We start from the raw sequence: 72,089 nt of genomic DNA on the forward strand, positions 1-72,089 counted from the left end.
TATTAGTTTGGAATTCAAGACAAAATCCTATAAGCAGTATAATGTTTTATAGAATAGAATCCGAATAAATATTATTTTATTCGGACTCTATCAAGTATTGCTTTAAATTTAGCACTATATAAGAATGTGAGGTGGTGTCTATTCAAACACATCATTATTCATATTCTATAAGACTTTATCATTTGAGTGCTCATAGGCAATCACCGTCCAATCAACTTTCTAACCTTATTGTAATGTAAGTTATTATTTTGAAATCAGACCCATTAATAATGATAATTAATTTTTATTAAATAATAAGTTATATTTTTTTAAAAAAATCAATTAGTAAAATTTTAGTTGATTTTATAATCTATGGAACTTTTATATAAAAAAACAAGTTTACAAAATCAAATCAAACTTTATTATAAAAATAAGTTTCTTTTACTAAATTAACTAGTTGAGTTAACCGATAAATGAAATATTAATGAACTCATCAAACGAGAGAAAATATTTTCAACCTTTTAAAATTCAGAAAGGTCTCGGTTTGTGACCTAATTTACGGGGTCTTTTTAGTGATTAGCTTTTAAATTTAAAAAAATAAAAGCTCATTTATTTTCGATATAAAAAGTTCAATTATTTGAAAATGAAATGAAAAAAATATCAAAAAAATATGTGCAAATATATTCCTTAATTTGCGAAGATAGTTGTGTAATTAAATGTGGTGAAAATTATGATTGGATGGGCAATTAAATTGGATTTCTATCAAATTACCAAAAGCATGATTAAAATGCATAGAATGGTGGAGCCATGATTTAGGACAAAAATGAGAAAGCTTAAAATGGAAAAAATGAGTGATAGGGCAATACAACAGCTCAACTGTAAACTCTTGATTGATGTATGTAGTTGTTGTGTTGTGTTGTACTACTCCATTCTGGATAGGATTGGAGCCATGTCTCCTCCTTCCTCATGTATGGTCATTTCCATATTTAATCAAATCATCAAATATCAAAATTATGATAAATTACACTATGCAATTATTATTTTTGTTCCTCCAATTAGATATAAAAAAAACAAGAGCAAATTATTTTCAGATTTTTCAAATATATTATAATTTTCATTTTATTTTTTATATAAAAGTTCAATAATATAGTTTTTTTCTTTTTATTTTCATGAATATTTTAGTATTTTTTTTAATTTTAGTGTTAATAAAATAAGTCAAAGGACTTAATTTAAAAATATAGTTCAATTTATTCCTTAAACTTTATTTTGCATTTTTGTGTTTCAATTGTACCCTGAAAAATTAAATTAACGTCTTTTTCGTTTGAAAATTTATTTAAAACATTCTCCATGTCTAGCATATATTAATTGTACGTTTTTAAAATTTATTTAAATTTAGTTAAATTAATTAAGAATTTAAGTTAGTGTTAATATGATTATGGGTTTTAGTTAGTTTTTGAAAATAAAGGACTTATTTGTACTTTTTTGAATAAAAAAGAATTTAATTTTATGTTTAAACTTAGTTAATTGAATGATTTCATCATTTAAGTTAAAAAATTAATAAAAATTTAAATTGATGCAAAATGTTCTGTTAGATCATAGCTATTAATGGTCTAGTCAAATTGATGCAAATTTATAGTTTATGCTTATGCAAATTACAATAGTTAGATTGTTGTACTTAGGATTCAATCACCCATCTCTTGTATAACTTTTTGTACTCACCACAAATTCTTCCGTGACATGTATTTAATCACATAAATACAACATGAAAAATTATTTCTGCCATTTTCTACATAGTATCAGAATTGATTAAGGTTTAAACACTATAACACACTACATTTTTTTATTTCAGTTAAAAAAATGTAAAAACAAGACAACTATGTAATGGATTAATTAGAATCAATTGTAATGTTAAATATTAGAATATTATGAATTGGTTAAAAAAAACAAAATAGTGTGAAATGGCAAATTAATCAGATAGTGAAAAAATAATAAATAAAAATAGGAATGGTGCATGGCATGGCAGTAACAAATTAAAGAATTACAAAGACGACAAATAAGGCTCTCCTTTTAAACACACTCATGCAAACATAAATATGTGTTCGCCTTTGATATTTGGGTTTCTTTTCCTCTGGTCGGTGGATTCTTGGCCTCTTCCATTAGGTTAAAAGTATAATACATTGTAGAGTGGCAAAATATGAATAATAAATGTAGAAGAATAAGAAATATAAAAAATGTTAAAAAATCTATTTGGGTCAACATAAGTTTTTTTATCTATTAAAAAATAATACATTATATTTTCAAATCTATAGACAATTAAATTATACATCACAAACAAATTTAAACATTGAAATCATCTAATTTTATTTTTAATTGGTTTAAAAATATAAAATATTATCCTTAATCGATATAAACATAAAAAATATAATTTTTCATTAATTAAATTACAAAAATTAAGTTATTTGATTTTTACCTATAAATTCATATATCAAATTAATTCTTTGATTTAAACATAATAGCTGAAATGAAACTGTTAAAAATAATAAATTTTAAAAATGATAAAGATAATCAAATGTTCTTGTATGCTTTTATTTAGACTTATGACAAAATATTTTTATCTATTTATTTGAATTGAAATTAAATTATAGATTAATAGTATTATAATAAATTTATTAATTCTAAACGATTAGAATATGTTAATTAATAAATTTAAAAATACTATATGAAGAATATGTAGCCTTAACAATATTTTTTAATTCAAATGTAAATTAAAAATAATAAGTTTTTTATTCTATAACCGTGGGACAGAAGAATATTTAATTTTTAAATTTAAATACATATTTTTTAGTAGAATTTGAATACATAGTAGTATATAATTTCTTGAAAAGAGTCACTAATCCGTATACTTTCCTGAGGATTTGACACGTGTTTATATTTTTGTTGAATTCGAGAAGATCTTTTGTCCCATTTTTTTTACTTAACTGTGATATTTGGAGTACAAATGAAGGAGAATTTGCTTTTACTATTTGGATTACTCGCTCCATTGTTTAGTTTTAGATGGTAAGTTTAAATTTAACATTCATAATCATGTTGTATAAAATCTGCTAATGAGCTGCGTTTTTATTTAATTTTTATGTTTGATTTTTACTGATTCTTTATACACCATTTAGCCGGGATAGGAGTAGGCACTATTTGAATAATAGCCGAATGAAATGAACAAACCAAACTAAACCAACATTTTAATAATAATTCAATTTTTGATTAATTATTTCGGTTATGCTTAATTTTTTAAAAAATATCAGCTAAATTGGGTTGCTCGCGAACGGCTCGTTTCATTTACACCCCTAGTCATAAACGGGTTGACACGTCTATGACACGAACCCGCTAAACCTCAACCCGGATTCGCCAAATTTACGTGTTAGGGGAATCGTGTTATCGTGTCATGACCCATTTTGACACCTCTAGTACTCATGTATGCAGCCGTTTAAAATTTGTGAAAAGAGTCTCCATCCCGCAAGGGACCTACACTATTTGGGTAGGAATTAGTCTGAATGTGGAAGAAAATTAAAGGTGTTGTCTCATAGTCGAGACTTATTAAGAAAATCTCACGGACTATATATAAAAAAAAACATAAAATTAAATCACTACAAATGTGAAATATTTGGATTTAAAATGCAAATGACCTCATATATATAATATTATTTTACAATTATTTTAAATTTGGCTTAATCACTTAAAAATCACTCATCTTGAACTTTTTTTTCGTTTATACCCTAATCTAAGAAAAAATTCATTTATACCCTGACGTATGTATTTATGTTTCACCTCTATCCCGGGGCACTAAATTAACCTCTTTTTTTTTTAAAAAAAAAAATAGTTCTTCATTTTTAACCTAAAATAATTAGAATTTAATTAGAAATGATTTTTTCTTTAAATGAAGGACTATTTTAAACTTTTTTCTAAATGAAAAGAGGTTAATTTAGTGTCTCAGGGTAGAGGTGAAACATAAACACATACATCAGGGTATAAATGAATTTTTTCCTAGATCAGGGTATAGACGAAAAAAAGTTTAAGGTGGGTGGTTTTTAAGTAATTAAGCCTTTAAATTTAAAATAATTTAATAATTTTTTAGAACTTGAATATCAATCTCTCTTTTGAATTTGTATCTAATTAAAAATTAATGTCAAAATTGGCATAATTTATTTATTTTATTTTTAGGGAATTAATAAAATTATGTAATTCAGTTAATCAAAATAACTAACCCGAACAAATAACTGTTTTTGTTATGTTATAGTAATTCTTTTATAATTAAATTTTTATAATATCTAGTTGGAAAAGATTTTCCATTTAGAATCTAATTATCTTTGCACTCAATTTGATTAAATAATTTTGTTGGCAAGATTTTTGGTTGGATACAGAATTTAAACAGAAACTTATAAAAAAAGTTATAATATGTCTAATCTTTCTATACTATTCTTTTATCCACTGAAAAGATTGGTATTTTATTTCTACAGATATAATTTAATAATAAAAAAATGTTACTTAAATCAGAGAATATTTAGTAATAAATTTAAATTATTGTGCAATGTATTATTTAAAAAATAATAATACGCCGGCAACTATATACAAGTAGATCTTATGAAATCAAAACCAAATTTTAGTTTAAGAGACAACTTCTAGCTCTATCAACCAATACTTCACATGCAAATGCAGGCCAGAAAAATAAATATATGAGAAAAATATTGTTTTTTGTTTAACAAGTTAAATTGGTGATTGAACTGATGAACTCGTAAGTATATACCGGCGACGTTTGATTTTAAAACACTATCTTTCGTAATTTTTAAGCTATAAATTTTTCTAATTTAAAATAAAAAATCAAATGAATATTAGTAGTTTGTAGTTTAAAAAACACACTCAGTTTGTCGATTTGAGATCAGTTACACCCATTCCAACATCAAAATACTAATAAAGTGATAAGTCTTTTTTAAAAAGGCTACAAATTTGGACTCTTTTGATCTCTAATTTTAAATTAAAGGGCCAAACTGAACTTTTACTAAAACTATTCTTTTTCAATTTCAACTTTTTTACAGTGTTACTTACTTTTTATTTTTACTTACATAACAGCCCCCACACATCACTGAGATTTCCTGCATTCAATTCACCATTTCTCATTAATACCCTCATGACGTGTGTATCGGGAACACTCCTCAAATATACTTCAATTTTTCCCCATAATTAATAAAAAAATTACCCAAAAATATTAAAAATAAAATTATTAATTATTAATGGTGGGCCTCTCGAGGCAATGAAGGCCCAGGTGATACCCACTGCCACACCCATCTGCCACCATTTTCACTTAACTTATTATAAATACTAACCCTAACTCACCACTACTCTCTTCTTTCATTATTAACTCACATTTCAGTTTTGCTCTGTAATAATTTCTTCACAACTGAAACCACTTGAAAACCTCTGGAAACCACTTGAATCCCTTTCGAAACCCATTTGAAACCCTTATGAAACTCATTTGAAACCAACCCAAAAAGACCATTTCTTTGAGCATTTTCAACAAATTCTCAAATTTTTTGTTGAATTTAGGTAAATTGGTAAAATTCCTATATGGCTACTCATCTCACTCATAGTTCAAGTGCACCACCACAGTTTTACTTTGATGAAAAATGGAAGCTATCCAAAAAAGAAGGGTCATCAAGAAGTACAAGATCTTCAATTTCTCCACTCATGAAAAGCTCATCATCAACATCTCAAAGAAGGTGTTCTTTCACAAGAAAATGTGCAAGATTAGTTAAAGAACAAAGAGCTAGATTTTATATCATGAGGAGGTGTGTCACTATGCTCATTTGTTGGAGAGATTATAGTGATTCTTGAAAATAAAAACCACCCAAAAAAAAGTTTAAAAAATATTGAATCTTGAAACTATAAATAGTTTTCTTGATTTTCTTTTTCTTGGGTGATTTTGCTTTCAAGAAAGCAAATTTCTAGGCATTTTCTTGGAATCTAAGGAGGAAGAAGAAGAGATTAATACACATGTATATAAAATAGTTTGATAGACTATAGTTTTTTTATTTTTATTTTTTACATTTTGAAGTTGTATTTTGTTTTTGTTTTCTTGGGCTAGATTTTTTGGGATCTTGTTTAAGTAATGAAACTGTTATGAATTATGATAAATATAGAGAGATTTTGATGTTGATCCAACTGAATTTTTTTGTTTCTTGATTTTTGTTTGTGGGTTTTCTTGATTTTTGGGTGACTGAAAATTATGATGGGATTTTGATGTGTGATCTCACATGGTGAAAGAGAGAGAAAGAGATTCCATTCAACCATTGCAGGTGAGCTAGCTCTATATGGATCTGGTGTGCTCAACAGCATTAAATGTTATTAATATTTTAATCTAATTTCTTAATGTGTTTTTTTTTTTAAATTTGATTTTGCACTTCAGTTAATTAAATTGTATGAAGCAAATTAGATGCCTTTTTCAGTGTTTTAAGAACTAAAATGTATAGTTACGAACTATAACTCAAATGATACAAGTGTCAGACAACATTCTGTTAAAATTCGCCTACTAGTACGGAAAAGAATCCCTCCTTTCCGAATGATACAAGAATTAAACCGGATTGGTAGGTTTAATTGGTTCGATAAGGAAATGAAAGTCAATTTAATTTTTTAAAATAAAAATAAAAAATGTAAATTAATCCAATTAAACTGAAAAATATTGCAAATACATACTTGTTTTTTTTTTATTGAATTGGTTAAGTTAGTAGTTGAATCTGTTGAATTATTTCCAAAACGTTAATATTTTCCTTTTAAAAATAATTGTTTACCAAATTAGCTTAATCAGGTTGTTAAATTTAATACTAATTATTTGAAAGAATTTGAATTTGGGATAATTAATGTTTAAATTGGTGACCTCAGATGACTGTATGAGAAAGCAAATAAATACTAATTTTGGTTTACTGCTACAATTTGTAGAGTAAAAAGATGCTTACAGGTTGTGATGCAGTCATTTCTAGTATTTTAGGTTGATAGGAGAGAGGGCACAAATCACAATGTTTTGTGTTATCTAATCTAAATGACCATTATATCTATCTTTTGTCAATTGACCCTGGAATTGGACCACTTTGACCACTTATCTTCTTTGAGGGTATTTTTGTCAGATTATATTTACTGTGGATTTTTCTGTAATTGACTGTCACAAAATCAGTGAGATAAGGGTCATCAAGAGTTTCATCACTTTTCTACCATTGCTAAGAATTTTTCAGTTATTATATTGAAATGTTAGTAAATTTTATCCCATAAAAATCAATGGGATTCATTAAATTCTTTATATTTCTTATTATAATTTCTTTGATCCTAGCCAAAAGTACATCATTTTTTATCTCTATACTTTATTTATTAAAATTAATGTAAAATTATAAAAATTACACTTCATGTTTGATCCTTTTTTTAATTTTTAATTAAAAACGACAAAAATTAGAACTATTCAGAATTGTAACATTGGAGTAAAAGACATCTTAGAAAACCATGCATTTCCATCCGGACTTTCCTCTCCTACCAAAGATTACAAAAATATTATTTAGAAAAACATTAAAACACTAAAAATAATCAACAATAAGAAATTGAAGTCCAATATCGGTCGCTGAAATTTAGACGAATTTTTTTACAACCATCACATGGTCAACACGTAGTACGCTCACCGTTAATTAGTGGACTATTGATTTGGTTGATTTTATTATCTGAGTATTTTAAGATTTCTTTTTTTATTGTTTTTCATATTTTTAATCTTTTTCGCATATATTTAATTATATTGAATGTTATGCATTGTTCTTTAAGTGTTTATTAGATGTCTTTTAAATTGTTTTTTCGTGTTTTTTTGTGTTTATTCAATTTTTGGTGTACTTTGGCATACTAATACCAAAATTAAACAAGTTTAGATGGATTTATTTTTAGTTTTGTTTGTGCTTTTTAATCCAGTATTTGGTAAAAGCAAATTTAAGTATCTTGTGATATTAACGTTTTGCCCCAGTAGTTCAATACATATTTTTTTCAGATAATTTTTGAAAAAAAAATCCCTTAATTTTATAATATAATGAAATTCAATTAATTTATCTATTAATAATAAAGTAAAGTGAATCTATTTTAAAATATTTCAATGTGCCTTTAACTTGTACTGAATTCAATTAGTAATTTTTTTTTTAATAATTTCCAATTATTATTTTTTTAATTTTTTTTATTAATTCTGAACTTTTTTCAAGAACTTTGATTTTCAACTCTTTTTAGCATCAACTAACAGAAAATTAAAACAATTAACATTGATCTGTTGAACTAAATAATTACTACTATTCCCTTTGTCCTTATAAGATGGAAAATATTGTTAAAGTATCCTTGCAGAATTTATCATATGAGTATTAAATTTACATTTTGATATCAATGACATGTACTTCAAATGAAATAAGTGTTAAACAATATTTTTTATACCGTGTATTTAATTTCTTCCACAAACGCTTTTTCTTTCATGATTAAAAAACTTACAAGTTGATTTTTGATAAAATTAAAATTAAAATATATAATGCTACCATCCAATAATTTAATTAATAACACAAATAATAAAATTTGTTGCGGTTTTGATTTTTATAAATTATTAATACATATTAATTAATTCATTAAAAATATTTTATAGATGTCCTAATTAATTCGAAACTTTTACTAATTTCTTTATCATTAAGAACTCATATATGTATTCAAGTTTTCATGAATATTTATTTTTAGTTAATGTAAAGGGAAGGGAAGAGTATTATGACATTCACCTCAAATTTAAATCTCATAATTTATTTTCTTTATTATCAAAACAAGAAACTCAAATAAAGGAGTTTACAGTACAAAAATAGAAAATAACAGCTGGGATATTTCCTGTTATTTATATACTGTGGGTGTGGACTGACTAGTTTGATGGTGGTATTATGGAAGTTCTGACTATTCAATTAAACAATTTGAAACCATTGGAAATCATAAAACTTCAATTCTAAAATATGTATTAAAGCCTCTCTCAGTAATTTTAATTTAATGTTCTGTATTTTTTATAATCTATTGTGTTAAATAACAGAAAATTATACATGTAATGTCTGAATTTTTACAAACCGTTAGTTTAGTATCTGAATTTTTATGAACCGGTCATTTTAGTATCGGAATTTCTACTATTTTGAAATAACATTTTGGGCTTAAAAATTGAGCAGACCAATGTGTTTCATGTTCGATCATTAGATTTTTAATAAAACAGAATAGTATGTTTATAATTGTAGGATTACAATTATAGTTTATTATTTTGATTCGACGTAGATAAATATTCTTATGCATACACTATTATTATTATTTTATTAAAATTGTAAATAAAGTGTAGTTTATTTGTCAATGAGTTAAATTATAACTCAAATAATATAAGTGCTTAACAGAAATTGGCTAGATTATGGTTTTATTTCTTTCCACAATGGCTCCTTTTTTTTAATTATAAAAATAAAATATAGTTTATTTAATACATATGTTTAGCAGATTGGTGAAAAAATGACTAAAAATTAATTGCTAGATATATTTTTTTAAAAGATAAATGCTGGTAGAGTATAATTAAAAAGTCCACACATAATTAATATAATTTTCTGCTAAACACATAACCTTTTTGGCTTATGATATACAGATCATTATAATTCATTTAATTTTGATACTTTTCCTTGCACAATGAATGAAAAATAATTAAATAATTTTAGAGTATAGTTTTATACTATAGTTATGAAATTATTATTATTAATATTATAATAAGGAACAGTACTGTACTTGGTTTGGAAGTATAGGCAGAAGGGGGGTTGGCAACCCATTGCTGACAATGAAGCTCCCACAACTACACATGGTTTCACACAAAATCTATTCACCTCCTCTTGATTCATTACTCAATATTGCATAAGCCATTTTATTTTGTTTGTTTTTCATTTTGGATGTATACAGAAAAGGAGATATAAAGTGAAAATATATAAATATTGAAATAAAATAATTTTTTTTATAATTTATGTAAATATATAATTAAATAATTAAAATTTGGGTCACCAACTTGCATTGGTTTTTCTTGATATGGGTGTGGCTTCATAATAAACATATGGCACCTTTTGATTTATGAGTTTTATTTAATTTATAAATTTTAATTGAACATAATTTTTTTTAGCATAATTAAAATAATTTATTATCTTTTTAAATAATAGATTTCAATTTTACCATTTAAGAGGTAGGGGATCAGATGAAAAATTATGAAAGATGAATCTTTTTAAAAATTTAGGATTTTTTATTCTATCAAAACGATGGAATTTATTTAAATTTATGAATTATATAAAATTCAAAATGTTTCTATTCTAATGGTGTTATAATACATTTATCTTGCATGCAAATAATATTTATAGTTTTAACTCAAGTGTTTGGTAACCAGAAGATAAACTTCCCAAAAATTATTAAACTTTTTTTCCTCTCTCCTCTCTCTCTCAAATAGAAAACCCTAGCCGTCAAGCGTTTCTCCTTTGTTTTTCGCTTCGGCTGCCGTCAATGGTTTATTTTTGCCGTTGGCGGTAGCCATTTCTTTTTTATTGCTTTAGAATTAAATAAATGACCGACTCCTTTTCATCTTTTTTATTTTGGTTGGTAAATCTATCGACAAGGCGCATCAAATGTAATATCCCGTATTTTTTTTTATTATTATTATTAAAAGTTATGTTTATTCAAAAACAAAATTATAAAATAGGTGCCATGCATGTAAAGGAAGCCATGCATGGACTTAACTCACTTTTGTTTTCCACATAAGCCCATCTCATTCTCTTTTGGATTGAAAAGCCCACCTCTAATGTGTGCTATAATTTGAAGCAGTAACTAAATCTTGTGTAGCAGTATATATTGTTGCGTTTCCCTTTGATTTTCACGCGTCTCCTTTTCTTCTTCTTTTTTAAAAAAAAAACTATTCCATCTCGTTACTACGAACCCTAGCCGTCATATTCTTCTTCATGATTCACTGATTTCATACGTCCGAAACTCCTCTCCAATTGCTGAAATAATCCCGTAAGTTTATCTTTTTAATTTCAGTTTCGTTCGATTATCGTCACGTCTCGATTCTTAACTCGTTCTTGTTCATTTTAGCATCAAACTGGATTATGTCTCGTCTCAGCTGTAGTAGACTCAATCCTCTACAATCTTAACATTTGAAATCGTAATTTCGGTACGTAATCTATTCGTTATACGCGCCGTTGTTTCACCTTTTTTGAATTTAAACGGATGCCTTGTTAAGGTTTGATTTCTGCCGATTTGTTCTTTTCTTGTTAATGTTGTTCATTATGATTTTGAGATGTTAAATTGACGTAATAGGTTTTGCTAATGATTCATAAACTGTTCTTGATTGTTTAGTTACTGTGTTGTGATCAATTCTTTTGTTCGTGATTATTGGGTTCGGTTTCGTCATTGGTTCCAGTTTTCCTTATATTCTGCTCGTTGCTTTGGTTTACATGATCTAATGTTTATTAACTGTGAATGTACCACTCAAGTGTTGTTGGGTTAGTAATGCATTTTTTTTTGGTTTTGAAAAGGACGGCAAATATTCATTGTTTTAATTATAATGGCCATTGTTTTCTCATAATATTTTGGTGTATGGACTTGGGTTGTTTTGGTTGGCCTTTTCATATTATAACATATATATCAAATATGGTTGGCTCTAATTTCTTTAATTGGTTGCTGTTTGTATGGTTAAGTTTTCAAGTGTTTTATTTTTAAATCAAAATTAATAGTGTGTTTATTATTTTGATTAATTATTTCAAGAGTAATTTATAATTTAAAACATATAAAACTTGAAATTCATTAAATTGATTAAATACCAACTTTAAGAACACAACTTTCAATTATTGTTTTGATTTCTAGATTACTAATTGTTCTCATTATTTTAAAAATAAAAATAGATTAGTTGCGATTATAATTTAAATTGTTTTTGATAATTAATATAATCGGGAAACAATATTTATATTATTTTCCTATAATTATATAATTACTCGGGTAATTATTATTATTTTGAATATTGGCTTAATGTGCCAATTTGGCTAAATTACAATTTCGCTTTTAATTTATTTTCTTAATTTATTTTAGTTAAGTAATTTGTCGGTAACTATTGGTTACTTGTGTTTTAAGCTATTGAGCTCCGTTTTAATATTTAATTATTATTTTATCAATAAGTATTATTTTGAAATTATAAACAATGGTTTAAATTTTTGATAAAATATTTGGGTCGGGTTAGACTTGGGTCGCCCGACATGTGAGGTAGCTTGGTAGTTATCGGTAACTCGGCTAATCCAATACTTGGAAATTGATTTAATTTATTATTTAAATAATATTTAAATAATATTTTTCTGAAATGGATTTTAAAGGGAGAACTCAATAGACCTGCATTGTTGGACATTATAATTGATTTGGGCTTTGTGTTTTCTCTGGATTGTTTTACTGTGATTTGTTGTTTGTGCAAATCCTATGTGGTGTCTAGTACTTTCTAGAGTTAGGGTCTGTTTTTAATTATTAATTATACTTTGTCTAGACCCATCGACTGTTCGTACTTCAGAGGCGAATCAGAGTTAGGTTGCTTACCAGGTTTCACGTGGAATAGCAAGTAGTGAGTTTATATCTCTATTTACCTCTTTATTAAGCAAATGTTATATTTTGTAAATATATATATATATATATATATATATATATATATATATATATATATATATATATATATAAAAGCAGCTTTTGAATTGTTTTCGGCATTGTGGATTTGATTTGGAACGTGCTACTCGATGGGCATCATCGGGACTGCGTGCGCACCGGTAATGATTATGGTATTAAGGTAGGTTTGAGATACGTCTCACCTTAGTGAGGGCACCGGTGGAAGATACGTCTCCTGGGCTCACTATTTATTAAGTGATAGTCGGGGATCGGTTATTGAGATACGTCTCACCGACACGACAATGGATTTAGAATTGTGGTTTAGGGTTTCATTGATAATCCATAATGAAAATGTTTTATTAAACGTTTTAAAGATTTTTAACTTAATAAATGTAAATGGTTATATAAACTCTACTCAGTAAATCTGACCCCGTTGTTTTCCCAAATTTTCCAGGTTTGTGATTTGAGCATTTGTCGATCTCCGTTTCTTCATTCCCAGAGGTTCTTTATTTATTTTCAGATTAAAAGAGTCGAACTGTTTTAAACTCTTAGACCGCAGTAGTAGTATTGGATTATTTATGTTTTAGTCTTATACTTAATGTTTTAGACTATTGTTTGTTGATATAGTTCAACTATGATTTATCGCTTTAGCATGATTACAGTGTTTATGGAATTATATATATTGCCATGCTGTTAGACATTATTTGCAATAAGCGTATTTCAAATATATGTTGTTATACTGTACTGCTAGATTAGGCTGAAGTCTCGGTTGCCCCCGAGCATGTGATTTTCTGCAGGTTTAATTATTTTAAATGTTATAAATTGGTTATCCGCAAGGCTAGCTACGGGTTTTGGTACAACCATACCCATACCCTAGCGCCGGTCACGATTCATGAAAATGGGTCGTGACAAACTTGGTATCAGAGCTTTGGTTTCAAACCAAGGCCATATGCATGCTATGTGTTTACTCTGTTAAGTCGTTAATGAGTCATAGGAACTACTGCGGATATAAGATTCAAGTCTTGTCTTTTGAAACGTCATCTTTTGATTTTTAAAACCTTCTGCCTACACCGATAGGATCGCGTCGAGTCAGTTGTATTATGTTGATTTGATGCTAACATTTTAAATTGTTGTTGTTTCACTTGGGTGATTATTGTGGGTTTTGATTTCTCGGAAAATCTTATATTGGTTATTTTGTTTAAATTCATACTTGGGTATGATGTTATTTACCTTATCTTGTTGATGTTGCATTTTATCAGGAAGATAATTTTTGACTTAGTTGCCTTTAATGATGTTAATAACGTTGGGTTATTTAGTGAGTAGTTTTGACTTTGGCCGAGAACATGAATTATTGAAAATAATATTTCGTTAGACTTGGTCTTGTGTTCTGGTTTAAATGATTTTGATCGTAAAATCTTGTATCACGTTTTGTGAGTTTATGTTGCTGACCACGTGTTGGTTTTGTAATTCTTTAAGAAAAATTATTTCTGGTCTAACTGGTGTTTTGACATAAAAGTCAGATGAGTAGTCTGAGCATGATACCCTAAAAGGTGATTTTCATTACTTTGCAAGTAGAATAATTTTTCTCATATTCAAAACTTACTTTAACAAATGATTCGAAAAGAGTGATTTTTTTTGTAATAAAATTATTTTGAAAGGTGATACTGTTTTGAAGAATTAATATTACTTTTGTAATTTTATCAGGTTGTGGTTTGTTACACTTTAGTGTCGTTGATTTCATACTCGATTTGCTAGTTATGGCCGAAGTGTGTGTTTTCTAAAAGTTTGTTAAAGATTAATTGTTTCCTCACTTGGGTGATGAGTCCTATGTTGCTATTTGGATGACGTCGAGCTTCCTATTTAAAGAAATTGAGATTTTGTTTTAAAGTGCATTTTCCGGATTTACAAGTATTTAGAATACGTTTTATAAACGGTTGTTTTGGGTTTAACTTGGGTCATCCAAATTTAGGAGTTGAGCTTGGAAGTTGTAATGACTCGGCTAATTCGATGGTTTTGCGAATTAAGACACTTGGGTACTTTTAGAGCAATTAACTTGTAAAGGAGGTTTTTCCGGAAAATGAATTTAAAAAAAAAACCATGAGGCTCAAACTTGCACTTGAATTTTTTTATGATTGACTTTAAATTTCAAAATGAATTTTGAAGTGCACTCTTATAAGATGATATAATTGCAATTTGATTTTGATACGAAAATTTAAGCTTGTTGTAGCATGTCTTGATTTTGGTCTTTTAAATATGTTGGGCTGATTTTGTTGAATGTCATGTTTGGTTGAACTATTTTAATTATTTTTATTTTGTCTCTTCGTTTGGAGTAACACGTGAGATGAATTAATTCACGTGGTCATGGATGGCTTAACTTGTTGTATGGTCTTAATTTGTGAGTAAGATCTTTGTTTAGACCTTAGTTGCCTTTGTCTTCATTTTTAGTTTCGATAGATTTGGTGTTTTGTTTGTGAGTCGAAATCTGTGGTTTCGATATAGAGAAAGTTGGGGGAATTTTTTTTTTCTTCCTTGGAACGGTTGGTGGTTTCTGATTATACTGGAAAAGTATATTGGAAATCCTGACCCGAGATGATAAATCAGTGTATTTAATACGTTGGTGTTTTCATTAAGTTGATTCAGTATGATGCGGGAATTGGTGGTAAGTTTTGTAAAAATGTACGTGATCTGTTGTTTTCTCTGAATTAAGTTTCAGTTTATTTGGTGTTTTATTGGATATTACTTTATGCTTATGAGTTTTAGTGGAGATATTGTTTTGATTTGTTTTGGTGGTATCGTATGATTCGGTAGATTGTAAGTATGAAATTGAAGGAATATTTCAAGGTTGCGTGCGAGAATTTAGTTGTGCTAAGTGAGGTATATAATTATATGTAGATTATAAAATTTTCGTGGAAAATTTACGATTTTGATTAGAGGATTGTTAGATTAAGGGATTTGGTTATGCTCCATTTATGTTTTTTACACTGGAATTTTAAAAGTAAGTTGTTTATTCAAATGTTTCGGTATATTGATATAAAGGTATTTTCGAAAACAAAGAGGTTTGCATTGCTAAATTTTTACGTCCTGATGAAAAGAAAAGAATTTTATCAAATTTGATTTAAAAAGGGGAATAATAAATTTTTCGGTTGAACGATTTTCTTCAAATTGTGTTTTTATTTGAGAACGACTTAAACTGTGGATGTTTTGAAACTTCAATGTGTAATTTGAATACGAAGGATTTTTCCATGGTTTGATTTTTACGAAAAATAATAAATTATTTTAACAAGTTTCATTTAAAGATAACATAAGTTTTGTCAGTTGAACTGTTTCATAAATTTGCAAACTTATTAAAAAGTAAGGGGAATATGCGAATTTAAAAATGTAAATAATTTAAAAAAAATCAAGGGTTTACAAAACTGATGATTTTCCAATGGTAAAGGTACTTCGATTTTGGTATATAAAAAGGAGGTGTAAAATGTTAAGGTTTTTTTTTTAAAAAAAAAAGTGGAAAATTTTGAATATAAAATGTTCCGCGTATTAGAAAATTTTATACTTCCATAAGTTTAGTTTTGAACATAACTAACAATCCGTAAATTGGTCGTGGCGACTTTTTGTTGTATACGAGGTTGTAGTCAACTAATGGAATAATTTTGAGAAATTAATTTAGTTTGGATATATGGGCTAGTTGATTTGAAAAAATCGATGATCGTGTTGGTGAGATTCGACAACAAAGTTGGTTGGTCGACACTGTAGATTGATGGTTTAATTATTGAGGGTTTTGATATCGTTTTGTTCGGATATTGAATCTTTTGTGTGGAATAAAGTTAAGTCTGTGAAACATAGTTAGTATGTAAGTTGATGATTAGTCACCTTAGATTATTACGACCTATTTATTTTTGAATGGTTGGAGAAATAATTAGGATTGAGATTTTATTACTGATCTGGAGATTCTGTTCTCGTGAGATAAGTTTACATTTTCTTTTGAATGACGGTAAGAGTTTTTGTGTTTATGATTCACGAAGTTGATGGTATTATAGAATTTGGTGTTAATCGTTGGACCGAATAATCCTAGTAGTTATTATTTTGGCCGAAATATTATCTAGTTGTTTATTGAGTGATGTTATCGTCTATTTTGATGTAGAGCTTGCTATTAGTGGAAGGGAAGGAGTGGTGTAGAACGCAAGATGATATTAGATTGTGTTTTCAGTTTTTCTGTTTGAGACGATAGAGTTTGGAATTATAAGAACCATTGTTCGAGCTTAGGGCGTGTTCTTGCACTTTGATATTGAGGATTTGTTAATCGTTAGGATTCGAGCTGGTTCTGGAAGCCACTCTGGTAAAGAGTAATTGTGGCTCTCAGTTGGATAATTGTTGATTATTCACATTATGTTGATCGAGTAATCGTTGGAGCACCAAGTTATTGGAATAAGATTTTTTTTTATTTTTTTTTTATTTTTTTTTTTTGCATATGTATGTTGTGACCGTTTAAATTGCGAATCAGTTTCAGATTTAAAATTTGAGGTCGATTTTTTTTCATAAGGTAATACCCCATATATTTTCGGCGTGTATCGTCTTGTGTTAACCTTCCCGAGTGGAAATTTTGTTTGGAGTTATCATTGCAAGAGATTTGAGGCTTTATTCTAGATTATCTTAAGCTTTTCAGTCAAAATTTTTGTAGGAGAGTTTGTTTTCCTCGTTTGATTTCAACTAGATATGACGATATCGTTTATGTCAAGTGAAAGTTAGTTTTGATACTTTTCATGACCATCTGAAATTGTTTAGTGTATGAGTTGTGGTATTGAGTTTTGTTCGAGGAACAATCTGTTGAGTTTTGCTTATGCAAGTGCTTAAGTTATTAAGCACGAAATTCTTATGTTGTGGCTTGTGGTGCCATTTTTAGCATGTTTATTAATTTGGATTTTATCCGACACTCTGGGTGCGTGTTATTAATTGCTGACTAGTTAAGTAATGTTGAGTTCCGTTGCTTTTCGAACTTCATGTTGTTTTATCAAATGAATTTTCAAATTTTAAACATTGGTTTATATTGAGGTTTCTCTGGTTCGGATTTGACTTGGGTCGCCGGACACGTGATTTAAACTTGAAAGTCTTGCTTGACTCGGCTAAGTACCATTTTGTTTTCTTTTAAGTTGTTTTACCAAATGGTTTTAAAGGTTTCCGGATTATATTTTCAAATGGAACTCGATAGAGTTTAATTGCTGTATGGTTTTGGTTTTATTGGTTACTTGGTTGAGGAATATTTTTAAGAGACGGAGTTCGTTAAGCAGAATTATTATTATTGCTGTCCTTGATTACCTTGGGTATTTGGTTCGTGAATTTACGTTGGTTATGTGCATTTTGTATGTAATTTTATGTTGTATATTACGTTAGTCGTTTTTGCGTTCTAAATTCGAGGACGAATTTTTAATAAGATTGGGGAGAATGTAATATCCCGTATTTTTTTTTATTATTATTATTAAAAGTTATGTTTATTCAAAAACAAAATTATAAAATAGGTGCCATGCATGTAAAGGAAGCCATGCATGGACTTAACTCACTTTTGTTTTCCACATAAGCCCATCTCATTCTCTTTTGGATTGAAAAGCCCACCTCTAATGTGTGCTATAATTTGAAGCAGTAACTAAATCTTGTGTAGCAGTATATATTGTTGCGTTTCCCTTTGATTTTCACGCGTCTCCTTTTCTTCTTCTTTTTTAAAAAAAAAACTATTCCATCTCGTTACTACGAACCCTAGCCGTCATATTCTTCTTCATGATTCACTGATTTCATACGTCCGAAACTCCTCTCCAATTGCTGAAATAATCCCGTAAGTTTATCTTTTTAATTTCAGTTTCGTTCGATTATCGTCACGTCTCGATTCTTAACTCGTTCTTGTTCATTTTAGCATCAAACTGGATTATGTCTCGTCTCAGCTGTAGTAGACTCAATCCTCTACAATCTTAACATTTGAAATCGTAATTTCGGTACGTAATCTATTCGTTATACGCGCCGTTGTTTCACCTTTTTTGAATTTAAACGGATGCCTTGTTAAGGTTTGATTTCTGCCGATTTGTTCTTTTCTTGTTAATGTTGTTCATTATGATTTTGAGATGTTAAATTGACGTAATAGGTTTTGCTAATGATTCATAAACTGTTCTTGATTGTTTAGTTACTGTGTTGTGATCAATTCTTTTGTTCGTGATTATTGGGTTCGGTTTCGTCATTGGTTCCAGTTTTCCTTATATTCTGCTCGTTGCTTTGGTTTACATGATCTAATGTTTATTAACTGTGAATGTACCACTCAAGTGTTGTTGGGTTAGTAATGCATTTTTTTTTGGTTTTGAAAAGGACGGCAAATATTCATTGTTTTAATTATAATGGCCATTGTTTTCTCATAATATTTTGGTGTATGGACTTGGGTTGTTTTGGTTGGCCTTTTCATATTATAACATATATATCAAATATGGTTGGCTCTAATTTCTTTAATTGGTTGCTGTTTGTATGGTTAAGTTTTCAAGTGTTTTATTTTTAAATCAAAATTAATAGTGTGTTTATTATTTTGATTAATTATTTCAAGAGTAATTTATAATTTAAAACATATAAAACTTGAAATTCATTAAATTGATTAAATACCAACTTTAAGAACACAACTTTCAATTATTGTTTTGATTTCTAGATTACTAATTGTTCTCATTATTTTAAAAATAAAAATAGATTAGTTGCGATTATAATTTAAATTGTTTTTGATAATTAATATAATCGGGAAACAATATTTATATTATTTTCCTATAATTATATAATTACTCGGGTAATTATTATTATTTTGAATATTGGCTTAATGTGCCAATTTGGCTAAATTACAATTTCGCTTTTAATTTATTTTCTTAATTTATTTTAGTTAAGTAATTTGTCGGTAACTATTGGTTACTTGTGTTTTAAGCTATTGAGCTCCGTTTTAATATTTAATTATTATTTTATCAATAAGTATTATTTTGAAATTATAAACAATGGTTTAAATTTTTGATAAAATATTTGGGTCGGGTTAGACTTGGGTCGCCCGACATGTGAGGTAGCTTGGTAGTTATCGGTAACTCGGCTAATCCAATACTTGGAAATTGATTTAATTTATTATTTAAATAATATTTAAATAATATTTTTCTGAAATGGATTTTAAAGGGAGAACTCAATAGACCTGCATTGTTGGACATTATAATTGATTTGGGCTTTGTGTTTTCTCTGGATTGTTTTACTGTGATTTGTTGTTTGTGCAAATCCTATGTGGTGTCTAGTACTTTCTAGAGTTAGGGTCTGTTTTTAATTATTAATTATACTTTGTCTAGACCCATCGACTGTTCGTACTTCAGAGGCGAATCAGAGTTAGGTTGCTTACCAGGTTTCACGTGGAATAGCAAGTAGTGAGTTTATATCTCTATTTACCTCTTTATTAAGCAAATGTTATATTTTGTATATATATATATATATATATATATATATATATATATATATATATATATATATATATATATATATATATATATATATATATATATATATATATATATATATATATATATATAAAAGCAGCTTTTGAATTGTTTTCGGCATTGTGGATTTGATTTGGAACGTGCTACTCGATGGGCATCATCGGGACTGCGTGCGCACCGGTAATGATTATGGTATTAAGGTAGGTTTGAGATACGTCTCACCTTAGTGAGGGCACCGGTGGAAGATACGTCTCCTGGGCTCACTATTTATTAAGTGATAGTCGGGGATCGGTTATTGAGATACGTCTCACCGACACGACAATGGATTTAGAATTGTGGTTTAGGGTTTCATTGATAATCCATAATGAAAATGTTTTATTAAACGTTTTAAAGATTTTTAACTTAATAAATGTAAATGGTTATATAAACTCTACTCAGTAAATCTGACCCCGTTGTTTTCCCAAATTTTCCAGGTTTGTGATTTGAGCATTTGTCGATCTCCGTTTCTTCATTCCCGGAGGTTCTTTATTTATTTTCAGATTAAAAGAGTCGAACTGTTTTAAACTCTTAGACCGCAGTAGTAGTATTGGATTATTTATGTTTTAGTCTTATATTTAATGTTTTAGACTATTGTTTGTTGATATAGTTCAACTATGATTTATCGCTTTAGCATGATTACAGTGTTTATGGAATTATATATATTGCCATGCTGTTAGACATTATTTGCAATAAGCGTATTTCAAATATATGTTGTTATACTGTACTGCTAGATTAGGCTGAAGTCTCGGTTGCCCCCGAGCATGTGATTTTCTGCAGGTTTAATTATTTTAAATGTTATAAATTGGTTATCCGCAAGGCTAGCTACGGGTTTTGGTACAACCATACCCATACCCTAGCGCCGGTCACGATTCATGAAAATGGGTCGTGACAAATTTCAATAGATATACAAATAAAAAATCAGAGATGGATCAAGCCCTTTCAAGATTGAAGATGAAATCGTTATAGGCTATATTGGTTTTTTTTTATAACTATTTTACAGTGATTGTCTTTCTTTTTTGAAAGTTTTATTGTTCTTTCTATATGAAAGATTTGTTATTTTTTATGAAGAGTTTGTGAGTCTTCTGTTAGACAGAAAAGGATTGGATCTAATTGTGTTAGAGCGGTTATGTAATTTTGATTTTGTTTTGTAAGGCGATCTGCAAATCAAGGTTTATATCTTGTTCCATGTCAGGTCATTAGAAACGGTTGTACCCTTTCTGAATTCTTACACCTGTAACTGCTCTTTATTATTAATGAAAGATTATTCGATTGTCAAAAAAAAAAACTCTAAGTGTTTGGTGATTAATTTCAAATTTGAGCTTTAAACTAGGCTTTATTTTATTTTTTTGGTGATTCGATAAAATATTAAATTTTCTCCAAGATATGCCTACTGATTACTGGGAAATCTACTATTATGAGTATAAGCTAGCTACAATGAAAATAAATTTCTTGTTTTACCATATACTCACTATATATTACACAATAAACTTCTAATCACAATTTGAATAGAGAGATTTTAAATAAATAATTTATACTCTAGTAGTATAAGAAACGAATATGAGAATTTGTAAATTTTAACAATCAACTATTCTAAAAAAATATTTCAGTCAAAAACTCATTTTTTTATGAATAAAAAAAATCATTATAAAAATAGAACTTATTAATTTACCTATCCGCTTGTATCTATTGATCAATTGCTTTCAAATTTATCTTGTTACAAATCAACTCCTGAATTCGTTAATTTTAATATAACATTCAAAAAATAATTATAACAAATTTAGTTTTGGTGTTAATTGGTTATACACTTCAAGTTAAAGAGATAATTTTATACCTTTTTTAAAGATCAAATGAGACTTTATTAAAAATCCAAAACGATTATATTTGTGAGAAATTCAGGAAAGTGACAAAAATACTCTTAGACCTGAAATGGAACGGGCATTTTACATTAATATATGCGCTGCCTGATTCGCAAATCGCCTCACTAATAAAAAAATAATGTTACTAAATTGTTTTACTAACTTCACACGATCACCAACAATAAGATCCATATCCACCAAATTTGGATTCCTAATCTCGTCGCGTTTGATTTGATAACAAAAAGTTAACAATGCTTTAACCAACTTGATGCTTCTCCGACGTCTATCGCGTCCGCTAATCTTGGCGAAATATTACCATGAAATCTGATGTTTTCGGCTTGAACTAGGGCACCAAGCTCATCCCTAACAAGATAAATTTATACTTAAATCATAAAAAAAAAAAAAATACATGACTTAGTACTTACCACATTCAATTGAGCCCTACATCCTATCATCGGTAAAATTGGTGAATTCTAAAATTCTACCATATGATGTGAAGGAACCATCGACTCTAAGAATATACTTTTCTTGGTTTTCTTTAATATTAATTCTTTAAGCTTTTATATCATGCTAGTAGGAGTTATAATAGTCACCAAATTATGACAACTTTCATTCTCCATTTAGGTCTAAGATACACTATCTAGTATAGGTTTCTATTCCTTTTCATGCTTTTTTCTCCTTTTCCTCTTCTTTCTTTTTCTTTGGTCTAACTTCTTGATTAGGGTCAACAATAAACTTTGCTTTTCTTGATGGATCTCTTTCTTTTTATGCACTTTCAAATAGTGTTTTTAAAAAATTAAACCGGTGATCAAACCGACAAAGTCTATGATTTCAGACGTGGTTCATAATTTAATCGAATCAATCACTAATTTAGCGTTTGGTTCAAATGGATTAATCACCAGTTGAAGCATCGATTGAATATGGGTCAATCAGTTCAATCTAGTCAAAACTGGTTGGACCAAATTTTTAGTTTTTGGATTCATCTGCACTACACAGCTGGCCGGTTTTCAGTTCAACTAACCAATTTGATTTTTTAAAATTTTTTTAACTAAAGGAGATCAAATTATCGGTCCAGATTAAAATCAATCAATATTATCAAAATTAAATTAACCGAATTATTTATTTTTAACCGAACTAATCAAATTATAAAAATAAAAATCAACTTAACAAAATTAAGTAAAATTTTAATATTAAAAGATCAAATAAATTAATTTAATCAATTATTTCGATAAAAATATAAAGAATAATAGCATAAAGTTTCTAGGCAATCAAACAATTATCACTCCTTAACAAATTCAAAGGTTTTGAATAGTATTAATCATTGGAGTTTTGCTTTAGCATGCTAAAGGAGACACTTAAATACAAAAAGAAATAATTAGTTAAAGATAACATTATCTCATCTACAAAGGGGCCTTACGGACCCAATAGGTTCATTGAAAAGAAAGACTCACACAAATCCTTAAGCACACCTTCTCTAACATCATTAAATATCTTGATGGAAATTAGCATGTGTTATGTTGGGAAAATTATTGCACCGTAACCGTTGGGTCATGTCATTTGTGCAATAAATTGATAATATGTTATATATGTAAAAAAAATAAAAATAAAAAATTTAAATAATAATTAAAAGATTTTCTATCGCAAACACTCATTGACTTGTTGTAAATGTGACATGATACAACCACTGCGTGAAATAAATACTCGTTATGTTGGTGCATTTTTTTATATAAATAATTTATCATTTTATTGTCACTAGTTAAATGAAATTCATTATAATTGTTTGTTTAATTATTTGCAGTGCAAATTTGGTCAATGTTATGCAGCACTAAGAATTATTAGAAGTCAATAAGAGAGCATAATCCATTTCTTATGTTTATTTTATAAAAATTTATTTACAACTTGAACCATCACACAATCACCTTTATCTATTGATCTAATAACTAACAAAACTTCATCATCTTTTATTTTTTTATAAATGCATTTAAAAAAATTTAATTTTATAAATTTATTTTAATTTGATAATTTGTTTATGAATAAATTTAATTTTAAATAATTAAGTTAACTATTTCAATCTTTCATTTTAATACAATATTTGTTTGTCTTTCATTTCATTTTACAACTATTTTTTTTTTTGCTTTAACCATTCATATGGATATAATTTAAAAATAAATTTTATGTTTTTTTTTTGGATTGGGAGTGATATATGAGTTTTAAAAAAATGTGTTAGATACTGGAATTCAACTGAAAGTTGGATTTTAAAAATTGAAAGGTTGTCTGAAAATTAAATTGCATATTTGAGATGAGACTACAAATTGTAAAATTTGAAAAAGTTAGAATTTGTTTCGTAACATTTTAAAAAATTAGACTTGAATCGCTAAAAAGGTTTGCCAATAGCTCTTTTTATTATAAAATATCTATAATCTGTAGTGATACAATGCATATTTAACCAAAACATGTAGTTACCCAAAACTATGTTCTTACCAATATAAGTATAAAACTCGTAACATTTTTAGCTTTTAGATTATACTGCTTATTTTAGCCTTTGAAAAAAAAAAGATTATACTGTTTAAATATATAACTATCTCATACAAAATATACGTACAATATATTTTTATGTTATTATGATAACTTTTATTTTTTGTTTAAACAATCAACGCATATCTAAAATGTGATCCGCATATTTATAACGATATGGATGTCTGTTGCATTAAATAACTGTTTTAATAAATTCACTACTATTATGATAAAATATGATTATTTAATTTTTCAAAGATAATACTCCAAATTTGGGTTCATATCTTGATATTAAATATGCATATTACTGTATTAGATTCATTAAATCTGTAGAGGGCACACAAAGATTGCAAAAATGATTGGAAATTGATTCTGTAATCTTGAATTCAAAACTTTTAAGCTCCATTTTCTAACTTTTCACTATATCCTTCTTTTTCGGTGGCTCCATTTTCTAACTATTTTGTGCATATTTTTAGAAAGCTATCACTAAATTCAAAATTGATTTCAAAAATCATCTTCCCTTTAACCAAGTTGCCGAGTCGGCGGAGTTTAGCGGGTGTTCGGTATAGCTGCCGCGATGTTTGTGAACCGATATAATTAGCAATTGTTAACTTTTTGAATAAAAAAAAATGGTTCATATAAAATTACAGGATCTATTTTATAGGTTGTAGATTAAATAAATATATTGTTTAGTTATACATTTTGATAAATCATTGAGAATGAAATAAATTATTAAAGTGGGCCTAAGTCTCAAAATAATATAAACATCAAATGAAATTTTAAAAAGAAAATAATTCACTCTAAAAATAAATTGGTATATGTAGGTAGAAGAAGACATAAAATACAAAAAAATACTAGAAAATAAAAAAAATTCTTAAAATTTATCTCTGAATGTATTTATATGAATAACATTCTCGCAAGTGAGAGAATCTTTAATAATTTAAATATTCAAGCTGAACCTTATATTGATTATGACTAAAAAATATGTTCATACATGTGGTTGCGATTATACTTATTTCACTTAAAAAAATCATATTTAGACTATTGTATTTGGATTATGTATCTGAATGCACAGTAGATTTTTAAATAGAAGAAGCGTTATCTGTAATTGTATAAATTTATTTTAAAAAAAATCATTTTTATAAAATGTGTAATCATTAACATTTAAATTATTTTAGGCTTCATAGGTACTCTATAGAAAAATATGTTTATAAAAATAAAAACATTAATAATTGAGTAAATAATAATGTCTTTATGAACGAGGTTAAATTAAAGTGACAATTGTTTATTTCTCCTTAATCAAAGATCATAATTTTGAATTCGAATATGAATCAACTTCCAAAAAATTATGAGAAATTTTTATCGCTCTAATAAGTAATATTTTTTTTATCGATTTAATAAATTATATTCGACTTTATCTTAATTAATCGATACAGTAGCTCGGAACATCGGACGATACTTTTACCAAATAAAATGGGACCAAAAAAGTTACATTTCTATTTAGGGCAAAAAGCTACTCTTGTGGACCCACTTTCCATAATTCTCATTGTGGTGAAAACCAAGAAATTTTTACCAAGTGGGCCTATCAGTTGCCTCCAGATAATAAGTGGGCCCCATAAAAGCCTACAACAAAAGGGCCAATGCAAGGCCATAGTTTGGTCAACGGTCACATCAAAGACACGCAATGTTGAAGTGTGAGTCATCTAATCAGACGCCTGGGATTTTATATTCTGTTACACGTGGCGTCCTTTCATTGGGTTGATTTGATAAGGTTCTTCTCTGGTCCCACTATTTTTCTTCTACTGTTTGTTTGTTCACATGGAATCCGTGGGACCGTCTTCATCACGAGCACTTTGGATTATATTTTGTGGGTCGCTATAGCTACCATTTTGATGCGAGTTTATTATTGTTATTATTGTACTTTTTAATCGATGAATCATTAATAATTAATTCAAGTTAACTAGTGTTAAATAGAATTAATCATAAAATTCATTCTCTTTTTTTGACAGAGGGGTGAAACCGTTTCAATTCAATAAAGATTTGAATTTTTTGACCGATTTTTATAGTTGTAACTCTTTTTATATTGGCTTAATTACTTAAAAAAACCCCACCTTGAAACATTTTTTCGTTTATACCCTGATCTAGGAAAAAGTTCATTTGTACTCTTTTTTTAATTTTTCGTTTTCAATTATACCCCAAAATTTTATTTTTTAACAATTTAATTAATTAAAGGATGAAAACATTAAAAACAATTAAATAGAAGAATTATATCATCTTTTTTCTATTTGAAAAAATACAAATAAGTTAAAAAATGAAGGATTATTTTAAGTTTTTTTCTAAATAAAAAAATTCAATTTAGTGCTTTAGGATAGAGTTTAAAACGAAAAATAAAAAAAAAGGTACAAATGAACTTTTTCCTAAGTCATGGTATAAACGAAAAAATATTATAAGGTGGGGTTTTTTTTTAAGTAATTAGGCCTTTTATATTTCATGTCAACTTAAGAGATTGGCATAATGTTTTATTCTTTTATTAATATTAGTACCGTTTTACTTGCTCCACACATGACTTATAATATAACTCACATATTTTTAATTTATTACTCATCCATTATCTATTATAAAAATAAATAATAATTTAACAATAAATAGTAGTATAAAATTTAAAAAATAAATTGAAATAACAATCATTTTTACATGGTTATTTTATTTAATTTTTAAATTAATAATATAAATAGAAAACGGGGAGTATTAATTTGGCTTATATATAGACTTGCTAATTTGGCTTTCTTGTAAACGATTAATGTGAGATTTTGGGATATAAAGTATCCATATGAAATTTTGGGATATTCCATCATTTATCTCTCTGTAGTATCGTATCATGCAAATATTTATTTTTGTTTTGATTCATAATACATATATGTCTGAATCTCTCTTCATTTTGAAGACTCGGTCTTCAACTTCTTTGCTATTTTTTTTGTATGTTGGATCTCTCATTATTTTAGAGATACTGTCTTAAACTTAGTATATGTCTGAATCTCCTTTTATTTCGGAATTGGATATTCAACTTCTTCACTATTATTTTTATATGCACGAATCTCTCTTTTAGAGATGTGGTTTTCGACTTCGTATATGTCTGAATCTCTCTTTACTTCAAAAATTTAGTTTTTAACTTTTGTTGTTTTAACAATTTTTTATAATTTTCTTGAAGTCCGGATCTTATTCTTTTAAAGATACAGTCTTTAACCTCATATATGTCTGAATCTCTTTTTATTTTGGATGTTCAGTCTTCAACTTATTCATTATTATCTTTATATGTTTGAATCTCTTTTTAGAGATACATTATTAAACTTTGTATATGTCTAAATCTCTTTTTACATCTTTTAATTTTTTATATTTTTTTATGTCCAGATTTTTCATTATTTTGGAGATATGGTATTCAACTTCGTATATATTTGAATCTTTTTTTATTTTGGAGACTCAGTCAATACTTTTTTCGCTATTATTTTTATACGCCCGAATCTCTTTTTCGGAGACACGGTCTTCAAATTTGTTACCATTTTTTCTGAGTATGATATCATTGTTAAATGATGTACTTTTTTATGGGCATGTGTCTTTTTTTACTTTTTTCTCGAATGGTGAGCGAGGAGTTTTTCTCCTAATGGAATTTGGAGCACGAAAATATTTATGTATGGTCGTACATGTGATTCAGAGGAGTTTGCTATTTATAGTCTATTCTTCTTCTTCTTTATATGTTCAGATCTCTCTTATTTTCCCGGATATGCGAATGAACCCTCTTTTTTCCTTTTTTATTAATTTTTTTGAATTGCCGAACGAGTCAATCGTCGGTTCAGCATACAGTTCAATTCAAACCGGTTCAACTCGGTTTGATCAAATTTTTAATTTGTAGAGTAAATTAAACTAAACAACAATCCGATTTTTTGTTCAACAGGCTAGTCCATTCTAATTTTGTAATAGTTGGTTGATAGTAGGAAGTAGGGGTCTCCATTTAGTTTAAACCGAATTTAACCGGATTTTTTTTAATTGAACAGAACTATTGAGAAAGTGTAATTCTTTAAATTGAATCAAACAAAATTAATTGGTCATGTCAACTTTTTGAACTCAGTTTAATTTGCATTAAAACTTAATTATAATTTTTTTATGTTTCAAACCAAATTAAATTGAATTTTGTTTTTTTAGGTTTTAGTCGATTCTTGCACTTTCCTAGTAGTAAGTTATATTACAATTATGAACTATAGGACCACCCCTCCATTTTAATGGCGATTTCATGGTTGAGCTCCAAAGACATGGCTAGCTACATGTCTTCTTTTAATATTAATGCTTTAATTTATGTTTAGGATCTTGGACCACTTTCATTTCCCTCACCATGCCTTACAAGTTACATACATTGCACTTGGATTTATGTTGTCATTACTGTATGCATTTCACTTTTTCCTCTAGTTTTCACTTCTAATTCACATATAGTTTGAAAAAAATAATTAACTTTATATTAATTGATATAATTTTATTTATATATATTTACATACATACATACAAGTGATACACACGTTTCATACACACTTTTTCATAGTATATTAGGTATTATAACAGAGATATAATGTTAGAAGATGTGTCGATCGATATTATAAGAAAATCACATTCGAAACTTATTGGGTCGAAAGACGAGCAAATCGATAAAAAATCAAAAGGATGTCGAAAGACAATCTTATTGAGGTAGGCAATAGAAAGATATACACTGTTCGTAATTGCTTGACCTTTCATTATTTTCAGTTTTATTAATTTTAAATCCAAATCTAATTTTTATTTGCTTAAATAATAGATTAGTCAAATATTTTGATACTAAATTTAATTCCCATAAGATTGACACTCTACTCATCATTATATTCTCAATATGCGATATTATATACTTGTAATATCGTGCATCAATGAATATTAGTAAAATGATATGAAATTTAAAAACTATAAAAAAAATCAAATTAAATTATCAAATAAGAATATCAAATTTAAAAAATGACGTAAAATAATTTCAAAATGATATGACAAACAATCTTTTTTTGGACGAATTTCACCCTACCATAACGGTTTGAAGCAAAATTGAATGAGTTTGAATCTAACTTAAATAAATTTGTGTTATAAATAGATCAATTTATTTCTTCTACGATTAATTTTGTGTAAACAGATAAATTACAAATAATTCATTTGAACACGATTATATTCTTTTTTGTTATATATTAATTAATTGTGATTTTTATTAATTTTATTAAAAAAAATTAACTACTTTATATTATCACAGTATTGGAATATGCAATTATTATGTTGCTTATTTAGGTCTTAGTAAGTACATTTGTTGTATATTAAATGTGTATAAATGTATCATGTTAAATAAAACAATCAAATATAATGTCTTAAATTACCCTTTCTAAAATCAAAAATTACTAGACAGAGAAGGGGACATAATTCTTTCTTAACTGCACCAAGAGTGTCTTAAATGCTTACATGCAAATACAGGTGAAACAAGCCGAAAGAGTGCCATGCAAGATGATCCTATTCTGCAATAGTTTCCCAGGATAAGAAGAGCAAGCCATTGACAAAAACCAGACATAAACAGCCATCTTTTGGCTTCCAACTTGACCGAATCATCTCGGACAATGACCGCCTTTTCCGTCATTCGAAGTTGGCTTGTTGTTTGGAAGATGAGGAATTGGACCAATCTGAAGTAAAGAGGCAGCATATTCTCTCCGAGATGTTGAAGAGGTCCGGATTGGAGGTGAACAACCATAAATAATGCTCGTCATTGTTGAGTAACTTTAAGATGCAACTAGACCTAAAATCATTCCATCAAATCCCAGAATCTTACCCGTATAATCCTAACCAAGCCCTCAACAAGTGCATTTGAACATCATTAATCATCTCTAATTCACTCTACCATCTTATGCTTGAAATACGCACCTAAAACTTAGACATTTTGTTCTCTTAGCTTTTTTCTTTCAACTCATTGCCTACTCTTTAACCATTACTCGGGCATAGAAGGAGAAGAACGAAAAACACATCTTTTTGCTAGTGTTCTAGGCATTTGAAACCTTAGTCCTGTTGAACTAATGGACCTGATGAAATGGCAAAACAAAAGAAAATGAAGGAAGATATTGATTCAGAAAACTATACCTGAAAAATTCTAGACTTTCCCCAATTCCCATGGCCTCCAAATCAACAGCCATGCAAACACTACAGCAGTACTCCAGGGATGCTACGCCACCTTAGTTCTACTTCAGATTCATATTTTGGCAAGATTCGTAGAACGATATAAAACGTGTGTTTTCCCTTTAAAGAGGCCGCTAACCATACGATTTGAGCTAGGATTTGAATGGAAAAGATCTATTTCAACATCAACCTCCCAGTGAGCTGTTATCTTGATATTTTCAAAACGTAACACGAATAAAAGTATGCATATATGATTGCGCAAAATATCGATCACTAATAAGTTACTACAAAAGAGGGAAACAAGCTATATATATGTAAGTTTAAACAAGCAAAGTGCGGAGACCAGACCGAAACAAAAATTCTGGATAGCATGTAAAAGGATAAATTTTACTAATTATTTTCATATTCCTTCCTTTCCTGCTTCTAAACCAACATTACGAAATACGAAAGACATTGATTTACAACACACAGTAGGAAATTAATGTGCAACGTAACAAGATATCGATTTACAATACATAGTAGGATATTACTGTGCAACGTAACAAGACATCGATTTACAACACATAGTAGGAAATTACTGTGCAACACAACAAGATGAAGGTTTACAACACACAGTAGGAAATTACTAGTATAGTGATGCAACCTTCTCCTTCAACATATCAAGCCAGTTAACTGCATTACCTGAATGAACCAAAAAATTTCCAAAATATAAGTTCATGTCTTTTCAATTCACAAGTAACTGATGAAGATTAAACAACGATAACATTACGATGCTTGAGTAAGAAGTGCATTCATATATAAACACCAAATCTGTTTAGTGATCTGTTTTGTTTCAGTTTCTCTACAGCTTCATAAATCGAATGATGCAGCAAAGTAAGCAAGTCATCTAAAAAAAGTGAACTTTGGCAAAAAAAAATCTAAAAAAAGTGAACAAGTCACTTGAAAATAAATTTTATTCTCAGAACCAATCAAGTTTGAACGAATGAAAGGGTTCTGCGAGTTTTATTTCGTACGAAATAGCAAAAACAAAAAAAACAATTAACTTAATTCAGAACACCCCAGAAAATAATTTCACATCTTAAAATAATTTCAATTGATAACAGAACTGAATTCTAGTAAGCTATAAGTAGGGGTGAAAGCCGACCGAATTAACCAAACCGATATTTGGTTAAATGGCTAATTAGGTTAATTCAGTTTCTATTTAAAAAAAATTGGTTATTCGGTTATCCGTTTGGTTTCAATTTTAAATTATCCAAATTAACCAAACTGACCGAATTAACCAATTTTTTTGATTTTAAATTTTAATTTGACCTCATAGTTTTATCGGTTTTAACCAAACTGACCGAATTAACCGATCCATTTGGTCGATTCAGTTTTGCAACTTTTTCCTATCTTATTCAGCCGGCTCGGTTTTCAGTTAAAAAATTTTAGTCAGTCAGTTCGGCTTTTGACTATTATGGTCGAACGATCAATTAGGTTAAGGGGTTGTCTGTTTGTTTTCGACATGAGAATTAAGTAAACATTATCAATCAAATTTTGAGAATTAAGTAACCAAATTTTGGAGAAGCAGAAATGATGGAGAAGCAGTAACCAAATTTTGATTCCAATTGTTTCTTATCAATTACTAGAGCACACAGACCTAATCAAAAAAATCAGCAAAAATTGAAAAACAATTAACCTAATTCAGAAAAATTTAGAAAAATTACTTAATTGTAGTAGAGCTCAAGGCCCATGCCGTCATGAATCTCGTAATCTCTGAGTGTAATATGATCTTTGTAAACATTGTACCACTTCTGGATCCGAATTTTTTCAGCTCGAGTTCCAGTTTGCGCGGCCACCAGCTTCTTTAGGTCGCCGATGGTGTCGTCGTCGTTGCACTTCACTCTTACTTTCTTTCCTAGACGATCGTTTAACACTACCTCGATCATATCTATTCAATTTTGTTCTTGTTTGTTAATTGAATGCGAGAGTTTTGAAACCCTAACCCTAACTGGATGAATTTGAAAAGAAGGCTATCTTCTTTTGTATCAACTTTTCAATTTTAGGATTTTAACTTGTTTTAAATTCAATTTTAGTCCATATATATAGTTTGTAATTGTATGGATTAAATTGCAAAAATCTTAAAATAATTGTAGAATTATATTCATTTTCATTCTTCTATTATAAGATTATTCTATTTATTAAATTTATATTTAATTATTTAATTAAAATAACTAAAAGAAAATCTTTCTAATTAATTTATATGATTAAAATAAATTGAAATTAGGCATTTGTGGCAAATTTTTAAAGTAAAATTAATAAAATGTGATTGACACATGTCAAATTTGGTTGATAAATAATCGAATAGGTATCATCTGGAATTTTATCAAACACCATATACTCATTATTTTAAACATCAAACACATTCAAAGTATATAAAAAAAACTCATGTTTATTCATAATTAGGAAAAAGATAGTAAGTATTTAACCTAAAACAACAAATACCCATTAATTATACAATTTAAGAATAGAAAAAAAGCAGTTACAACTATCTACTTCGGCGTTGATATGTCTTCGTTGGTGTCGTTTCATCTCCCTTATTTTTGTCGGGGGATAAAAAATTATACAGCTCAAGAAAATAGGAAAAACATGTATTATTATATTATGGAAAAAAAATTACGCTCCGATCGATTTCTACCATAATTTTGCGAAGATTGGAGCCACGCCGTAAATTTAAAATTATTTAGGGATTTTTAGACAAATACCTATGAAACACCTAATTATTCTCAAAAATACCTTTTGACCAAAATTAGTTAAAATTTACGGATTGACAAAAAAAATTTACAAAAATATTTTTTTCATTTGCAAAAATACGATTTCAGTTTACTAATATTTTGTTAACGGTTTACTAAACATCTGTTCATTGTAAGTTCACTAATAGTTTACTAATGGTCTTCTATCAGTTTTCTTAAAAATCAAATTACTATTTTTTATTTTTAAATTATAAAATATTAAAATAAATTATTATTTAATTTACTAAAATTATTTGTGTACCAGTAGTACACCATTATTACAAATACACAAGTGAAAAAAATACATAAACAATCAAGAGTATCGTTAAAAAATAATTATAAATTTACCAACAGTTAACTTAAGGTTTACTAACAGTATTACTAAAACTAAAATTACTGGTTTTCTATTAGTAAACCATTGGTAAACCAATAACAAAAATATTACAATCATAAATTACAAAATAAAATCGCAAAACATAATGCATTTGATTTTTCTCTTTCGGAAGAGACTCCATTTTTTTTTTAATTCGAATCTCTCTGTTGTAGCATCATTGGAACGAAGAGCTTCATTGAATTGTGACTTCATACTCTTAATTTTTGCCTATATCAAAAAATGAATTTTAAGCATCATGATGAAATAGAAGTAGAATAGGTCTTACCAAGAAAATGAGAAGCCAATTGTTGGACATTAATTTACAATCAACACTTTAATAAAGCTTTGAATTAACTAAAATGGGAAAAGGAAAATAATTTTCAACAGAAATACATCAACGAAAGGAAGTCTTATTACAACATTCTTCCTTATCTGCAATATCACAAATCAAATACCTATTGCAAGGCAAAATTAGGTTAAATTCGAGTTCAATTAAACCAAAAAATCTAACCATTTGGAACTGGAAACAGTAAAAATAACAACAAAATTAGAGTAAATTCGATTTCAATCAAACGAAAGGAAATCTTGTTGCATCATTCTTCAACAACGACTGATCGGAGAATAGAAATACCTCAATCGCATCTTCAGAATTTGGAAAAGTGCACACGAGCATCGCGTATTGGCGTTCGCGACGGAAGATCTGGAGGCGGTGCAGGCTCAACGGCAGCTGCGGCGTTAACTCCCAAAGACTTCCGGCAAAATAATAAAAACTACCATCAGAAAGTAGAAAATTGCTGGTTCAATTTGGATTGAAATCGTTATAAGGCGAAAAGGGAGAAGAAACATAACAGTAAAATTAGATAACAAAAAGCACAAAATCAAAAGGAAATGAAAGCGCATCGTAATTTTGCAAGGAAACCACCCACGTCGTGAAAGTGAGAATAATTTGGATTTTGAACGTGTCTGGTCTAATTACCTCAATTATTTAGGGCTTTTTACACAAATAACCTACTTTTTCAAATATATTACTTTTATACAGTGTCTATTTTGACATATTAAAACTACTGTACACGCTGCAAATAATTACTTTTATACGGTTCCTATATAAGCTACCCTAATAAATAAAAATCACAATTTTATTATTTTCTCTCTTTCTTTCTCTCAGCTTCTGTTCTCTCTCCTCATTCACAAGCGCTCAATTTCACGATCAACGGCTCATCGTTCTTATCATCGTCTCCGTCGTCATCTTCGCCAACGCTATCATCTTCTCTGCTCGTCGTCGTCATCTAGTTGATTTCAGATCTGCAGTTTATTCATTGTTCTTCTTCTTCTTCTTTTTGATTTTCAGATTTACAATATTTTTTACTGTTTTCTCACAATTAAACATGTATAAAGATTATATTTAAAGAATACAATGCTAATTTCATGTTATGTAAAATAAATTTATGATTTTATAGAATAATTTTTTGTTATTTCTGCATTTTTTTTGTGTTTGGTTGTATTTCTGTGTTTTTTTATTCTGCAGCTCGATTTGTTGATGATGGTTGATTGCTGAATTATTATAATGTTACAGTGTTGTTGATTTTATGTTGATTTTGTGTTGATGATCAGTTGGTATTCCCTTGATTTTAACTTTGGAAGATTTTATTTTAAAAAAATATTGGCAAATTAGATAACTTTGTCCGTGTAATAAACTAAATAAAATAAAATTTAACTGAGACTAGATAATGATATGTTAGAATTATCATGTTGACATGTTGTTGGTTTCTTGTTGATATTTTATTGATTGTCACAGTTTTTCAAAAAAATATATTTTATTTTATTATTTATGTTGATTCGTTGTTGATTTATTGTTGACATTATGTTGATAAGTATTTCAACTCTTTTTTATTTTCAATTTTATGTTGACATGTTGTTGATATACTGTTGATAACATGTTGATTTTTCAATCATTGAAAGAAAAATAAAGTTAGTCTTAAATTGCTGTATTAATGAGCTACTGACATGTTTTTGATAATATGTTCATTGTTTTTGACTTAAATCAATCAATGTTCTCATTTTACAAACATCTCACTAAATTAACATTAATTGTTGATATCATGTTGACATTATGTTGATAACTTGTTAATATGAACATAATATTAATACTGTAACATTACAATAATTCAACATCTTTATTTGTCTTATTTCTCAATGCTAACATATCATTATCTAGTCTCACTTAAATTTTAATTTTTTTAATTTCTTTCACGGACATCATTATTTTATTTGTCAATGTTAAAATCAATAAAATATCAATATAAAATCAACAACACTGAAACATTACAATAATTCATCAACTAACCATCATCAATAAATCGTGTTACAGAATAAAAAAACATAAAAAAACATCCAAACACAGTAAAACGATAGAAATAACAGATTTTCATTCCATAAAATCATAAAATTATTTTATGTACATGAAAGTTAGTATTATATTCCTTAAAGATAATCTTTACACATGTTTAATAAAAAATTACTGTTACTTAAAAACAGTTAACAAAAAAATTCTAGATCTAAAAGTAAAAAAGAAGAAGAAGAAAAACGATGAATCATTTTGCCTCGAAATCTGATCATATGCCTTTAAAAAACTTTTGAAATCGTTAAAAACTTCCGATATTTATTCTTCATTCCGACAAAAACTCTGATTTAGATTTAAAAAAAAACGAAAACAGGAAAACGGCGGCGGCGCATCGAGGATGAAGGCGGCAGCAGAGCGGCGCTGAAACTTGATGAAGGGCGACGACCATGAAAAAGAATAAAGAGCAGGGGATGGAAGAATATGGAGAAAATAACTGTTAATTTGAGAGACAAGAGGAAAGATCGTATAAAAGATATAATTATAAGATGTTAGGTTATGTTTATAAAATAAGATGGTGGAAAAAGTAAAAAAATGAGATGAGATGTATAAAAGTAAAGTCTAGCCCAATTTCGGTATTTTATATAAAAAGCCCAATTATTTAAGCGTTTTACCGTACCTAGCCTAATTATCTCAAAAAATTATTGGCCCAAAAGGCCAAATATTCTAAAGCCCAAAAGAATCTAAAGTTCACTTTAACCAAAAAAAAAATGTTGACCGGCTTCACTCTCACAAGAAGCATATGGCCACCGATTTTACCACCAATTTTCTCCGATTTATCGTTTCCGATTTCCCCACTTCTTCTCCGATTAGTCGCCGCCTTTCTGTTCCGGGTAAGCTCCCCAAAAAAACCAAGTCTTAATTAACATTTTTTTTTTGCAATTATAACCTTGTGTTTTAAGTTAATTATGTGATTTTTCCTCATTTATCTGTTAGCTAACTTTGAATGTTAATTAATTGGTCATTTTTAGAGTGTAAAAACAGAAATGTGAAGTATTTAGTGCTAATAGTAGTTGATCTTTGAATTGGAATACTGTAATTTGTGTGTTTTGCTTAGGGTCATATATGCCCCTAACGTTTGGGCTCGGAATTTTTTATGCTCTTATAGTTCGGAAAGGTAGATATATGTCTCTAGCTTTTTTAAATGGGCTCATTTAGGTCCTCACACTTGACACACGGTTAGAGGCATATATGATCCTTTTTCAGAAAATGTTAGTGGCCTAAATGAGCTCATTTAAAAAATTTGGGGGCATATACACTACTTTTTGAACAAGGAGGGCGTAAATGATCGTGAGCCTAATCGTCAGGGGCATATATGACCCTTTTTTCTTTATGCAAATTGGTTTCGTGAAAAAGTTAAGAGTTATTTGCATATAAAAATCCCAACATTTCACGTTTGTAGCAATTTCATCTCATTCTTTAAAACGTGGCATCACAAATCTCAATCTTTCGCGCTTTTACATTGTGTAGCCTATGGTCGCTTTTCACCAAATATGGCGCTGATTTGTATAAAACGACGTCACAAAAGAGAAATATGCTATACAATGTCAAAAATTGAAATATTTGGATGTGCGATGCCACGTTTTAAAAAATGGTATTAAAACGCTGCAAACAAAAAACGTGATTTAATATGGAAAAAAAACCCAAAAAGTTAATTTTTTTTAAAATTATTTTCTGCCTTTTTTAAAACATTTTACAGGATCTTCTTAAGAGTTTTGAAGATGGGTGATGCAATTGATTTAACTGGGGATGGAGGTGTCATCAAGACAATTGTAAGACAAGCAAAAGCTGATGCAATTTCTCCCTCAGACGATCTTCCTGTTGTTGATGGTACGAACAAATTTGGTCCTAAAAATGCATGATATTTGTAGTTAATTTAATTTCAGTTAACATTTTAATTGTCTCCTCTTTGGTTTATATGATTGTAAAAGCATACCTATAGCTGCTGTGCCGAAGAATACGGCTTAATGTATGCATATGCTTGTTTTGAGCAGTTCATTATGAGGGTACACTTGAAGAAACTGGTGAAGTTTTTGATACTACGCGCGAAGATAATTCAATTTTCTCATTTGAAGTTGGAACAGGATCTGTAATCAAGGCGTGGGACATTGCTTTAAAGACCATGAAGGTGTGGCTCTTTTTCTCTCGATGCAATTTTGAGTAATTTTAGATTTTAATTATATGTTTATTATATGTTTTCATTGTATATGCCAGGTTGGGGAAGTTGCAAAAATAATTTGCAAGTCAGATTATGCTTATGGAAGTGGTGGATCTCCACCAGAGATTCCTCCAAAGTAAGCTTTTTACGCGTTTTGTTCTTCAAATTATTTTCGTTCGCAACGCTTGCTAGATGTGGATATTAGCTAATTAATTTTATTTAAAAGTAAGATATAGTATCACTATTAAAGTGAAAGTATGGTTTCTGTGTGCTTATTCTGTGTTTGCCAAATCTGACATGGTTGGCCGTATTGAATGAAAAGTGTAGATGATGAACATTGGGCAGCAGAAACACGTCCCCAAAGGACGGTTACACCTATGTTGCACAGAACCTTGTCAACTCCTATGTTTCGTCGTTTTGTTTCCAATTTCATAAACACTTCTGAAGTTCCAAAACTTTATATATCCAACCCATTCTCATAAGAGATGTCAATTTTCCATTTCCTATTTACCCTTTCAGCGTTTTCTATTTCAACGTTTCCGTGACGGTCATGCCTTAACCGGAGTATCCTTTTATTTAGGAACAAACTGCTTATAGTGATTAAGCAATGCATTAAAATTCCTAGCAGTCTGATTATCAATTGCCTTGGTATTACTAGATTTTGCATGGTATATATGTCTTTGTTGATCAGTATTTTATTTGTTACAGTGCAACCCTAATTTTTGAGGTGGAGTTGATGGCCTGCAAGCCAAGAAAAGGCTCTAGTATGAATAGTGTTTCAGAGGATAGAGCAAGGCTTGAGTAAGTAACAATTGCCATCTACTTTTTTATATATTGAGATTATTATGAATAATATTAAATGTCATAAATGTTGATAATTAAATAGATTTATCCATGTGAATGTAATTTTATATTAATCACTTTGATTTATTTAAATCTTGTAGTGTAAATACACCTTATATCAAAAGTGAAAATGTAAAAATTGAAACAGATAACAAATTAATCGTGTTCTCTCAAAAATTAATCTCTCTTTTCTTTATAGGGTTAATTGCAAAACAAATTATGAAATCTAACACGTTTTGCAACTATAACACAAACTTTAAATTTTGGTAATGTCGTAGATAAACTATTTATTTTTTGCAATTCAGAACGCCGAGCAATAGAAAATGCTGATGTGTAATGCCAAATTAATGTATTGTTTTGATATCTACTTTATTCTTTTCGGTGTTCCGAAATGAAAAAAATTAATAGTTCGTATTTGACATTGCCAAATTTTAAAGTTCATGTTATAATTACAAAACACACTAAAGTTCATAATTTAATTTGCATTTAACCCTTCTTCATATTAGTATTTCTTTTAGTTTCTAATCCATTAGACTCTCTATTGGATGCAAACTTTTAGAGTCCTATGTTTCACCACTGCATTTCTATTTCTAAAAAGTCTTTGTAAACTCCGAAACTCTACATGTGTAGCTTGTTCTTGGAAAAAAATGGTCATTTCGGCATTTTCTGCTTCCGTGTTAGGAATCAATTTTCACACATTGAGCTTTGTTGTAAATTGTAATCAGTGAGCTGAAGAAGCAAAGGGAGCTTGCTGCTACTGTAAAAGAGGAAGAAAAGAAGAAAAGAGAAGACGCGAAAGCTGCTGCAGCTGCACGCATTCAAGCCAAACTCGAATCTAAGAAAGGGAAAGGAAAAGGAAAATCAAAGTAAGGTTTTATCGCAATTGCACTTGTGAAAATATTACATTTGATTGAAAATACAAAAACTCATCTGTAATATTATTGTGTGAGATTGACTTGGACATGATGGTCAATTTTGAAATTTATTCGTTGTCTTTTGTTCCTTAGTTTATATTTATAAATTTCTAATCTCTTATTGTTAGTAAATATTAAGAAAAGTTAAGGTTATTATAGTAATTCAACTTAAATTTAATAGTTGTATTAATGGATTTTTTCTGGGTGGGGAAATTTTTGGCGATTATAAAAGGATTTGATTTCACGACTTTAGCCTGGCCATCGCACATATACTATTTAAACTATAGTTCATTACTTGTATTGACAAAATTTTGGCTGAAGGATTCTAATGTATTTTTCTACTTTAAGGGTTCATTTATGCTAAATTTGCAAGTTTAGGGATTGGGTGGAATCGAGCTGGAGTTAAGGCTGTATATTCTTTAATAAATTTTTAATCATTTGTATTCTTTTACTAAAATTTTAAAGTGGATAAAATTATATTATGACATTGGTTATATTAGTCAAAAATTTAAGTGTATAATAATTATTAACCGTATGCTACATATAAATGCTTATGGATAAAGATTATATATTTTCATTGTTATCAAAGTTAGACAAAAATTATATTTTATTCCTAGAATTTGAGTAAATTAAAGCTACAAAGTGTTATATTTTTTTATACAAAATTAGAGACACAGAAATATGTTAGATAGATTTGATAATAGGTAAAATTTTCTGTTACATAACTTGTATTGATGTTATATTTTAGTTTTCCTCTCCAAGACCTATACTGAAAAGTGAAAAGTGTGAATGATGTTTTGATCATGCAGAAACCTGCAATTTCTTCAAGGCCGAATATTATAAATATTAAGTTATAAATTACATCTTCAACCTTTGATTAATTGGCTTGCAGCCAAAAGAAAAATAGGAAAAACAGGTACTTTATGTGATCTGTAGATGCATAGGCGATAGCATCCAGTTAAACCATGTAAGAAGCATCCGTGTCGTCTTGTCCGTTTTCGTGCAACCCCGTCGCTGCCCTGAATTTGCAAACAGGGCATGTTCCTTGTTGCAGCAGCCAGGGGTCAATGCAATTAGCATGGAACTGCAAAATCAGAAGGTGCTCGGATGAGATCACAACCACTAAATTAATAAAACTCGCGACTCATTTGAGATTATATGATGTCCCAACATCAACTTTCAAAATTCAAAATTAGGCGACTTAATTTGATTTATAAATTCGGGATTTTCTACTCCAAATCCGAGATTTTATATCTTAACAAGACTGGAAGAAATTTTATCATGTGTATATAGCAATCATGAAGGCAAAAAACTTCTATGCCAAGGGAAAATACAACCAAGTATGTTAAACAGCAATGATTAGAGGTGATTAAACAGTCACTTAGGTCAAAAACCGACAAATTTGACCAAAATCAAGTTAACCAAATTATTTTATCTCTTTAACTGAACCGGCTGAATTAATAATTTTATATTAACGAAACCAACCAAACTAGTTTGGAACTAAACAATATCTTTAACTGAATTTACCCAAAATAGATTGGTTAAATCGATTAATTCAGTTCAACTAACCGTTTGCTTACACGGTCACAAGCCTAACCACGATGACAAGAAATTTCTTTGCCAAAGGTAGAATAAAGCTAGGTAAGTTAAGCATACATATAGCTAATATTTATTTCCCAGGTTCCTTAAAATCTTTAGTAGTAAGAGCCACATCCTTTATATATTCAAAGACTAATGCTATTTCGTGTGTTCAATCAAATGTGATGGAGTGGACTATATGATAAAATTATTAATACTCTATTTCTAGTTGATATGCTAAATGTGAGAAGAAAACTAAAACAAATAAGGGAATGTATAAACCTGATGCAAGCATGGCAAGGTACGGATTACTTCTCCCACATTAACTTGCTCCAAGCACACACTGCAAGTCAGCTCATCTTCTGAAGCCTTCATGGTTCCCACTGCATTCGAAGTATCTTGTTTTTTTGGCTGAGGAGAAATAATGTCGAATCAAACTCAAGCTAGAAAAAAATGTTTGTAGAGAATGTTGTCTACGCAATAACTATGCAACAAGTACGTCAATTCAGTGATCACTATTTTTTTCGTAGATATAATTCTGATATAGTAATCCGATATGAATGTCTCATCTGGAATGAGCTAGAAGCGTATATATGCTCACATATTTTAGGAGATGTGCTGTCATTAACTCAGGATTTCACTGCACCATGCTAACTGACTGAATCTACCATAACCAGTTACCACATACCGGCATATATATATTCCAATTGGGTATTTCATACTCAATGACTAATGCAATATTATCTACAAATACTGACAATTCTACTACTTTACTTTAACCATCCATTATATAAATTTCTCTTTGTTTTTAAGATTTTAGTGATACCTAGAAAAGGCAAAGCAAGTATCAAGGAAAATATTATTTATGCAGATTTAGCATAGATATAAATCTACAGAAGCTCGACTGCCTGACAAGCTCACAGTCGAAAACAGTAATAATAATTTTATAATTTCTGTTGATAAAATAATCAATTATAGCAAGAAGCTTTAGGACAAAGATTCATCTGGTTAACTAGTGCACGCCAATAGTCCAAGAATAAAAGTTAACAAGCGTGCGTTTCTTAGGTCTCACTATGAATAACATAACCTTTACTGCGAGATGAAGATCAGACTTATCATATAAATAGAAACAAAATGTAATGGAAGTACACTACATACCTCATTTGAGACAGATGATGAGGCCTGCTGCATTGAAGAACCACCACTGTCCAAAGAAAAGGCATGGTGTCAAGTTATCAATACCACATACTCAACGATTTTCAATAAGAAACGTGAATGATGAAACAACTAACGTGTGTCTATTATTATGTTACTTTTAAGACAAAATTAAATAAGCAATATGTCTGTTTAAATATAAAGGGAAAACTCCGGATTTTCCTATTCAGACATGCATCGCCCATCACATTATAACTCGGAATACAGTTTGTCAAGGTCATTGACCTCAGCTCAAAACTTTAGTCTACATTTCTAATGTTGCAGACAAGGAAAACATTTGTTAATACAGCACTCAAATCAAACTCAATAACTTACATTTTAGGAGCAGGGACCTTATAATTATGAACCGGAAGAGCATTTATCTCTTCCTCACTCATTGACGCAGTGGTGGGAACATTATCAGAATCCAACGCTCTCAAAGTCTCATAATCTGTAAGAACAAATGTCTAGCAATTAACCAATAATCACGCATATCACTATCACTCAACTTCAACAAACAGTTAACCCCGCAATAAACCATACCTAAGTCATCAAATTCACGGTCAAGGAGTGCAAGTTGAAGTCTAAGCCCTTGTAAACGACCTCTAGTAGCTAAAGCAATAGATGGGGGCATATGCAAACGCAACTCAGTATGACCAAGAAGACCGCTAGCCATAGCAGCATGAGCCTGAGCTTGAGCTTGAAGTTGTTGACACGTCGCATACATTCTCAATGTCGTAGCCATCAGAAAGACACCAAGCACTAACCATAGCTAACATAAACACACACAAAATCACTAACCAAAAACACTAAAATCAAAACACAATCACAACTCGAATTTATTTATTCTTTTTACCAGGAAATTAGGTGACATTTGCTGTGAGTTAAGAATCATAAACAACAAAAGAACTGCCATAATAAACATGATCAATCAGTAAAAAAAAAAAAATCAAACCACAAAATTTAACAATCTTTAATTGAAATAAGCAAAAGGTAATGAAATAAACTAGAGCAAATTACTCTAGAGCCCCCATATATCATAATTAACAGTTTAATACTTCTTACTTCAAAATCTTCAAAGTGTCTTTCTGTTAATTTTTTATACCAAATCATTAACGGAATTAAAAGTAAATACTAAACCGTTTGGAAGCGAGTACTAAATCATTTATACGTTCATTAACGGAATTAACAGCCCTTAATTGTTAACGGAATTGAAAGTGACGGGCCATTAAATAGGATTTTCAAACATTAAATTATGGTATATGTGGAGGGATTCATAGTTATTTGATTAACAAATTACCTGTAACTAGAAATACAAGAGAATTGGAATTAACAGGCCGAGTTGCTGCATGAACACGCTGATATTACAATTAAAAAAAATTCAGTAAAATTTCAAGAAAATTAAATTTAATTAACTTATAAGGAGTAAAATAAAATTACCATAGCTCGACGCTCAGGGATAAAACCTTGGAACCCATTTTCTAAATCACCTCGTGTTGTTCCTCGGAACACGAAGCTCATTGTTTTTAATTTTTTAATTTGATTTAACCTAAACAGTATGAAAAATGCACAAATTAGCTGATAATAATCAAATTTAAAGCGATCAAATTAAAATTGGAAAAATTGAAAATGGTGGAGATGATGTGCAATGTAGAGAACAGAGGAGACTTACGAGAAAAACGACGTCGGATCTGGATTTGGAGATGGGGAAGACGACGAGTTGTTGGGGAGGGAGCGATTTGACTCGGACGCGTTGGGTTTTTGCTGGCTGTTTTTTCGTGTGAAGTTACGAGTGGTGTCAATGATAAAAAAAACAGCTAAAACGGTGTCGTTTAACGTTGTGACTTAATAAATCTTAACACACTTTGGTCAAACTTCAAAGTGTCTGAATTTTATTTGGTAATTACTGAACTAATTAAAGAACTATTGATTGACTCTATTTTTAGTTATGTCAAAATTTTAAAAGATTTTACGACTAACTTTTTAGCTACTAAATCCCAATAGCAATGATGTCACCTATTAAAGTTTGGCAAAAACCTTTGAATCATCGACTTATTTTCATTAATGATCCAAATTTTTAAAATTATAAATTTGAGTGTATTTTTCTATTGTCAATTTTAATAATGTTTATTACTCCCTCCATCCCATAAAGATAGAAAAAGTACCACCTTTTTTTGTTCCATAAAAATAGAAAAAGTAGAGTTAGTTAAGTCAAAAATTATCAAAATACCCCTACATGCTTATCATAAAACATTAAATGCATATTTTGAAAAGATAAACAAATGAGTTGTAAGTGCTATAATTAGTAGAGTGGTTTTGAGAAATGTACATAACTAATAAAGTATAAAGGGTAATTTAGACAAATTATCACAAATTACCTATAAATAACTACTTTCTTAATTCTTGTAAAATGGGTACTTTTTCTATCTTTAAAATGGATAATTTAAACAAATTACCTACAAATTACCTATAAATGACAAATTAAATACTTATCATAAAACATTAAATGCTCTATTTCACTAAATCACCTAATTCATGGTGTACATGAAACTGGAAAAATATATAAATAAATAAAAAGAATTTAAAATGTGAAATAGAGCTGCAAAAAGATATTTTAATTTTATAGATTAAGCTGTTTTATATATAAACTAGTACGGAACCCTCGCGTTGCTTCGGGCAGTCCCTATTCAAAATTGAAGCACAACAACTGAATTAACTGATATAAAATTTATAAATATTTAATAATACCCTTAATAATAAGTAACTAATCAAATGATATATATATATATATATATATATATATATATATATATATTTAATACTCTATAGTCTTAATAATATGCACGGGGACAAAATTAATATACCATTACAAATAAAGTTTAGCGGCATATGTAAAAATATACAAACAGAAATATTAATTCACTCTTGTAGTAAAAATAACTATAAATAATATGAAATATTATATTTTCAAAAAAAAATCAAAATATACAATACTTATGATTAATTTATTAAAACATTTCTACATTGTCCTTTTTTATTTTTAAAAATAAATTATTATAAAGCCATTATATCTAATCCTCAAATAATAAAATTTTGAGAATATTCAGATAATTTTATCCTTAATTAATACTAATTATAATATTTTATTTTTATATAAAATAAAAAAGTTGCCCATTTTTTCTATCTGGACGAAAGAAGTAACGATTAATATTGCAATAATTGAATATATAAAAGCACACTGATATTATTATGTTATAAAAGATCATATGCAATTTAATTGCATTTCGGATATAATACTGTGCCATATTCAATTAATAACATACTTTAATAAATTAATATGATATTTAATTTAAGAGTAATTTTTAAATTCATTCAAATTTGCTATTAAAGATTTCAATGGAGCACATCAGTCTAAATGTTGGAGCTGAAAAGGGAACATGCTTAAATATGTTCATATGCCATGCCATGCGGGAAGGAACGGTGAAGTTGCAGCACATTTCAAAAGAAAAGGAGGAGATTACAGCCGATCAAGGATTGACCGGTGAATCGAGCCGTTGATTGTACTAAATTCATGCAACCATTAGATCAAAACATACAGATATCTAACACCATTCGATCGTTCAAAATAAATAAATTATAAATTTGAAGTCTGAAATCTAGTACTGGAAAATCAGACACAACTCATTTCAGCATAAAAACAGTAAAAAGAGAAAACTCTCTTATTTTGCATCATCTCGTTCTTTCATTTCTAAATATGAGAGGACAACGTTGCAATTAATTTTTCCAGTGCTACAGTAAGGAACTCATACAGATTCTTCTCCCTCGCGCGCGGCTCACAAACTGAACAATAAAATTCATATTAGTACATAAAAAACAATGCAAGTCTTAATAAAAATAAATGCAGAAAGAACATTCCAGGGTCCGTCAACGCGATAGCTTATGAAATGTCACAAGGAAAACAAAGTTTCAAAATAAATACCAAACTCAATAATAATAATATGATGATGCCCACTAAAATTTATTTAAGTGGGGTGTGTGAAATTTTACGTAATCGAACGATGTGCGGTTCTACTTTTTCTTTTAATTACATATAATTTAATTATTTTTAATTATTCCTTAAATCAGGTATCAGACCATTAATCTAAAATTAAAAAATAATTGACTACTCTAATTAAGTGAAAGAGTGTAGATTAATGATGATGATTTTTTTTATTTGAATACAATAGTAAAATTGAAAGGTGAAGAAAAATTAGGTAGCATTTTATTAATTATTCTATTTATAATTTTAATTTAGTTCATAATATTAATGGTTTATGTTTCACTAATTTAATTTTTTTTTATTTTGATGTTTGTAATATATGTATAGATTCCATTATAAATAAATTTTATATTATAAAAAACAAATGACTAAATATAATTAATACTAATAATTTTGAACAATATTATCCAAAAGGTTTACGTAGTTAATTTTGTTATATTTAAGAAATTAATAATCAAAAGAATATCTTTAATGGTTAAAATTGCTTTCAACAATAGTAGAAGGATTAATATGTACTTTTATCTACAATTTTAGTTGTAGGGTTGAAACCCATTTTCAGGGTTAGTTTTCATTCGGTGCCAACTGAAACGATGAACGATCCGCTGCACATACGGTATGTTGGGACAGATCTGCAAATCGTTTTAAAGGAAGCCGAGGAAAACGAAGTTTGATTCAAAGACGATGTTCACAATCCAGTGATTAATTTATCCAGTTAGATCTGTAACTATAAGTACAGCTCCAAGGTCGTTCAAGGGCGTATACGCAGCCACAGAGCGTCCATTTCCAAAACATGGATATAAATTCAGTTTAAAAGCACCAGATCATGTTAGATTTCTTTTTGGCGACAATTAAGTAAATTTCATTTCTTATTCCCTCAATTGTTAATAAGAACTTTGTTAAATATAAAGAACTGGTCAAAATTGGGTTAATCTTCTTACCGGCTTGTACCAAAAAACTGAAAAAATAAATGATTTGTACAAAAAAAAATTAAGAATTTGATTCTAAAAGAAACTTTTATTCACTCTGCAAAGTATTTTGAGAAGAAAATAAAATATTAAAATGAAAGTATACTTAACTTGAGTTGAGAGCTGGCTTGATCAAAATGTCTAATGAAGGCAAAACAATAAATAATCTAATTAATTAAACTATTAACTTTCGCAAAAGCACTGTGAATTTGAATTATTCAATGACAACTCCTTTTATAATGTTATTATGTAGGGGCAAAGTTGGGAAATAATTGAAGAAGATATAGATGAAAATCGTCCATGCTTAAGCTTTATAACACTTGTAAGCAATTCCAATTTATATCAACCAAGTGTCAAAGAAGTACATGGCTGAGTCACTACTTCTCCAAGAAGGGAGGCACACATCCACAAAGTCTCTCATTTTCAAAATCCAGCCGTCCACCTCATTTTAATGAGAAAGTGTTATATAATGAAAAAGAGTTAAATTGTTATTCAAAGTGAAACGAAGGGGTAAAATAGGAAAGAGCCGAAAGCACTGTTCATTGTACAGTGTTTTTCGGTTCTACTTTATAAGATAGTATATAGATTTGATAAACAAGAACAGAGCATCTGCTGTTACCATGAAACCAGACCAAAGTGGGCTGGCACTCACAAACTTAACCTACCAACTCAATATATTTATATATTATTAGTACCCAAATTTGACTATATTTTGATTCTCTGGCTTCAATTTCACCAAATCCGACAGAGATTCACTGAAATTACAATTTATTTTAATATATATATTTATATCCAATAAAATAGTATCTCACAAAGGCAATGTACAAAAATTGAAATCAAATTATGATAATTTTTTTTTTTATAAATAAAATCAAAGTGAAGGATATTCAGAAAAATTATTATAAATAAATTGAGCCGTTCATTTTAAATTTAACATAATATGAATTTTGTATCGCTTGATTCGGTGCACATCCTATCCAATTATCAATTTTATTTTAAAAAATATATATTTATATTTTCAATAAATCTCATTAATAAAAAGTTTAAATAGTTACATTGATAAAATATTCAAGTAGTCCAATTCTAATGACTTGCCGAAAAACATATATTCTTCGCTAAACTGTGAGATTCGTATTCGTATATCTATTTATACAATAAAAAGTAACATTTAAAAATTGTTTCAATAAAAATGAGCAATCCTCGAATAAAACATCACCGAGTATCGAGCTCGGATTTAAACCAAGCATACATAATGAGGTTTCACATATACTCCTTTAACAATAGACATGAATGTCATATGAATATCGCATGACATTTTATCTAATCTAAATGATAAATAATTAATTAATGAGAGCAAATTTTTAATTTTATCAGATAAATATTCATGTGATTGCAACATAAGCTCAATTTGACAAAAATAAAAGTGTACTAAGAGAAGATATTTTATTGGTTTAAAACAAAAATTAAGGTATGAGTGTTGCCTAAAAATTTGACCACAAATCTTCATGTACAAATGTACAATTGGTCCCTACTATTTCTTTATTTCTTTCCTTTCACATCACACACAACTTTTTTTACAATCCAAGCTTTTGACTAGCAATATCACACCTAACATCAGCAAGGCCAATCCTAGAATTTTTAAGATCATACTCCATCCAAACATTTTGTTGATGATGATGACCAATCACAAACGCTTCTATACCCAATAAATCAGAGTTTCCAAATGTAAAGCACCACACCGAATCTTTCCCCCTCATTTCACCCGGTACCCGGTATAATAACCGTTCACCCGATACACTCATTTCCGCTCCTTGAAACATCAAACTCACTACCGGTAAATTTGCTAAATTCGGGTCGGGTGAATCCATTAAATAACATAAATCCATTGCTCCTTGAAATACAAAATTAACATCATTCAAAACTCTATAAATTCCTCTAGTTTGTAATAAAAATTCTTTTTTTAAAGCGGTGTAAACCGGACCTAGTAGGAATGTGAACTGGGTACCCGAGTCCACCATCGTTTGACCCGCCCCGGTATGATCCGGTACAAAAACCGATTTGGGTAGAGATAAAATTTTGTTCTTGACTTTAATCCCTTCTAATTGGACTGTGTAAGCTACTCTATCGAAATACGGTAATGGTAACGATATTTGGATTAACGGAGTGTAACTTAATGGTTTAAGCCACGGCAAAGAAGCGTCGCCGAGAAGTAAAACACCAGCGGAATCTAATCCCGATATGCAATACGAAAATTTCGGGTAACCCATTTGATTAACAAATGATAGTGACCCACGGTTCATACCCATTAACCCGGTTGTTTTCCCATCTTCCTCCGAATTCGAACTAAACCCGGAGTCCATGCACCCGAACAGGGTAGCGGGTTTAGTCAAAGACCCGATTCGAAACGTTTCGAAAGCAAGATTTCCTTCAACTGAGGTCGCGTCAGCATAAGAGACAATGACATGGCAAAGCTTACCGGAGTCACACGAAACGGGCGTAGTGAAATCACGGGTTCGGGTCCGGCAAGTCGGAGATAAACACGGTACTTTAGAGTAAGTTCTTGAAGAAAACGGGTTAAAAACCGAGTTCAACAATGGAGTTTTCTTGCAATGAAGCCAAGAAAGTTCACTTCCTGTGTCAAGAACCATTGTAATATTCTGCGGTGGTGACCCGACTGTAAGTGTGACCGTTAAAGAAACATTGTGGTGGAAGAACAGCTTGTTGGCGGCGGCAGAGGAGGTTCCGGCGGTGGTGGTGGTGGTAAGATACTTTCTTGAAGTGATATGAGAGTGTTCTTGGGTTTTTAGAGGTAGTATAATAAGTGAAGATTGTTTTGAAGAATAAGAGTGTTTGGATTGCAAGAAAATTAGAAAGAGTATGGTTTTGAGAGCAAGAAAATTAAGAGTAGCCATGTTTGATTTGTTTAATGTTTGAAGTATTTAGGTTTGTTTATATAGTATGGTTGTAGCATGAAGATTTATTAGTTCTTGAGGGTTTTAAATTTGGTGGGTTTGTTTTTTAAAATTATAAAAAAAATTGTGTTGGAGCAAAAATGGTGAAAGAGACATTGTGATAATAATTAAAGAAGTAATGATTCCAAACATTTAACCCAATTTTATCAATTTAATCAAGAGTTTTGATTTTTTTTTTAAATTTTAACCAAATTTGACATATTTATTTTAATAATAGTCCAATCAATGAAGTTGAAATACTACACTCTTTTCATTCGTGTAAAGATAAAAAAAATCATTTTTTTGTCTCATATAATAAAAAAATTACCACTTTTCATGTTAATTTAAAATAAAATTATCAAAATTCCTCATGATAGCATAAAATATATAAAAATTTAATAATGATCCATTTTTGGAAAATTAAAAATGTGGTATTTTTTTTATTTTTATAGGACGGAGGGAGCATATTTTTTACTTATATCATGTATTTTTTTTTAAATCACATGTGTTATGATATATTAAAACTTCAGTAAAATTGAAACTTTAAATTAATTAGAGTTTTTTTTGGGTTCTCTTTAAAAATATTTAAAACAATATAAAAATCTAATTGAAAACCATATTTGTATTGTTTTTCAAGATAATACCTTCCTCACATTAAAAATTTGCAACTAGACTATATTTGAAATAAGAAAAAATTATATCAAAATAAAATGTCTTAATTAAAATTGATAAAAGACAAAATACTTTGATTTCTTTGAATAATTGAGCCTAAAGTTGACATGCATATATAGCTTAATAATAACATATTATAATTCGATCTAAAAATTAAAGGTTAGGTTTTTTCTTTATTTTAACAAAAATAATGGTGCACGTATGATTAAAACAAAATTGAGTATGATAATGGATTGGATTGTTTAGCGGTAGGAGAAGAGAGTTGTTGAATATGATAGGATAAAAATGACAAATTCCTATTTTACTTAACAAGTTTAGTCACGGAACTCATAACATTAATTTAAGATTAAGATTGATAGACATTAATTATTAATCTCATTATTGAAAGTGAAGATACGTATGTATGTCTTAGTTAGTTGAGAGAATAAGACAATAGATTAGATGGTATACAATTAGGTACAAGTTTGCTACAAACAAAATCATAAATTTTAACATATTTTACAATTTTAATATGAATTTTTAATTTTGGTAATTTAATATATAAATTTTATAATTTTATAATTTCAAATACCAAACAATTTTCCATAAAGAAATACCGATAAGGACATCGGAATAAACACTGTTCTGGCGTCCACATCAATTTTTTTTGACGAGATATCGTTCGATGTTTAAAATTGTAAGACTTCAAAATTTGGTGTTTGACATTATCAAAATTGAAAGTTCCTGTTAAAATTGCAAAATACGCTAAAGTTCGTAATTTTTTAAATAATTAAGCTTAAAAAAGTTATTTTTCTATTTTTTTCTTCATAAAATTCACAAAAATAGTATTATTTTATAGTTTAGAGATGATTTTTTTGACACTCTCACCGACAAACTTTATTTTGCACCTCTCGAACAATGGAGTTTATTTGTACCTCTTAAATAATGGAGTTTTTTTTTTATGTATATTGAAAATTCTTGAATTAATCAATATCTTTTAATTTTCATGAGAATGATACTTACTTCGATTAATTTAGAAGAATTTTTTTTTAACTTACATGTCAAAAGTACTTGATTTGAGCAAAATTTAGGACTTATTGAAGATGAAGTCCGTTGGATATGAAGCTATACAGATAAAGTTTGCAACGATATAACCGAGTTAGATTGTAATTCAATTTTTTTTATTCAAAATGAACTATATTCATAGTTATGGTCTTATATGGCATTTTAGCAAGGTCTATGGTTTGGTTCATCTCCTTTGAATTATTTTTATACTGTAATGTTTATAGTTCCATATTTAATCCATTTATTTTAATTAAAATTGGTTAATTTTGTTGCATTATAGTTGAAAAATTATAATAAATCAATTAATTCGATTAATTCGGTTTAACCAACCGGTTGATCATTTCTAATTGAGGGTAATATATAACCAAAAAAACTTTTTGAATATAGCTCGCTAATCTAAGATTGACAATTCACGTACAATATGTCAATAACAAAAACTATATCACTTACTCCACAAAGATTTGCTATGACATCAGTAACTTAATATAAAGTTAATTAATTATAATATAAGGTCAAATTTAGAGTCTTATTTTATTGAATTGTCAATGAAAATTTGTTCTACTTTAGCTCACCTTTTTTGGGCAATGTTCAACTTTTCTCAATTTTACGTCCACAACATATGCATAGTGTTTAGTGTTTGATTGTGACGTATGCTAATGTTTGTGTAATTCTATGTCTATTTAATCTTTTAGATTAATGTGCTTCCAAGGAATTTTTATCTTTACACGTAAAATGACACCAAGAAGCAACAATTCTTGCTTCATAATTGGGTACAATAGGGGATATTCTAAAAAAAAGTGAGTACAATAGGAAACTTATGGATTGTTTTTTTACATTTGTGTGCTATTTGGAAACTTAGTAAATATTTATTTATTCCGTCTTGATATAAAATTTTAAAATAAAATATATATATTTAATTTTAAATTTATGGATATTAAATAATATGAATTATAAAAAATTAGTACAATTAACATCATGCTTCCTTTTGTTTTTAAGTAATTCTTTTATTTTAAATAACCTATTTTAATTAATGAAGATACATGAAATTTAAATAATGTTTAATTTAAAATAAATTAAAATAAAATTAATATTTAATTTAAGATGGAGATAAGCTCTTACTTAATTACTTAGTTAGATAGAAAATTGTTTCACCAAACTATTGAAAACAGTGATGTTTTTTAAATCATCGTATAATAAGAAGCTTGAGCTTCTTTAAGTTCTAATTTGAAATTCATAATTAGTACAATTTTTAGTTTTCGGTTTTATCAAATTATCGGCTTTTAAATAAAAAAGACTCTAAAATTATAATATTAAATAATCAATTTTATTTTTAAAAAATTTATTAGAAGAGCCTCTAATTTATACCAAGTATTAGGTATGTCTAATATGAGGGCAAAAAGAGGACAATCCTATCAAAACTAGGAAAAGAACAACCCAGCCACCACCAAAAACCTTTTTGCTTTGATATGTGACAATTATATTAATATAGAGACCTTGACGCTTGAGCAATTATGTTTGATTAATTAATTAATATTTTGGTAATTATTTAATGCATTAGATAGGCGATTGTATTTGTCAAAGAGAAATTAAAATTAGTGGGGATTGTGACACTTAATTACCATAATGAAAGTTTAGGCATAGAATCGAGACTATGGTAAGTACTATACTATGAGTTTTGAATATCAATTAGTCAATTAAATTCACTCGCATTTTCTAAACTTTAGGTACATCTTTTTTAAGTACTATGAGTTTGAATTGATTTTAATTTTAAAACATCTTTAAATTTTTTACTTTTAAATTGGTCTTTACTCGAATTAGAGTTAGACATGTCTAATTTTATGAGGGATAAAATTTCAACAATAAATTATGAACGGCATATATAATACAACTGGAAGCCACAAACTCATTTATGCTAAAACAATACCTGGAAAATAATTTAAATCTACTTTTAATTGATAATCTGTCGACTGCCATGCATGTTAAGCCAAATTTTAAAGAATGACTTTGTATTTATATAATTATGATGAAATTAATTACTCACTTCGTTTTATTATAAAAAAACATTTATACAAAGATTAAAAAATAGAATAAATTTTTCTTACAACCTTGTAAGAAACTCCTACAACTATTGACATGATACTTGTTGATTGGTCTCTTTCAACACATTTAATATATTTATAAAATTATAATTTTAGTTCCTATTTTATTGGAAGTTATATTTTAATTATATAGAGTAATTTTATTTTTTTATTTTTCCAAATAATACTCCAGAATTATAGTTCTTATTAACATTTTATCATTGAATGAAAAATTAAATTAATGAAAACTAACTCATATATTAATAATAATATAGTCTAAATTTTAATTTATTATTGTAAAAATTATCTAAAATTATTTAAGTGTAACTTATCATAATTTTAAAAATAAAAATGGATGAAATAAATGTTTATCTAAAATAATGTATTATTTTAAAAAATTTATTAATAAAATTGTTTAGTAGCTGAACTTATAAAATATTATTTTTAGTTAACTAATATAATAATCTTTATTGATTTTATTTTTTAATTTCATTCCAACTATTATTTTATTATATGCAACACTACCGTCTAAAAAAAACTAAGCCATAAATTATGTGGACATGTTTTGTGTAAAATATAAGAACTAAAAATGTAATTCTATAGATATATTAAATATATTGAAAGTGGTCAATCAACAAGTGTCATGTCAATGGTTGTAGGAGCTTCCTACAACTTTGTTGTAGGAAAATTTTATTCTAAAAAATATTTATTATTTTTATGTTTATCATATATTTTTATGCTTTATTCATATTAATAATAGTTGAATTTTCCATAAAATTTAATTTTCAGGTGATTAAAAGTGTTAAAAAAAGAGTTTAATGTACTAGCTAGTATTTTAAAAAGATAAATGAAATCTTCAAAATGGGAGATCTCAAAATGACAAACGGGACTTCTAAACGGAGAAGAAGAAGTATTTTATTTTAAACAGTAAATTAAAAAATAAAATTCTATATTATTTTAATGAATTAAATATAAAATAAAATAAATAATATGTAAATTTTTATAAATAAAAATTAGAATAAATTTGACATTTCAAGCAATAATAAACTAAAATTATATTTGAAAAAATTAATTTTTCTGATACTACAAAAATATAAAAACATTAAAAATTCATAAAATTAGATAGAGATATTTTTAACATATGATGATTTTTTAACTGCCGATTTTTTTTATAAAAATAAACTACAAAATTAAAATATGTTTTATTTTTACAATGGAAATCTTTATTTTTTTTATTTTATATTTTAATACAATTGCTATAAACTATAAACAATCAGATCAATTTATTAAAAAAATTATCCGTAATACCTCTGATAATTTGCTGTAATTTTATATATATAAATCTGCTATATTTTTAGTGATTGAGTTTGTTAATAGTGATATTTTTTTGTAAAACGAATGTTTATTTGGATGTTTATTATAACCGTGAAATCCATGTATGTTTCTTCATTAGAATGATTTCTTATCTTCATGGAATACTCATTTTTCTTTTATTTTATATATTATTATTTTACCACCTAAAAAATAATCACTGAATAAGCGATTGGATCGACGAATTATATATTAGAAATATCTTTAACACAAACTGAAAAATGAAAATTTTAATTTAATTGAACTCTCGTTTTGCATCTTTTTTATTAGATTATTCAATCAAAAATGACATATCATTATCAATCAAACATCCAATTAGAATTGTTGTATTGGTATTTCCACAATAACATCACGTTGTACAGCATAAAAAGACATGCAATATTAATTAATATTGGTTAACTATTTTTAATATTACAATTCACATTTAATGTGGTATTAACTTTAAATTGGAATTTTTCAATTGCCCATCAACATGTCCGTCAATTAAGTCACTCACTCTTTGTTCAATTGACTACGACTCTGCTCTATAATTTAATATGAAGACTTCTGAAATATACAATACTTAGTTACAGCAAATTAGCAATGATTTAAAAACCAAACCGCACATTGAAGTTGTGGATCGGAAACCGACTGTCACGTTTAATTAACACTAAAAAGACGGGGATTGAATCGGTTGATCCGAATTGAAATAATATTTGAACAAGAGACGATCTGGATCTGGTGTGTGTGTGTGTGTCTATATATATACTAGTTTCGCATTACGTGCTAAGCACGTGCCTCGTAACGTAACTTGTCAATGAACATATTAGTAAATTTAATATAATTATATCATTTTTTTATTTATAATTAATATTGAATTAGTTAAGAATTTTTGTAAAAGTAAATATAATATATTCGATTATAAAATGTTTTTCCATACTGAATGATAAGATAGAAATTTAAATAATAATATATTGACCAAATACAGTATTTTAATTTTGTAGTTCAATCAAACTAAAAAATAGATATTCCTACTAATTTGGAGACAATTTAGTTAATTTTTACATACTAAAAATTAAATTGGAGATAATTTAGCTGCCTATTCTAATTAGGACTTTAATTACAATAGTGATTAATTAAATAACTAATTAGTTAATGACTATAAAATCTCTATTTAGTAGTAAACTGAAAAGAATTATTCAGTAAATTTGCCTGTCCCCCCCATCCGTGCTTTTATATATACTAGTTTCGCATTACGTGCTACGCACGTGGCTCGTGGTGTGATTTGTCAATTATATATTAATTAAATTTATTATAATAATACAAATTTATGTTATTTATAATCAATATTAAATCAGTGTTAAAAATAAATAAAATATTTTAATTAATTTTTAAATCAATTGACGTTAATAATATTTATTTATAATTTGGTATGTTAACTAAATGTATTATAATTATACCAATATATTTTATATATGTGAATAAATCATAGGTTATGGAGAGGAAATAATAACACTTTGATTAAAGAATATGTATAAAGTTATTAGTTAATTTTTACTTAAATTAGCAATAGATGATGGATAGTAAAATGATACAGAGTCCGTCTTGTGGAAAAGTTTTACTCCAAAATATATGATAGATTATGATGAAATGTTTGTCCATGTTGCTGTATTGCTTTTGTTCATACTATTTTAGCCATTTCTGCTATTAAATATTGGACTTTGTTTAAAATTATGAAAGTATATATACAAACAGCTCCTTCTGGTTATGATCATCCACCAAGCAAATTATGCCTTCTCCTCAATGGGTAGCATAATTTCGTACAATAATATAGTAGTTGTATGCGCATAAGACTCTTAAGAAGTTTATGCAATAATGTATCCAAATTAAACTCTAATTGTATCTTATCTTTATTAATAAATAAATACATTAATTTGTAGATAATTAGATAAAGACTATAAAACCTTCATTTAACTAATCAATTAGTAATAACATATAAAAGGCTATTTTGTAAATGTGCCTGTCCCCCCCATCCGTACTTTTATATATAGTATAGATATATATATATATATATATATATATATATACCATCCGTGCTTTTATATATATATTTAAACAGTTGGACTAGCGAATGAACCGAAAATCAATAAACTCACCAGTTATTGATTCGCTTAAAACATCGACTTACAACATCTCTAATTCATTTTTTTTAAAACTAACTCTTTAATCTAAATGTTTAGATTTTAAATTAAAAAATTAGCTAACTTTTTATTATATAAATTTAGAATAATAAGTGAATTTCTCTTCATATATGTTTTCATATTTCATTAATAATATTGCATTTTTTTTCAAAAATAAATATTGTATTTTTTGAAAAAAAAAGTATATACTTTTCTTCTTTGAATTAATTCAATAAAAAATCATGATCATTACACGAAATTTCATTTTAATCACGACCTTTTAAAAGTTGCCACATAAATCTATGACCTTCCATTTTTTTCCTTTCAAATCTATCATTTTAGTGTACTTTTTTTTCACTAAATTCTTCATTAAACCATTAATTAAAGACTCAAATTATAAACCGACATCAAATATTATTATCTTTCGGCTAGAGTATGTAGGATTAATGATCTTTTATCAGAAAAAATACATCGAATTTTTCTTTGGTGATAGATTTCAAACCAAATGAAAGGTCGTGCATTTAAATGCCAACTTTTAAAGGTTGTGATTAAAATAAATATTCGTGTAAAGGTCGTTATTTTTTTGAAATTAACCTTTTTTCTTTTGAATATAAAATTAAAATAGAATTAATATTAATTAATATTGGTTAAACTATTTTTAATCCAAACATTTACATATTGTATTAATTATAATAAATTTCTGAATATTCTCCTTCAACTTTTGTTTAAATAATGAGTCAAATTAACCAACATGTGGATGTTTTTATCTAAAGCTATAAATTTATCATTAACTTATATTTTGGGCCAAATTAAAGGGGTAAAACGAACCCTTATTGTTTTATGGCTATTAATCACTCACGCCCCCTGATTTTTAGGGGTACGTGCACAAAAGCCCCTGAAGTTTAAAAACGGACACTAAATCCCTGATCTTCGTGGCAGCGCTCATAAAACCCCCTAAACCCTAAATATGACTAAAATACTCTTGGCGTCGTCTTTTTCAGTCAGCTGTCAGTCTACAAAAAAAACTAACGGCGCCACATCAGCTGTCACGTCAGCAAAATACCTTAAAAAATCAAAACACCCAAAATACCCCTAATTTAATTTAGAAAAAGACAAAAAAAAAATTAAATCAACCAAATCTAATCTAAACCATTTGATTAAACACAACAACCAACCCAACCACCATCCCCACCCAACCACCGCCGGAAAATTTTACGATCTTCTTCTCCGAGCGAAAGATGAACGAAAAACTTTCTGGTCATCCCATTGCTTGGATCTGTTCTTGGAACATATCCAAGCAAGGATCTATTCTTGGAACAGATCCAAGCAAGGATCTATTCCAAGAACAGATCCATAGCTTGGGGATGGCCGGAAAATTTTCCAGTCATCTTTCGCTCGGTGAAGATGACCGGAAAATTTTCCGGCGGTGGTTGGGTGAGGGTGGTTTGGATTTGAACGGATACGTGGTTGGATTTTGGGTTGAGTTTTTTAATTTAATCAGATATTATATTTAGGAGTGTTTTGAGTATTTTTAATTTTTTTTGTCTTTTGATGACGTGTCAACTGACACATGGCGCTGTCTACTTTTGTTTTGTTTTAAAAGACAGCCGTCAAATAGAAGACGGCGCCAGAGGTATTTTCATCCATAAGGGCCGTGGTGAGCGCTGTCATAAAGAGGTTTAATATCCGTTTTTAAATTTTAGGGAGTTTTGTGCACGTACCCCTAAAAATCAGGGCAATGGATGATTAACAGCCTTGTCTTATGGATAGTTTAAAATTTAAACCATCTCAATTTTTTTTATAAAATTACGTAAAATGCCCATCAAATTATAATTTTATGCAATTTATATATAAAAGCAAAACTCAATCCACGCAACCGTACTCCATGAGTGAGCGGTCCCCTAATCAAAATCCTCAATTTTCAAGTATCCATCCAATTATGATTCCTACCTTTAATCTAGACTTGGGATATTGCTAGCTTGGCTTTTTTAGAATTTCTTTGTAAAAATGTAGAGAGAGTGATATGCAATTCACTTGTCTCCTTATAAATAGAAAATAAGATTTAACTTTTGCCAACTTTATTTTCTTTTTAATTTCTCATATACCACAACAAGCAAAAAACTTTCACTACGATCGTGAAAAAAAGAACGCTATATATCTCGCTCATTATTGAGATAGTCAGGGAGCTGGAACTTTATTTACATCACAGAGTTTCAATATTGAATACTTTATTTTATTTTTTTAGAAGAGATATAGAATTTTATTTCAGCACTAAAAATCATATTACAATTCAAATATATAGCTTCTTACGAATACATTAAAAGACAAATAAATAACAAAAGCTGCAACCCTCTTGTGCAAATCAATAAGATAAGAATTCCCGATGATACCAATATAAAATCGAAAATTACAAATTATTGATAAATTATCACAATGTCTTCTGAAAGCAACTGATCTGGATTTTGTCAATCGGGCATTAGATTCAAAATGCACTTTATCAAAATACAATCTACAGCTCTGACAGTTTCAGTCTGAATTGTTCAACTGGATTATATCTTTGAATGAATTCAATTGAAAACCTAAAAACAAAAATTTCATCATAAACGATTCAAATCTGCACCGCAATAGAAGATCCAGAAAGGGAACATTATAAAATTTCCACGGAGGAAAATATAAACTCCATAAAAGGAGAGATAAGAACAACCATAAATAAAAATATAAAATAGCAAAAAACAACGATCATATATAAAATATATAAATAAAAACTGAATTAAAGGAAAACAAGACCACCGCCGATCAAAATATTGATCGGCGGTGGCTTTGACGAAAGCCAAGCTTAGGGTTTGTTTTTTTTATGTTGGGAGAGGATGCTGTGCGGCTAGGGTTTTTGTTGAATACTTTATTTTTTATATGAACAATTCGGTCTGATAATTTCATATTTTTTAATCAATTGTATTCAACAAGCAAATAAAAATGATGAACGCCCTAATTGATAAGATTTTATAATTTTCACAATAACCAGATTGTTTTAATAATATGACTTGAGAAAACCGAATACGTAACTTTCAGAATTGTTTTTTATATTTTTTAAATTTAAAACTAATCTATCATTGAAGTAAGTTAAGGGACTCAAACGTAATTTATTTTATTAATAAAACCCTTTGTCTTTTACACTTGTTGTATGGATATAATTGAAATAAATTATAAAATTATGGACCAACCCGTTAATTTAAGACATATTTAGTAATTTAACAAAAAAAAGATATATTTAGTAATCAATAAAAATTTATTTTGGCCCTTCAATTTGAAATAAAAGGTCAAATAATGTTAAATTCATGGCTTTAAATAAACATACTCTCAAACTAGATATTTTGAAGAAAAAAAACACCCTCAAATAGGCGGTTTGACTCGTTTGACTCCTTTATCTTCAAATGAATCAATAGTTTGTTGTCATCTCGGCTTCAATTCCTTCAATCATTTTTTACCATCTCGGTAAAGGGATAACATGATCTAAATTAACCATTTTGTGGGTGTTTTTATCTGCAGTTGTGTATTTCGTGTCAAATATTGATGGGGCAAAATGAAACTTTGTTAATTAAGTAAGGGCACTTGGATATATAAAATTATTTATTCTTTACTATAAAAGTGATACACTATTCTAATAGATTCAATATTTATAAAATTTATTAAAAAACTTAGATAATTTCTTTCGAAGTAGTTCAATTAACACTTAATTCATTGATTTTTTTGGTCTAATCATAAAAAAAAATCAATGTAAAAACAACAAAAGGTCGATTTTTCTTTTTTTCCTTTTCCATTTATACCAAATGCTATTACATAGACAGAAATCTCTTACGTACATTGTACATCAAGAAATAATAAATTGTTTGATCAACTTATATTTTTTAAGCTTGTCGTTGATGAGAAAATAATTAAACTTTATATAATATATAATCAATAATTATTGAAGAAGGTTGTCCGGCCTGTTGTCTCCTGCAGATGAAACAAAATACATACCAGAAAAAATAAAGTTCTCTTTTTGAATACGTATAAACAATTATCGTTGTTTCAAAATTTGTTATCTCAAAAAACACTTAAAAAAAACTTATATGTTATAGCCTTTGAAAAAAAAAAACACTTCTAATAATTTGGTAATTATGAGAAATCACTAATTACTAGGGGTGAGCATCGGTTGGTTCGGTTAGAATTTTTTTGGTTTTTTTGGTTTTCTGTTTGGAAAAATTCCAATCCAAACCGTTCTTTATTTAACCAAACACCAAAAAAATTTTAACCGAAAAACTTCGGTCGGTTTGGTTTCTATAATTTTTATCGGTTTGGGCTTTTAAAAGCCCATAAAAAAGTTAAAGTAAGCCTATAATTTTTAATAAAAAAATAAAATAAAGTCCATAATTTTAATAAAAAGTTAAAGTGAAGTCAATAAATTCAAACTACAAATACACTATAACATAATATTAAAACAAAAATCTCCATTAACAATTACAAGTATTAGAGTTTGTGAGTTGAAAAAGTATATATATATATACACATATAAATATATGTTTTTGTCCCTCTATTCAAATAATTAGAGTCTAATAAATTTCTATATATATTTAAATAACGATTATTTACTCATACATTAACAATAATTAAGATATAAAGACAAAAAACATATCAATAGTATATATGGATATTATTTTTTAAAAATATATAAATTTTATATTAAAGTTCGGTTATTTCGATTTTTTGGTCGGTTAGGTTTTCAAAACACCCAAACCAAACCAAACAACAAACACCAAACTTAACCTAAATTACAAACCGAACTAAACCGTTTTCACCAAAAAATCGAACCAAACAACAAAGTTGGATTTGGTTTGATTTTTCGGTTTGATTCGGTTCTTGTTCACCCCTAGTAATCACCAACATTATCCATTTCATAATCTTTCTTTTTTAGATTTTGGGTTCTGTAATTTGCAAAAACTGTAAAAAATTTATATGAAGAGTATATTTGCATAAAAATGTATATAAATATATTATCTAGTTGTTAGATATAAAATATTTGTCAATTTAATGATTGGCATAAATTGAAAAGTTTGTTCATGTTGTATTTTGTGAACATAATCTGAAAATTATTGTTCATTTGTACAATAATCTAATGAATTAGTTGGGAAATTGAGAGTCTTTTTTTTTTCCCACAAGGAAATTGAGAGTCAAACAAAAGAATTAGGTGTGATTTCACAATCAAAGTCGCTGATGGGGAACCAAGAAAAGGAAGAACGGTAAGGGTGATAGTTGTGCATGCAAAACGTGATGTGATTTTTGATTTCGTAAACCCTAATATTGTTTCAATCAAATCAAGAATTTAAATTTAAAATAATTTTAAAATTTTAATTTATCTAATTATTTTAAAGAATCACATTTTATTCAATCTGAATTAATCCGAAAGGTGACTCCAAACATTTAGCTGTGTCTGTACCAAAAAAAAGGTTAAGACCCACCTCCTAAGCCTTAATTGATTTTATGGATTCGATCGATGATTTTTTCTTTAATTTTTTTAATTTATATTTATATTATCATTTCGACTTATATACAGTATGTAATAAGTTACTGATTGAATAAGAAGTACTCCCTTCGTTCCGTTTAAGAAGGGACAAATGATCTTTTTCACATAAATTAAAAAAGCATTAACTATTATAGCCAGAGACGGAGGCAAGGCCTGGGCCATACCTTGCTTTTGAAAAAAAATTACTACCTAAATGAATACTAAGCTAAGTTTATAAATTACTACATACTTTAACTTTGCACTTTAATACATTACCTGGACACTTGGACTTTATAAACAAAATTCATGGACTTCATAAAATATAATTATATAATAAAGTCTATGCAATTTGGATGAGCCTGTAATTTTTTATTCAATTTATAATATTTGTCGTATTTAATTTTAATAAAAAATTATTATATCTTAACTAATAAATATTGTTATTAAATTATCTTGATCTTAAAATTTGTTGACATTTATAATATTTATTTTTGTTTATATTATTATATTTTTTAAATAAATTAATAGGAGGTTAATTTGAAAAAATAATTTAATACTCTTTTAATATTTTAAATCGACAAATATATATTATGGATCAAAATATTTCTTAAATACGACAAATATTATTAACCGGAAGAAATATTAAAGGTGAGAAAGTATATATGAAAATCTAATCATTATATAAATCAATGTAAAAATTTCTCACGTTATACAGCTTCTATTCAAATTAAGTCCCAATTTTAAAATTTTCAATATTTTCTATTAAAAAACATATTTTTAATGTTTTTAATTCTTTTCATAGAAATTTTAATGCGTTTTTTACTTTCTATTTTATTTTAGATTAAGAAATCAAAAATGATACATTTCGGTGTATTTTTTGTGGTATTATTTTATTTTATTTTCAAATTATATTTGTGCCCTACCTCAATTTTAGGGCTCGCTTCATCCCTGATTATAGCGCTTTCTTATTTTATTCGTAGTTATGATAGTGTTGTATTTTGTATATAGATTAATAGTCATTAATTATAAAAAGAGAAAAGGGGATAAAAAAAAGGAGAATTCATATAAGTTGCCACAAAAAATACGATATGCCTTTTTTTAAATGAGATAAATAAAAATGAGATATGCCCCTTCTTAAATGGGACGGAGGGAGTAATTATTATTATCTTCTTGAATTTATGTGCGGAGTAGTATTTTAAATTTTAATGTTTTGTATATTTAAAAGAATATTAATTTGTCTAACTTCAAAAAATAGTAATTTGTCCTAAATTTTAATGTTTTGTATATTTAAAATCTCCTTATAAAGAGAAACGTTATTTTTAACAAAAATTAAATATCAGATAGATTTGTCCATAATGAAAAGCCACTCTTTTTATTTTTACTATACTTGATCATTGGATTAGGCATCTGTCCGACCCGTTTGAACATTAATCTTTTGCATGAAGTACGATTCATATCCAAACCTACATCATCGTGAATGACAGCTCATCAAAATAGACAACGGTGATCGTGTTTGGAGTTAGGGGTTTTTTTTGTGCGCTGCCATAAAAATTAGGAGATTTTCTATAAAGAGCGCGAATTTCAAAGGCCCCGGCGAATTATTAGCCAAAAATAATGAACTTTGAAGTATATTGGAATCGGACTACTTTAAAGTAGGGGTGGGCATGAACCGGTTAACCGGTCCACGAGGATAATATGTAAACCGGTCCATAATAATTCGTTTTTAAAATTAAAAACCTAAACCTAAAATTTTAAACGGTTAACCATTAAATCGGTTAACCATTTAAAACGGTTTGGTTTTTCGGTTTTGCGGTTTTTAACCATATAACCATTAAAAGAATTAGATATAAAAAAGATAAAATTTTAAATATTGTCTAATAATTAAACTTTAATTTTCATTCTATTTAATTATTAAAATATAAATTTTATTTATTTCTATTTCAATTATGTAAATAAATATTTTATTAAGTAAAATAAAGTTCTTTCAATATATATATATATATATATATATATATATATATATATACTCATAAAATAAAAATATATTGATAAATAAAATATTTTATTTGTTTAGAATTTCTATATGTGTAGATAATAAAATATGTTTTATTTGAATAATATTTTTTTTGTTTTGAATAATATATATAATCTATAAAAATATATATTATTTATAAAAAGGTTAACCGGTTAATCGCGGTTTTTAAAATTTCAAACCCTAAACCTAAACTATTAACCATAAAAATCAAAAATTAAAATTTAAACCTAAACTTTTTGACCGGTTAATCATATTTTCCAGTTCGATTTTATAATTTCAGTTCGATTTTACAGTTTGACCGGTTTTTTTGCCCACTCCTACTTTGAAGGTCCATTCTAATCCAAGAACATTGCCTTGTTTCAACTTATCCATATTTGTTAGGCTTTAGACTATGAAATCTCTTATCTACTGGCTGAGGCCAGTATATATCATTAGTTCAAGCCCATTTCTACATACATATACGAGTGTGTACAAATCAAACTACAGTCGCCCATCTGATAATCTATACTATATATAAAAGCACGGATTGGGGGGACAGGCAAATTTACTGAATAATCCTTTTCAGTTTACTACTAAATAAAGGTTTTATAGTCATTAACTAATTAGTTATTTAATTAATCACTATTGTAATTAAAATCCTAATTAGAATAGGTAGCTAAATTATCTACAATTTAGTTTTTAGTATGTAAAAAATAACTACATTATCTTCAAATTAGTAGGAATACCTATTTTTTAGTTTGATTGAGCTACAAAAATAAAATACTATATTTGGTTGATATATTATTATTTAAATTTCTATCTTATTATTTTTAAAGATATTATTAATAAAATTAAGTTAATTTTTTAATTATGGTTATTAGAAAACCAAAAGAAGAATAAATTCAGTATGAAAAAAATTAATAACCGAATATATTATATTTATTTTTACAAAAATTCTTAATTAATTTAATATTAATTATAAATAAAAAATTGATATAATTATAATAAATTTATTAATATGTTCATTGAAAAGTTACGTTACGAGCCACGTGCATAGCACGTAATGCGAAACTAGTTAATATAAATGGTGGATCAAAAATTTATTAATTATTAAAATTATTAATTTATTAAATTAATATAGAAAAATTTTAAAAACTAAAAATTATATTTTAAAGCATTTACACTCATAAACTTAATATTAATATTATATTATAAAAAAACCAACTAATTAAATACTTTTACAATCACTCAATTTAAAAAAATATATTATATTCACTTTAATAAATCTTAATTTGATATTAAACAATTAAATAATTATCAAAAAGTTGTATTTATAAAGTAAAGTAACTTCTAATATTTTTTTGTAATAGGATTGCTTCATATTATTTTATTTGCTCATCTAATAACTTTCTTTGAAATTTTATCAAATGAATAAGAAAGTCATAATTTGATGGAATTTCAGCTTCCACCTTACGAATCAAGATTTGTGTTGCCCAAATAAATTATCAATTGTTGTATTTTTTTAAGTGTTGAATAACAATTTTATGTCCCACATATAAATTAAATAATTTATTATATTTATATATAATATATTCTTTTTAAAACAATCTCTCTAATAATTAATATACATATAGAATATTTAATTATTAAATAATAGAATTATTAATTATTCGACGTGGAACGAAGTTCGTTTCCTCAATTTTCTATTAATTATTAGAATTATTAATTTATTGAATATTAATTATCAGAGGGTCGACTGTAAACCGAATCGATAAATTTAATTTGATTGGATCTAATATTATAAAATAAATTAAATATGTAAAATTTCAGTTAAGTATAATATAAACCAAATCAAAATAATTAAAACAGGAAAAAAATACAAACCAATGGAATAGTCCAATTTGATTCAGTTTGAAAAATTTCTATTCCTTAAAAATCTAGTTCTGATTAATTATTATTTTTAAATTGGTTCAAACCAAATAGAATGATATTATGATTTGAACATAAGGTCCAATTTGATAAATTCAGCTTGGAAGTTGTACAAGTCTAGAAGTTTGAAAATTTTCATTATTTATCTATTATTTCTTGTTGAGTGTTTGAATTTTAGAATTAGCAAGTGTTAGAAATTTTAAAAGATCACTCATATGTATTTAGAAGGAGAAAGTAATATAAAAAAAACTCTTAACACATTTTGAATCTTTTAACCTACATGCACATTCCCTACTTGAAAATTTTACTAAATTAATAATATATAAAAATAGGATCCCTCTAATAACACATATATTATAACCTATTTTTTTCTTATGAATGAAAGAAAATTGAAATCTGTCACCAAATGCTCCATACACCTTATCAATCTATCAGATATGATTTTAGTGATGCTTTTAAATATATATAGTACATTAAATCTTGTAAACAAATTAATTATAATTTTAGAGTAAATAAAAAACATTCGTCATGGTGTCATTTTTGCTCCAAAATATTGTAAAAATTCCACCATGAGATAGTTCCTCAACCATGCATGTATAAGAGATATTTTTAATCCTTTACCATAAAAAGTTTTGTTTATAGATAATATTCTTAAGATAAAACATATTTATCGATCAAGAACTATATGCGTTTGTCAAATCATGATTCTAAATTTCTATTTATGAATAAAATTTTATTAATTTAGTCCATCATTTTTTTAATTTTTACCAAATATATTTACAATTGTTTTTTAAAGATGAGATGTCACAGTTTATACATTCACGTATACAAAACTTGTCCCAGTTAGCATATAACATCATGTCACACCAATTAAAAATTAAGCATGGATGTATTAGATAACAGTCGAAAAAATAATTGGATCAAATTGGTAAATTTTTAACATTATAGTATATTTGGCAAAAGAGACGTAATTATGGATAGCCAAATATATATTTTGTCTTTTTTAATCCGTTCACATATTTTTTTATATTAATTATCACGAACGCTTGAATTTAAATATTACACCATTTATAAAAAAAACTACCCATCATTCTGAAAATTATTTCACTTAACAAAGGCTTAAAAGGGAAATGCAAATTTTTGTGATGTGTTAGTTTGTGTATTCCATTTGATGTCACAAGCTTACATTCCTACGAATATCTAATTTGGTACATTCAAAAGTTATTACGAATAAAAAGACTTTTGCTCTAAACGCAACTAATAGAATGGAATAAAATTCATCTCACTTTGTAGATATTTTTACCTCCACAAAACAAAGACATGTGTAAAGATTATAGTAATTGAGATTTATCATAAAAATAATTAGGCAATTAAAGGGCATGATTGTTTATGAGATTAAGATTGAGTAATGCTATGTAATTTAATATTTTTATATGTTTTATTATATTATTGATTTACTTATTAATTGTTAGTTGGTTTTTAATGTTTTAATCATTTAATTTTAAATAATATAGCAAATAAAATGATATCACCAATGGTGAAATAGATTTGTTAGATTAGGATAGTATTTTGCAATAAGATATACAGGATGAATTTAATATGTATATAAATTACTACATTTGTCATTAAAGATAAATACAATTTATTTTAAATAAAAATTAAGAAATACTAATTAAATTAGTAACTTGTTAATTATTCTAACTAATTATTAAGTTAAAAAATAAATTTGTCTAAAATTATGTAAAAATCAAACTTAATCGAAAACTAATTGAAAAATACAGTTTGGTTTGATTTGGTATTGTAAAATAATTAAATTTGCGGTTCGATTTAGTTTGGACATAAAATATCATTAAGCTTTAATATAAATCAAAACAATAACCAAACTCAAAATTGGTTGAATGGGATTAATTTCAAAAAAAAAAAATTGATTTTATTTTAAAAGATCTTTTTAAAAATTAGTTTAATTTAATTTAAACCAAATGCACGTGTGCAAGTATAATTTTGCTTTTCATAAAATATAAATTTCATTTATTTGAGAGGTTGATGCAAAAATTCTAAAATACATGACCCCTTTTTGGTGGCCACTTGCTTTGCTTTGTCTCCAATAATACAATAATATAGTACACATTCCAACTTGGCTTGTCAGCTCACAAGGTCCATCAATTTTGCTAGGTATCTTCTCTCTAATTTCAACCATGAATCATAAAATTTTGATATTATTACAATCTATACCATATATTTTCCTTTTCACTTCCCATCATCATTTTCTTAATACGAAAAAAGAAAATCTACCAATGAATTATAACTCAAATATTATAAAAATTAAATAATATTTTATCAAAGTTGTGAGTCCAATTTTGTTCACAAACACTTAAAAAATTCATTTTCCAAAGTTAGAAAGACAAAAAGATAAAATAAAATCTTATATTTCAGTGATTGACACATTATAATTTAATTTCTTTCTTAAATTACAATTAAAAAAAAGATATGGGAATTTAAATACCTGAATTAAATGGTCCATTCTTATTGATTCAATTGACATTAGTAATAATGACTAAAAGCTAATAGTTTGTTAAGGAAGAACAATTAATTTGACATAACAAGTTTAGATAGCTGAGCTGCCAAATTGTTGTGCCAGTTGTTTCTAATTCATAAAAAAGAAATTATTATTTTCATACATAGATTTTAGGGGAGCAAAAAATAAAAATTTAAATAAGAACAGACAGATTAAGTAATACTAAATCAATTAAAATATTTAAGTTTTTAATCTTAATTGAAATTTGACCGAATTTTAGAAATACAAAACCAAAATGAGCACAACTATTATTTAATAAATGCTTTATTAATTCAGTTAAAGAATTTTTTAAAAACTCTCACTATAATCGAACTGAAATTTTATATCGATCAAACCAAATTAACCGAATTAATAACAATTACTAACCAAATTTAGCTGAAATAAATCGGTTAAATCGACAATTTTCTCACACCTAGATGACAAAACGACATGTCGTTTCTAACCCTACCAATCCTTTGCTTAGCAAAAACTTGGTACAAATTGATATCTACTGAACTGAATTACTTCATCTAAACTTCATGAAAATGACAATTTTAAGCAGAATCTTAACTGCTAAATGCTCCACTGTATATAATTTTTTTTCTAATCACTAACTACAAATTGCAACAACAAAAAAATAGCACAATAAAAACCGATAAATCTAATCACGGATAATTAAAAATATATTTCCGTTGACCTGATATAGAACGAAACGATATTTTCTTCATCTTTCTTCACATTTTGTTTATTCGAATTGTATTCTTTAAATTTTTTTCAATTAAATACCAAATTCATACGGAAGAATTATAATTACTTAATTAATTATCGATTTCGCCCCATAATTAAAACTTTAAATTCAATTTAATTTAATCTTATCTCCTTGTTCTTCCAACTCTCATCTCCACATCCCAAACTCTTCTCCTTCTTGAATTAGCCGAACCAGACGAAGATGAATTAGAAATAATATTATTATTACTAACAGTAAACGCCAACCCGTTACTCCTCCGGTTTCTAAATCTTGGGTCGGAAACTGACCCGCCAAAACAACCCAACCAGTTCCTTAAAAACCTACGCATACCCAACCAACCGCCACCTCCACGGCGATCACCGCCTCCATTTCCTCTCCCTCTACCGCCACCGCCGCCGCTTCTTCCTCCCCATGATATCCTCCTAGGCAAACCGCCGCTATTAAACCCGCCGTCCATTTCTGTATATACAACCGGTAATTGATCTCTAACGCCGGTTGCACCGCCGTTAAATCTCCCGACGGCGTACCCACCTCCCGGTAACCGCCAAATCGTCAATCCAACCGCCTCCTCCTCGCTTCCAATATCATTCCCACTAATTTCTTGATTGACCCGACCCGTTTCCTCATCGCCGCCTCCGGGTAATTCATGCCGGCAAACCGGACAGGAATTTCGAATTGACAGCCACGGCAGAATACAATCGTTATGATAAATATGCTTACACGGCATCTCTCGGGCCTCCGTTTCTAATTCGAACGGGTCTTTACAGACTGCACAGTGAGACTCCGATGAGGTATGCCGATAAGTTATGATTATGATCGGCATCGACTCAATCGCCGATTTAGTCGCCGGTGGATGCTCGTACCGGACTAATCCGTTGATCTCAATCTGAGATATTTGATCTAATAATCTATCGAAACCCGACCCTAATAAAAACTCCGTCATACTCGGCGGTAACGGTCTTAACCCGGACCCGGTTCCGTCGTCATAATAT

General features: G+C 27.9%; 6 protein-coding genes and 2 long non-coding RNA genes across 8 annotated transcripts in view; 4 read left to right on the top strand and 4 right to left on the bottom strand.

Moving 5' to 3' along the window:
• Positions 1–5,365: 5,365 nt before the first annotated feature.
• On the top strand, positions 5,366–6,189 carry LOC126660827 (small polypeptide DEVIL 11-like). The gene has a single exon (XM_050354519.2). It carries the CDS (start codon positions 5,596–5,598, stop codon positions 5,860–5,862), a length of 267 nt encoding a protein of 88 aa, XP_050210476.1. The 5' UTR covers positions 5,366–5,595; the 3' UTR covers positions 5,863–6,189.
• Positions 6,190–10,742: 4,553 nt separating this feature from the next.
• On the top strand, positions 10,743–12,681 carry LOC130014770 (uncharacterized). Its single transcript, XR_008789642.1, has 3 exons — positions 10,743–11,076; positions 11,155–11,233; positions 12,590–12,681. It is a non-coding gene; the product is annotated as an uncharacterized LOC130014770 (long non-coding RNA).
• A 5,508-nt stretch (positions 12,682–18,189) lies between these two features.
• Positions 18,190–20,762, top strand: LOC126661212 (uncharacterized). Its single transcript, XR_007635548.2, has 4 exons — positions 18,190–18,523; positions 18,602–18,680; positions 20,037–20,111; positions 20,654–20,762. It is a non-coding gene; the product is annotated as an uncharacterized LOC126661212 (long non-coding RNA).
• A 10,409-nt stretch (positions 20,763–31,171) lies between these two features.
• On the bottom strand, positions 31,172–32,861 carry LOC126659581 (ubiquitin-like protein 5). Its single transcript, XM_050352877.2, has 2 exons — positions 32,512–32,861; positions 31,172–31,486 (listed from the first exon to the last, which is right to left on the bottom strand). The coding sequence occupies exon 1, from the start codon at positions 32,731–32,733 to the stop codon at positions 32,512–32,514; it is 222 nt and encodes a 73-aa protein (XP_050208834.1). The 5' UTR covers positions 32,734–32,861; the 3' UTR covers positions 31,172–31,486.
• A 4,201-nt stretch (positions 32,862–37,062) lies between these two features.
• Positions 37,063–40,354, top strand: LOC126659549 (peptidyl-prolyl cis-trans isomerase FKBP20-1). Its single transcript, XM_050352845.2, has 6 exons — positions 37,063–37,180; positions 38,047–38,177; positions 38,342–38,475; positions 38,562–38,641; positions 39,214–39,306; positions 40,074–40,354. Exons 2-6 carry the CDS (start codon positions 38,069–38,071, stop codon positions 40,216–40,218), a joined length of 561 nt encoding a protein of 186 aa, XP_050208802.1. The 5' UTR covers positions 37,063–37,180; positions 38,047–38,068; the 3' UTR covers positions 40,219–40,354.
• Positions 40,355–40,932: 578 nt separating this feature from the next.
• Positions 40,933–44,839, bottom strand: LOC126662271 (E3 ubiquitin-protein ligase SDIR1). Its single transcript, XM_050356195.2, has 9 exons — positions 44,707–44,839; positions 44,475–44,583; positions 44,335–44,392; positions 43,891–43,943; positions 43,578–43,806; positions 43,371–43,485; positions 42,999–43,044; positions 42,123–42,251; positions 40,933–41,346 (listed from the first exon to the last, which is right to left on the bottom strand). Exons 2-9 carry the CDS (start codon positions 44,553–44,555, stop codon positions 41,221–41,223), a joined length of 837 nt encoding a protein of 278 aa, XP_050212152.1. The 5' UTR covers positions 44,556–44,583; positions 44,707–44,839; the 3' UTR covers positions 40,933–41,220.
• Positions 44,840–49,462: 4,623 nt separating this feature from the next.
• LOC126659526 (aspartic proteinase PCS1) lies at positions 49,463–51,001 on the bottom strand. The gene has a single exon (XM_050352819.2). The coding sequence runs from the start codon at positions 50,948–50,950 to the stop codon at positions 49,613–49,615; it is 1,338 nt and encodes a 445-aa protein (XP_050208776.1). The 5' UTR covers positions 50,951–51,001; the 3' UTR covers positions 49,463–49,612.
• A 19,900-nt stretch (positions 51,002–70,901) lies between these two features.
• LOC126661231 (probable E3 ubiquitin-protein ligase RHC2A) overlaps positions 70,902–72,089 on the bottom strand; it is a 1,841-nt gene continuing 653 nt past the window's right edge. The window contains exon 1 of the mRNA XM_050355048.2: positions 70,902–72,089. This exon is cut by the window's right edge and continues 653 nt beyond it. Coding sequence (XP_050211005.1) covers positions 71,222–72,089 — 868 coding nt within the window. The 3' untranslated portion in view covers positions 70,902–71,221.

The sequence above is a fragment of the Mercurialis annua genome, linkage group LG8 (genome assembly GCF_937616625.2).
Source record: "Mercurialis annua linkage group LG8, ddMerAnnu1.2, whole genome shotgun sequence".
Taxonomy (NCBI): Eukaryota; Viridiplantae; Streptophyta; class Magnoliopsida; order Malpighiales; family Euphorbiaceae; genus Mercurialis; species Mercurialis annua.

Excerpts from the sequence above, each read along its gene's own strand:
- LOC126660827 (XM_050354519.2), top strand. The coding sequence starts at position 5,596 with ATGGCTACTCATCTCACTCATAGTTCAAGTGCACCACCACAGTTTTAC.
- LOC126659581 (XM_050352877.2), bottom strand. The coding sequence starts at position 32,733 with ATGATCGAGGTAGTGTTAAACGATCGTCTAGGAAAGAAAGTAAGAGTG.
- LOC126659549 (XM_050352845.2), top strand. The coding sequence starts at position 38,069 with ATGGGTGATGCAATTGATTTAACTGGGGATGGAGGTGTCATCAAGACA. Across the intron at positions 38,476-38,561 it reads TTGCTTTAAAGACCATGAAG|GTTGGGGAAGTTGCAAAAAT; the intron begins GTGTGGCTCTTT and ends TGTATATGCCAG. Across the intron at positions 38,642-39,213 it reads CCACCAGAGATTCCTCCAAA|TGCAACCCTAATTTTTGAGG; the intron begins GTAAGCTTTTTA and ends TATTTGTTACAG.
- LOC126662271 (XM_050356195.2), bottom strand. The coding sequence starts at position 44,555 with ATGAGCTTCGTGTTCCGAGGAACAACACGAGGTGATTTAGAAAATGGG. Across the intron at positions 43,045-43,370 it reads AAGGTCCCTGCTCCTAAAAT|TGGTGGTTCTTCAATGCAGC; the intron begins GTAAGTTATTGA and ends TTCTTTGGACAG. Across the intron at positions 41,347-42,122 it reads CCTTGCCATGCTTGCATCAG|TTCCATGCTAATTGCATTGA; the intron begins GTTTATACATTC and ends CTGATTTTGCAG.
- LOC126659526 (XM_050352819.2), bottom strand. The coding sequence starts at position 50,950 with ATGGCTACTCTTAATTTTCTTGCTCTCAAAACCATACTCTTTCTAATT.